This window comes from Rhinolophus sinicus, linkage group LG03 (genome assembly GCF_036562045.2).
Source record: "Rhinolophus sinicus isolate RSC01 linkage group LG03, ASM3656204v1, whole genome shotgun sequence".
NCBI lineage: Eukaryota > Metazoa > Chordata > Mammalia > Chiroptera > Rhinolophidae > Rhinolophus > Rhinolophus sinicus.
Window position 1 is genome coordinate 92,736,310 of NC_133753.1, and position 72,089 is coordinate 92,808,398.

The 72,089-nt window shown below is 34.2% G+C and overlaps 1 pseudogene; it reads right to left on the reverse strand.

The window, feature by feature from the left end:
- Positions 1 to 931: 931 nt before the first annotated feature.
- On the reverse strand, positions 932 to 1,536 carry LOC109449568 (THO complex subunit 7 homolog; annotated as a pseudogene).
- Positions 1,537 to 72,089: the final 70,553 nt, after the last annotated feature.

Here is a 72,089-nt window from a genome sequence, read left to right on the forward strand (position 1 = left end):
TTCTGCTTTTATTTAAGTCCTCTCTTCTTTTCTTGGTGAGTCTGGCTAAAGGTTTGCTTATTCCATTTCTTTTGAAAAAAACACACAAAACAGCTCTTAGTTTCATTGATCTTTTCTGTTGTCTTTAGTCTCTATTTCACTTATTTCTGCTCTGATCTTTGCTATTTCCTTCCTTATACTAAGTTTAGGCTTAGTTTTTTGTTTTTGTTTTTTTGTGTGTGTTTTTTTCCCAGTTCCTTCATGTGTAAAATAAGGTTGTTTATTTGAGAATTTTTATATTTTTAATGTATGTGTTTGTTGCTATGAACTTCTCTCTAGAACTTCTTTTACTGAATCCCTTAGGTTTTAGTATGTTGTATTTTCTTTTTCATTTGTTTGAAGATTATTTTTTACTTCTCCTTTGATTTCTTCTTTGATCCATTGGTTGTTCAGTATCATATTGTTTAGTCTCCATATATTTGTGAACTTTCCAGTTTTCTTCTTGTGATTGATTTCTAGTTTCATACCATTGTAGTTGGAAAATATGCTTGATATGATTTCAATCTTCAGAAATTTATTAAGACTTCTTTTGTGACCTAACATAATATGTTAAGGAGAATGTTCTACATGTGCTTGAACAGAATCTGTATTTTGCTGGTTTTTATTTGTTGTTATTGTTGTTGTTTGTTTGGCTTGAAAACATTTCATTAAACATTTTTGGATATTGCTTCCTGTCTTTTAAGTTTAAGCATAAAAAACTTATTTCAATAAAAACAAATCTATACTGAAGTCATTTTCCTTTGTGTGAAGAAATATGAATGAACTGCAGTGTACATTAATATTTAAAAGAAAGTAGTTCACTGTCAAAACTTTATATATCTCAAGAGCCCATCAAATTCTAAACAAACTAAGATCATGTTGCTACTTCAATAGTCTTGGGACTGATGAGCGATTAGCAGGTCTGTGGCTTAGGACCTGCTTTCATGTTTGTTTCCTGAGCTACTTCTTCTTTTGAGTGCTTTCCATCATTTTCCAGGGTCTGCTTAATTTCGTGTATGGTACTAAGAAAAATGTGAAACTGTCTCCGTCTCAATTCCAGCTTATCTTCAACACTTTCCTTGATATGTGAAAGATGCTCTAAATCTTTTCCCAGAGCCTATATAGTTCCTTTAACTGTCTGGATGATGCTGGATCACATTTGCTAAAGCATCATATTCTAGGTGATTTTTTTCACATTCGTTTTGCTTGAAGAATCTGCTTTTTGCACTCAGCAATTTTTTCACGTGCTCCAGCAACACTGCATTCTATTTCTTTGTAATGTTGTTCACAATTTTCTATTTCTCTGAGACTCATATCATATGCCAGCAATGTTTTGCCCATTTAAAATTCACATTGGGTCAGTGGGCTCAGCATGTGCTGGTACTGGCTGCATCCCTCTTCCTGGGATCCATCGTTTAATGAAACTTCACTAGCAGATTAATTCTACAATCATCTCCAGCACCATCTCCATCAATTAGGAGAAGCCTAATTGACTTCACTGTCAGTCATGGCACCCATGGTGGGTACAGGGGCTCCGTTTGGTGGTGGTCGAGATCAAATTCCCACAATGCAGCCAGGTAAACAGCCATGGAGGATGCGATGGCACCTATGGCTGCCTCCTCAGCCACAGGACCTGTGTTGGGGCATGGTGGGATGTGGGCTTGTGCTTGTGGGAGCCAGGCCTAGTGAAAGGCAGGGGCCCTGACTGTAGTCTGCTGTTCTGATGGAATGTTCTGGACATGTCTATTAAGTCCATCTGATCTAATGTGTCATTTAAGACCAGTGTTTCCTTATTCATTTTCTACCTGGATGATCTTATTGATGAAAGTGGGATATTGAAGTTGCCAAGTATTATTGTATTATTGTCTAGTTCTCCATTTATGTCCATTAATATTTGCTTTACATATTTATGCTGTGTGCATAAATATTTGCAAATGTTACATATCCTCTTTTTGCATTGACCCCTTTATCATTTTATAATGATCTTTGTTTAGTATTAGTCTTTGTCGTAAAAAGCTTATTTTGTCTGATATAAGTAAGCTACCCAGCTTTCCTTTGGTTTCCATTTGTATGGAGTATCTTTTTTTCATCCTTCATTTTCAGTCTGTGTGCACCTTTAGAGCTGAAGTGAGTCTGTTGTAGGCAGTATATATTAGGTTTGTGCACAGGTAATTGCAGTTTTTGCAATTATTTTTAACTTGTTAAACTGCAATTACTTTTGCACCAACCTAATAGGAGGGTCTTATGTTTCATCCTTTCATCCACTCTGTGTGATCACATGATTTTTAACACAAAAATATTGCTAATGAATTGTAATTTTTGAAACGTGATTCTGTGTTAAGCAATGAGCTTGGCTTGGAAGATATAAAGATAAAGCAATACCTAGTTGATGTCTTCAAAGGGCATATATAACAAAAATAACTCTTATTTTGATGTGCACATTAGTCAGGGTTCTCAAAGAAACAGTACTAATAGTGTGTGTGTGCGTGTGTGTGTGAGAGAGAGAGAGAGAGAGTGTGTGTGTGTGTGTGTGTGTGAGAGAGAGAGAGAGAGAGAGAGAGAGAGAGAGAGAGAGAGATTTATTTTAAGGAATTGACTCATGTGATCATGAATGGAGGCTGGCAAGACCAAAATCTGCAGGGCCAGAAGGCAGAAGACTCAGGGAATGGCCTATATTGTAGTTCCATTCTAAAGGCTGTCTGCTATCAGAATTTTCTTCTGCTAAGAGAAGGTCAGTCTTTTTCTTTTATTTATTTTTTTTAATTTTCAGGACTTCAAGTGACTGGATGAGGCCCAGTCACATTATGGAGGACCATTTGCTTTACTCCAAGTCCACTGATGTCAATGTTAATCTCATTCAAAACACCCTCACAGAAACAGCCAGAATAATGTTTGAGCACATATCTGAGCACTGTGGCCCAGCAAAGCTGACTTAAAATTAACCATCACAATGTGTCACAGACGTTAGGATGTGCTCTTCTACATCCTATTGAAACAGAATTTCAAAATGATGAGCATTAGTTAGGATTGATTTCACTATATCTGTATCTATATCCATCTCCTCTGCTCTGAATTTCCTTAACAAATTTGGAGGCGTGAAAAAAAGACAAGATTTTAAATAATTTTTCATACTTAAAATTGTTGTATTTAGAATGAGAGTTGGCTTAATCTTGTCTCAAGTACTTAGTGATAATATATAATTAGGAGTGGCAAAATATGAATATTTTCTTCAAAATTTAAGGACATAAATACAAAACATTATTGGTTAAATGTCTGTGCTCACACTATTCTTGAAATACTTCCAGAATGACAGAATACATCCTGAAACTGTGTTATGTATCATGGGGAAAATAAGAGAAATTACTAAATGAATACCCAGCAGGTAACAGATATTAATTACAATATTCCCTATACCTGTATTCTCAGTTCCTCAGTCTGCTGACTCAAATCAATACAAATCAAATGTATATTGTAATCAAAATTAACAGGTTATGTGTGCATGTGTGTGTGTGTGCACGCGTGTCTGTGTGTGTGTGTATTCATACAAAGAGAGAGTCATGTGTTGCTGTTTAACAATGGGGATATTTTCTTAGAAATGTATCATTAGGTGATTTTATTATTGTGCAAACAAGAAATGTAATTGCACACACCTGGATGGTACAGCCTACTACACACCTAGGCTATGTGGTGTAGCCTACTGCTCCTAGGCTACAAACCTGAACAGAATGTTATTGTAATGAATGCTACAGGCAAGTGTAGCACAATGGTGAGTATTTATGTATCTAAAGATAGAAGAGGGGCAGTATTTAAAAAAGGTACAGCTGTATGGGGCACGTACCATGAATGGAGCTTGCAGAACTGGAAGTTAGTTGCTCTGCGTGAGTCAGTGAGTAAGTGGTGAGTAAACATGATGGCCTAGGACATGACTGTACATTACCATAGACTTTATAAACACTGTACTCGTAGGCTACAATAAATTTATAAAAACATTTTTCTTTCTTCAATAGTAAATTAACCTTAACTTATTGTAACATTTTTAAACGTTTACTTTTTTTTAACTTTTCAACTCTTTTGTAGTAACACTAGCTTAAAACACAACTATACAAAAATATTTTCTTTATGTCCTTATTCTATCAGCTTTTTTCTATTTTTAAATGTTGTGTTGTATTTACTTTAAATTTTTTGTGTTAAAAACTAAGACACACACACACTAGCCTACATCCACACAGGATAAGGTTGATCAGTGTCACTGTCTCCACCTCCACATTTTGCCCCACTGGAAGGTCTTTGGGGTCAATAACACCCATGGTGCTGTCATCTCCTCTGATAACACTGCCTTCTTCTGGAATACCTCGTAAAGGAGCTGCCTGAAGATTTTCTTGAGGACTTGTCATTCTTTTCATAAATATATCCACAGTGGTTTACTTAGTTTGTTTCCTTTTTTCATCATACATTTGCTTCTAAGCAGATAATGAACCATGAACAGGTTAATGAAATGTTTTTAGTGTTGCAGTCTATGTTTTCAAACATTTTAAGGAGCCTGCTGAGGTCTGCAAAATCTTCTGCTAAACAATTCACTGTTAATTTTCTTGGGGTTTTGTCTTCTTTTACTTCTCCTGAAGTTTCCTTTTCTCTTGCCTCTTCTTCAGCTATACATTCCTGTTTCAGTTCTGACAACTCCTCCTTAGTCGATTACCCAGGAACCACCTCTAGGACCTCCTCCGTGCTGTCCTCATCTACACCCAGGTTCAAGTTTTTTGCCATCTCAATCACAGCCTTGTGGAATTTTGCAGCTTTTGTACTACAGTGTCACGATGGCTATAAAGTCACTAGATAACACAAAATTTTCAGCTCCCTTATAATCTTATGGAACCACCATCTTATATGCAGTCTCTCATTGACCTGAAATATTGTTGTATATATACACATCCCTTTTAAAATAATTTTTGAGGTCTCAGAGAGATAAAACTTTAAAACTATAAATAGCAAAGTCTTTTTTCTATTTTTCCTGGGAAATATTCAATTTTCCTGAATTAACGTAACAAAAAGATGAAACGAATTTAATTTGTACACGTTTAAAAGTGTTTTTCTTAAAACAGTTATATTTTATTGTAATTCATAAAATGGATTTTTAATGATCTATAAAGTCAAATATTTGCTGGATGTGAGTGAGAACAGACAAAGGTTGTTCCCTACTCACTGCATTTCTATCAGAGCTGAATGGGAATTTGATTTATCTGTTATAAAATACTGTTTTAACATGTTGGTATAGAATGAGGTAAGCATGATTTTAAATTTTCCTAAGTATGAAAGAAGTCATTGCAATGGACCTGTTTGTTTAATACTTACTATTTCTGTTGCAACAACCATATATTAAACTCTCAAACTAATCATTTCTGCTTTTTGTTTGTTTTTTCCAGACCTCATTTGAAGGGCCTCTCACAGTTTAAAGAAAGCCATTACATTTTCCCAAAAATAAAAAAAAAGAAAGAAATCTTTATAGAATTTTAAGGGGTAAACAATAAATTTTATATATTCAAAGTAAAATTCATAAAGCACATTTTTTATTTCTTAGATAAAAAAAGAACAATTGGTCATATTGAATACCATTTAAAAAGTCTTTAATAGACTATTTGTTCATATAGAGAGTTAGATACTGGGGCCTTAGATTTTTCTTTCTTTTCCTTTTTAAAATTCTTTTTATGTGGGAAGTTTGGGTGGGAAGAATCTACCTTCTTATTAGTATTACCCAATAGAAAATTAGAACACTGGTCATTTAATGGGGTATGAACAGAACAAGTAATTACACACTTGGTCTCTGCCTTTCAGTAAAATCACTCTCAAATATGAAAAGCACAGAAGAGTCAATTTAGGGCTATGATTATCTATACATAGATGCAACTGACAGGCCTACATATAGAATAAATTATAAAATTTAGAGTGCAATTAGAGTCAAAGTACTCTTTCACCAAATTACATAATGTATCCTAAGCAGGTAATTATAAGATTGAAGTAAATTTACAATATTGGCATATGGATAAGTCCTTCATTGAAGTGAGAAATTCCAAGTGCCAGATAACTCAGTATTTTAATGTTGGTTTCAAGGAGTATATCTGATGCTTTACATTTATTATATATAACCATCTCCTTTTCTCCAACTTATGTCCCTTAAAATAATATCATAGTAAAATAAACATTTTTCTCCCAAATGATAAGATTTCTGCTTAAGGGTTGCTATACAAAGTCTGGTGATTTTTCAATGATATGGAACAGGTAAACATGGTTGGAAGCAATGTAGTTTTCAAACTGTGAATATCCAAGCTGGTAAATAATATTTCCAATGACATAATTGAGAACTTTTGAGAGAGGAAAACAAAATAGAATAACAACAACCAGACAACAGTAACGACACTTTACATAAATTATACCTGCATTACTTAAACACAGGATGTCACATTTTTAGGTTTTCCATGAATGCTGGTCTACATTGTTCTACAACAAAATGATTTTGATCTTAGAGGAAAATAATTAAAACAGAAAAAAAAGTAGTGTGTTGGAAGTAGTTTCCCTAATTAAACTTCTATTTAATGTATTAAATAGAAGAAGACTGCCATTGGAGGTAGGTAGCTGGAATACGCCACTTCTTGTCATCGTTATTTTGACTACTGCTGTCTGTTTGTTTCATATCCTTATAGTCACTTTTACACTATTACCTAAATGATACAATTGAAAGAGTCATCTGTGAATTTCTTAATTAGAGTATGTCAATTGTATTTTAAATTCTAGTTATGACATTTATTTAAGCACTATTATATAAAATGTTTGCAACACATATGTTTATACAGGCAAGTTGGATGTTTTGCGGGGAGAAAAAAACTTTGATATAGGTAATTGTCTTACTCAGTTCCTACTCAGTTCCTAAAACAAATTACCATAGAATGGGTGACTCAAACAGTACTTTGTTTCTCACAGTTCTGAAGGCTGGGAAGCCCAAGATCAAGGCTTTGGCATATCTGGTATCTGGTGAGTACACTCTTCCTGGCTTGCAGACAGCCATCTTCTAATTGTATCCTCACAGGAGAGGGAGAGGGGGACGAGGAGAGGGAGAAAGGGAGAAGAAAAGCATGAACTCTGCTCACTTCATCCTCTCATCAGGACACTAATCTGCTATGAGGGCTGCAGACTCATGACCTAATTACCTCCCCAAGGCTCCATCTCCTAATGCAATCACATTGGGGTTAGCATCTCAACATGTGAATTTGGGGGAACACAAACAGTAAATCCATAGCGGATATTATACTAATGGGTGGTTGAGACTAAATATAACTGATTATAAATACAGGTTAACCTCTAAAAGAATTCTGCCAATAGTTTACATATGAAATATATTCCTATAGTTACAAAAGAAAAAAATTAATATAATTAAGACAAACTATATTTATATATAATATATTATATAATTATTATATATAATAAATTAACATACATCAGGTTTCAGGTTAAAATAAAATGTTTATAGTATGTACTTATTACTTTTTTATGATTCACTGCTTTGGTTTTAAATGAACTGGCCAACAGAATTTCTATTTTCTCTATATATTTTTATTTCATAACCAAATAAGTGTATAAATAATGCCTTCGTGTATGGAGAAGATAACTTATTGAAGATGCTAGAAATGTGTGTTTTAGATGATGTGTTCCTGTGTCATTTTTACTTTTCTAAACTATAAAACTCTCATATAGTTAATTTTCCAGTCCCTCATCAAACGTGTACTAGAATGACCAAAAAAAATCATTGACCATAAAAGTATATTTGGCCTTATTAACTAAACATTATATTTCACTCTTCACTATCAGTATTCAAATAATAATAGAAATAACAACAATAATAAATTGTTTTTAGTTGGTCCATTTTCCTACAAATCTATTTGCAATTTTCTTAGCAGTAGACCTTAAATAGAGCAGGTCCTCGAATAACATCGTTTCATTCAACATCAGTTCATTATAACATTAATGAGGTGCCTTAGGAACTCAACCCTCATTTATATCAATTATCCTGTGGCAAAATTGGTTTCCTTTTCATGGTTTCACTTAAAGTCATAGAACGTATCAATGTTAAGTGAGGACTACTGTAGAAGAACTTAAATTTACCTATAGGTAAGTGCTTTCCTCCTACAGTTATGTATGAATCAGATACAGGACCTTTGTCAGGTGCAATGAAAATTTTATCTACATTCTACCTGAGGCAGCAATGGAAATATTTCATTATGATCCAGAGTCAGACGGTACGACTTACGCTCTGCATACAGGTGCTGAGATGATGGGGTGAGAGTTGCAGAGCCAAGCCCCAGGTGCTGGGCTAAGCCTGCTCCAAGGAAGGAAAGTTTGCTTGCTTGTTTGTTTGTTTGTTTGTTTGTTTGTTTTTCTAATTCTCACAGAGAGGACTGATGACTCAGCAGTGTCCCGGTAAGAGGCAATGATTCCATTATTTCTTGAAGATTGGAAATCTATTTGGACTGCTTGTAATTATAATCACCTTGCTAGTATAATTTCTTTTTCCAGTGAAATGAGAGTCCCTCATCCATGTGCCTGCTACAACATATTGCTCATGCGCCCTGGTATAACAATAACTTATAAAAGCATATGTCTCATTGTTACATCCTAGACAGAAATTGCATTTATTTTTCATTGCATTTATTCTTCCATGCTTTTATATTGAAGTACTCTTTTAGAATTTGGATTAATGGCTTGAAAACAGAACTGCATCCCAGAATTTGCCCTTACATCATTCAATTGTCTAGAAGTACCTTTTAAGTATGGGTACATTTAACTGATAGATTTTTGCGAGCTCTAATTCTCCATTTTTCCTGAACTGGGAATAGATCACATGAAGAGATTACTTTAGCAGTCTTTCTGATCTTTTCAAAACCTATATCCTTTTTTGATGTTTGTTCTTATTTGTTGTTTTACTGTGTACAATTCTGATCTTTACTTGAAACTCTTAGTTCCTGGTTGCCCTTTTTTTTGAGTACTCATACAAACAGAAAAATAACAATCACACTAGAGTGGCAAAAATCCTGCAAGCGTCATAAGGCAGAATATATTTATCTAAAAGGGAAAATGGAATATGTGTGCAGATGATGCTTTCTCTGATGATGTGTCCTGCCAGGATCTGGTTTAAATTGTATGTCCCTCAGAAGGCCAGTCTTGTCTTTTCTCTTTTACATCTCTGATTTGCATTTTCACTTTTGTTTGTCCTTCAAATTTCTAAAATTTGTATTTTATGGGTCCTAATCTTTTGATATTCCAACTCACCATGTTTTTGAAGAAAAATTAAAAACTATACATACACACAAATGCATGCAGACCCACTGGGAAAGATGTTGCTTGTACATTGTGTGTTTATCTTTGCTTCTGTAAGGCTTTTGTCAGAGCCCAGTTTGCTTCTCACCAACCTAGAACAATAACATGGGCATCTCAATATTCTTCCCAAATCAGCCCAGATATAAGCATAGAATATAACTGAGTATGCAGAAAGTCTGTCAAATAATTAAGCCACTCACTGGTGCTAAAAGTCTTTGAAATTCAATGACCCCATCACTGGAGTAAGAGGCCTATTACGAGTCCAGGAATGGTTAACAGCTTTTTTATCTTGACTCTTCATACCTTTTCGTTATTGTTGTATTTTAAATGACTTTCTATTGTGGAGGATTGTCTACTCTAAATAATTCTTCAACTGATGATTTTTTAGAACACTTGGTTTTCTGATTGGTTTCTTTAAGGATGTGGCGGGCTTACCTTTCTATATATAAAACATAACATTTGGGTTCTGGTTCTAGAAAGGTATCAATTAGAAAACAGTAAACAGAGAGACATTTTGTTTCTGTCATCCTATGCCAACAGTGATTCTGTTGAAGATATTTGGTGTTTTTACCCCCATGAACAGAGTTACATGTTAGCTAGACTGGAGGTTCAGTATTCTTCAGAAGAGACAGCAAGTCAAAGAAATACACTGAATTCATTTATCCAGCAAATGTTTACTGAGTATCTACTCCGTATTTACTCTGAAAACACTGGAAAGATGATGGGGAGCAAACTCTGAGTTACCTTTATGAGGTTACAATCCAGTGGAAGACTTAGACATTAATTATACTTGCAATGTCTAATCATCATCTTGATGAAGTAAATGATTTCCGTAGAGGTGGGAGAGCTCACTAGTCTGAGGTCAGAAGAGGCTTTCTAAGGCATTAGGAGGGGAAGGAATTTAAAGTTAGTGGGGTGAGAGGACCATTCTAGGCCTAAGGAGAACTTATGCAAAAGTTCTGATATGGGAAGAACATGGCCTCTTATGAGAGAAAAAAAAAAAGATATAATCCAACAGTTAACAACAGAAATAACTTTGTTTCTGATTCCAATACCAAGCTGTAAGAATTTTTTTTATAGAAAAAAAAAAAAAATCACGAGAGGAAGAAACTTATTTTCCTAAACTTTCAATTACAGGATCAAGTATTCATTCATAAGAGCCTTGTAAATTTTGATTTGTTCAAATGCTGAATCAACTTGATTTAGTAAACTTTTTTATTTCAACAGACATTGTTGCTTTGACTTTCCTAGTTGTTAAAGTGTATTTCAACAGCAATCTGAAGTTGTTACTCTTAATAACTTGTCATACAGTTCAATCAATAGCTAACTAAAAGCTAAATTTTATTTAATCTATTTGTTCAAGAATTTACCATTAATTTCACATGGGAAAGTTCTGTCTCCATATCCTCTCACGTTCTATTTCCTTCTCTTTCATTATCTTCTACTCAATATTCTCATCTATCAACATTGTCTTCAGTTTTCACATGATGTTTCTGCTATTGATTCTTTGTCAAGTCTGCTACTTATTTATGACTATTTTCTATTAGCTTTCCATATCATCCTGGAGGGAAGGAATGTTTCCAACTCATTTTGTTGTCCCTGCTGTTCAGCACAGTGCCTGGAATATGTTAGATGCTGTCGTGCGGGGCAGCCTGCGGGATCTCTGGTCCCACTCCCCACATAAGAGCGCAGGACATGGTGAGGCCAAAAAGGAACACCCACGGAGCCATAGGTAGGGGAGTCATACCACTATATTCTCTCTGTCGCCCGGGGGGCGGGGGGGAGAGGGGACACCCAGTAGTAGCCACACGATCCACAGTCACCATTCACTTCTCTGCCTGCCAACCAACCAACCAATCAACGCTGCCCTACAGTTACATCAGTAGTCAATTGGCTAACCGGTTACAGCTGATGCCCAACCAATCACAGTTGATGGTCATTTATTACCAGAGCCAGTACCTCCCCACGTGAGGCCAAGAGCCTAGAAACTGCTCTCTGGGACTCTGTCCCCACAGATGCTTACTAAATACATTCATATATTTTGCAGAAATGTCAATGAAGACTCTTCTTCCTTCTTCCTATTTTATTTTGGGAGGGTTATTTAAAAGAGACTCCATGAAGGCAGGGATTCTTTTTGTTTTATTTTCTGCTTTATACCTACTCACACTAGTATCTGGCATACAATAGGCATTAAATAAATATTCATTCGATTAATTGGTGGTTTGATTAATTTAATGTTAATATTTTCTAAAGCATTGTATATTAATTCAGAAAACTTGAATATTGATGGTAGTGCAATAAAATTATATCAAAATTTTAAGACAAAGGCTTGACACACTTTCAAATACTTTTCCATCTTTTGGCAAATTCTATGCACCACACAAGTTTTCAGAATCGCCACACAAAACTTATATAATAGATGTTACTATGGCGTAAAATATACCAGAATAAATAACCTTTTAATTCAAGATCAGATCTTTAAATGACTACATTTACTGATGATGTTGGCTATGGTCCAAATGTAAAATATCAGGGTTATTAAATGTACTTGTTAGCATTTAATCTGCTAATTATTGTTTAAAGAAAAAGCCCTTGACATTTCACAAGTTATTTCCAATCACTGATGTTGCAGTGTGCTATACTTCTTTCCCTTGCCATAAATAAATAATAAATAAAATAAATATCACATAATGCTATGACAGCAAAAATTGAATAAATATTATCATTTCAACAGAATAACTTCCTATAGAGTAACAGCCCATGCTGGTAAAAAGGCAGCTCAAGAACCCCTATGCCATGAGCATCACTCACTATTACTTTAGGTAGGGGGCTCTGCACACTTGGAGGTAATGCGCGCAGGTGATCACCACAATGTATGAGAGTGACTGATGTGACTGATTGATTAGTAAGAATGGCTAGGCTGCTTAGTTCAAACTCTCATCTGCAAGCCAATAAAGAATGATTTCTTGAAGAAATTATACTCTGATGTCTCAATTTTTTAGCTTTCGAAATTCAACACAGCAATAAAAATACTCTTAAGGAGATATTAATCAATTGCACATCTAAAGAAATGTTTTGTATTTTGGTTCAAGTAAAAAAATACTATAAAAATGAGACAACTAGGACAATATGAATACTAAGTAGATTTGCATGATATTGAGAAATTATTTTCTTTAGATAAATGTGATAATGACATTCTTGTTATGTTTTTAAAATGGTTCATTTGTTTAGTAATTCACACTGATATATTTACAAATAAAATCATATGATATTTGATTTTGGCATCACAATGATCCACTAAGGAAATGGAGGGAATGAATGAAGTTACGGGTACGAATGAAACAAGATTGGTGTTGAGGCAATAATCATTATTCATAGGTGATGGGTACATGAAGGTCATTATAGCATTCTTTCTTCTCTTGTATGTATTTCACTTCCGTATAATGATAATTTTTAAAAAAATAGAAGCAAAATTCTCCTACATGTGAAAGAGAAAACTGAGTAAGAAAAAAAAGTATGTCCTTCATGGTAAAGGTAAAGAAAAATTAAATCAGTCTACATAGAACTTTCTCTTCTCAACCTATGTTGCATAGAGTAAGAAAACTACCTCTTTGAGGCAAATATTTTTATATTTCTTCAGTTAACTGAAGGAAGCTACTTTCTCTTAAAATGCTTTTGTATCCTCTACAATATGGAAAATCAAAAACCATATACTTAGTGTTGAAAATGTGCTGTTTAAATTATTAATAATTTTTTAACTAGGAAAAGTAAACTAAAATGGATATTTTTGTCTTCAGTAACCGTAGTATTCAAATTAAAACTCAGGACAAAGTCAGTGGATGGATACATTAAGAAGATGAAAAATCAGGAAAGATTTTATTTTAGCAAAGTACTCCAAACAAGAAAGTGGTAAATAAAACAGAACAAAAAATCTCAAAAATAAGGGTTGATGATCAAAGGAAGAAATGTAAGCAGAGTAAGAGAAAATTAAGTGGAGGGCACCTAGATGATGACAAAACACAATTAGAGAAATGGAAAAAGAACATTTATTCAATTCCTACTGCGTGCCATGAACTATTATAATAAAAAGGTCTAAAGCAGCAAATAAAACAAAATCCCTGTTGCATGGAATCTGTTTTAAAAGCTGAAAAGCTTTATTAAGATATAACTGACAAAGTTGTAAGATATTTTTAAAATACATAATGATTTAATATATTTTTTCATTACAAAAGGATTCCCCCCATCATGTTAACAATCCATCACATCACATATTTACCTTATGGCCCCCCCTTGGTGAGAACATTTCAGTTCTACTCTCTTAACAGATTTCAATTATACAATACAGTGTTATCAACCACAGTCACCACGTTATCCATTACACCCTCAGACCTCATTAATCTTATAACTGAAAGTTTGCACCCTTTTACAATCTCTCCCTATTTCCCCCATCCCTCAGCTTCTGGCAACCACTTTTCTATTTTCAATTTCTATGTTTGACTTTTAAAAAATATATTCCATACATAAATGATACCATGCAGCATTTGTCTTTCTTTGCCTGGTTTACTTCAATATAATGCCTTCCAAGTTCACCCATGTTATTGTCAATGACAAGGTTTCCTTCTTTTTAAAAGCTGAATATCTCAGTGTGTGTGTATATATATATATATGCACATATATAATCACATTTTCTTGATCCATTGATCCATTGATGGACACTTAAGCTGTGTCCACACCTCGGCTATTGTGAATAATGCTGCAATAAACATAGGAGTACAGATACTTCTTTGAGATAATGGTGTCATTTCCTCTGGTATGTACCCAGAAGTGGAATTACTGGATCATATGGTAGTTCTATTTTTAATTTTTTAAAGAACTTCCATAATGTTTTTCATAGTGGCTGTATCAGTTTGCATTCCAACCAACAGTGCACAATAGTGCCCCTTTCTCTGTTTCCTCACCACCATTTATTATCCTCCGTCTTTTTAATAAGAGCCATCTGAATAGGTATAAAGTGATATATCTCATTCTGATATTGATTTGCATTTCCCTGACAATTAGTGATGTGCACTTTTCATGTGTCTATGGGATACTTGTATGTTTTCTTTGATAAGAGTCTATTCAGGTCCTTTGCTATTTTTAATTGGGTTATCTTGTTATTGTTTTACTATTAAGTATATGAGTTCCTTGCATATTTTAAATATTAACCTCTCATTGGATATGTGGTTTGAAAATATTTTCTCCCATTCTATAGGTTTTTTCTTTTTGTTAATGGTTTACTGAGCAGAAGCTTTTTAGTTTGATGTCGCACTTGTTTATTTTTGCTTTTGTTGCCTTTCTTTTGGTGTCAAATACATACACACACATATTGCAAAAACCAATATCAAAGAGCTTATCCCCTATGTTATGTTTTCTTCTAGGAGTTACACAGTTTCAGGTCCTACATTCAAGTTTTTAATCTAGTTTAGTTGATTTTTGTGTGTGGTGTCAGATTGGGGTCCAATTTCATTCTTTTGCATGGGGCTGTCCAGATTTCCCACCACTACTTATTGAAGAGACTGTTCTTTCCCCGTTGTGTGTCTTGATTCTTTTGTCAAAAAAAATCAATTGACAATATAGGTGTGAGCAAATTTCTGGGGTTCCTATTCTATTTCATTGATCTGTGTCTGTTTTTGTGCCGATATGGCACTATGTTGATTACTGTAGCTTTGTATTATAATTTAAAATCAGGAAGTGTGATGCCTCCAGTTTTATTCTTTCTTGAGATTGTTTACCTGTCAAATGTCACATAACTAATAAGTGTAGGAGTTAGGATGAATACTATATCCTCAATACCAGTGACATTCTCTTTTCTCCTTTGAGATTCTTTTTCTTGGAAGGCCGCTCATTTGTCCATGTGCTACATCCTAACATGTGCACATGATTTGTATTCCTTCCTTCTGTGTGAGCCTGGGTGAGGGAGGCACAAGTAGAAGAGCTGTCAAAGTACACCCAGCCCTAGCGAGCCACGCAACAAAAACTTCTTTCACTAGTGGTGTTTTTACTTGGTGCTTCGCTATTGGTGGGAGCATTGCTATTCAGCTATGAATTCCTGGCCCATTCATTGAACTCTTTTGTTTGCTTATCTGTAAGATGAGTGACCTTTCAGCTTCGGATTCTTTGAATCTATACTATTTCCCCACAATCCCCCGTGTCAGGCCTGCTCAGGTAATTTCAACATGAGTTTGGTCTGTCTCTTAGCTATCAGATTTTGCAAAGGACCAATGAGCTCCCTGTTCAATAAAGTGGTGATAGTGATCAATCCAGTCGATTACAGGATAACCTACATTACAACAATTGAGTTTCCCTCTGAGCACATACTGGTATATGAAAAGTGTGTAGTAAGGAATTCTTTGTTGAAATAGTCTGTGCTTTCTCCTGGCTTGGCTGATTTAGAGATAGTATGTGAAATCAATGCAATACATCAGATAACATCTTTGCTTCTCTTTGAAATAAAATTGGTATATCTCTGCAGTGTCTAAGGAAATTGGTCAATTTATTGGAGAGGGAGATGATGATGATGATGATGATGATGATGATGATGATGATGATGAAGGAAAAGGAGGAGGAAGAGATGATTTTTTAAACCATGTAGAGCTTGACTATACTTTAGAGTTATCTAAGGAGCTTCTAAAACCGTGGCGCCCTGGGACTACCCCAGATCAATTATATTAGAACTTCTTATGGTGGAACCCAGGTACCTCATGCAGTCAAGTTTGAGAACAAATAACATAAACAGCCTATTCATTAACTGGAGTTTCCACTTCTCAGTAAGCTTTAAGTAGTGTATCTGGATCAACTAAAAGACTACGCTTTTTATTTGTTCTCTTACCACCACTTAAATGAACTTGGTCAATATATCTCTCCATTCTGAGCGTCAGTTTCCCAGCTTAGAACCTTGACATGATGCCATGTTCTCTCAGGGTGGCTTTGGGCATCAACTAAGTTAATGTACATGTAGCGTATATCACATTATCTAGAACATACTAATCACTAATAAATAGAGACTAAGGAATTAACTCCTCTTCTATGCATTTAGAATAGTCCACTTTTGCACTTTAGCAAAATTGAGAAAGTGGTCACTCAAACTTTTGAATTCAGAGTTCAGATGATGAATCCAGGTTGAGAAATAATGTGATGTATAATTTTTCCAGGCTTTGAAATCAGACAGTCCAACATTTAAACTGAACCACCCATTTACTACTTTTGTGTCCTTGAAAAAGTTACTTAACTTTTCTGAGCTTCAGTTAGTTGATCTATAAATTGGAGATAATGACACCCGGGGTTGCTGTAAGAAAGAAAATAAATTTATGGTGAGTGTATAACATAGTACATAACATGTAGCAAGTTCTCGTGACACATTAGCTATTATTATTTTATAATAGTTACTATTGTTTATATACTTTTAAGGTGTGTTTGGCCAATACAACTAATGAAGTTAATGTTATAGTATTAAAAAGAGATTTAGCAAGAAAGCATAGTAGTACAAGAAAAGGAAGACAGTACAAGTTGTATTTTTGTCTTTATTTTTCGACATTCAACATTTTGCTTTTCCTATAATTTTAGTAAGTAGAGACAGTTTGAATTATGAGATTAACAAATTAGACAAAAAGAAATAACTGACATCATTATAAATGGTGAGAAATACATATAATTTAAGATATTTTCTATCCCATAATAACAGTGCATAATCCTGAATACTGCATTTGTAGAAGGGACATGTATAAAGGTATGAAAATAAATGTTCCTAGTAGATATAGATATGGCTAGTTATTTTTAACTTATAATTTACAGAGACATTTACCTTTCTGATAGTTCACAAGAATGTTAAAACTTTTTCTCTTCTGTTGAAACTCAATATATGTAGTTTTAAACATAAAATGGTTGATTTCAAGCTATTAAGAGCTGCTCTAATTTTAAATTATGGTTGGTTTCTTCTTGTATATATTATAATTTTTGTTTTCTATATTAAGAAGGATTTACAAATATTTTTGCCTTTAGAAATAACAGATTTGATTAATTTGCTAAATATTCATTACATAATGCATTGTTTTCAAATCGCAAATCAAATATAACATCTCAGTCATTTTTTTGAAATTTAGTTGCAGCTTGATGGGTCACAAGGTTGAATAAAACATTTCCTATTATAGTGCTAGGAGCTAAGAGTTTTATCATTCTGAAAGGGTCTATTTTACTTTGTAAATTTTTTTAAAATTTTCCAATTACAGTTGACATACGATATTATTATATTAGTTTCAGACAGGCAACATAGTGATTAGATGTTTATATACCTTATGAAGTGATTATCCCAATAAGTCTAGTATCCATCTGACCCCATAAATACTTATTTTTTAATTATTTTTTTCAGTTATAGTTGACAATATTATTTTATATGAGTTTCAGGAGTATAGCCTAGTGGTTAGACATTTACATAATTTTTGAAGTGATTCCCCCAATTAGTCTAGTACCCTGAATATACATGGCACTATGTATAATTGTTGCTACATTATTGACTATATTCTCTGTGCTGTACTTTACATCCCTGTGACTATTTTGTAACTATCAATTTGTATTTCTTAATCTCTTTTTCACCCAGCTCCCCAACCCCCCTCCCATCTGGCAACCATCAGTTTGTTCTCTGCATCTATGAGTCAGTTTCTGTTTTGTTTGTTCATTTATTTTGTCCTTTAGATTTCACATATAAGTGAGATCAAATGGCATTTGTCTATCTCAGTCTGACTTATTTTACTTAGCATAATAAACTCTAGGTCCATCCATACTGTTGCAAATGGTAAGACTTCATTCTTTTTTATGGCTGCGTAATATTCCATTGTATATACTCATTGTACCACATCTCCTTTATCCAATCGTCTATTGATGTGCACTCGGTTGCTTCCATATCTTGGCTATTGTAAATAATGCTACAGTGAATACAGAAGTGCATATATCTTTTCAAATTAGTGTTTTGTATTTCTTCAGATAAATATTTAGAAGAGGGATTGCTGTGTCATATAGTAGTTCTATTTTTAATTTTTTGAGGAAACCTCCATGCTGATTTCCATAGTGGTTGCACCAGTTTACAACCCCACCAACACTACACAAAGCTTCCCTTTTCTCCACCTCGTCACCAACACTTGTTGTTTGTTGATTTATTAATGATGGCCACTCTGACAGATGTGAGGTGATATCGCATTGTAGTTTTAATTTGCATTTCCCTGATGACAAGTGATGTTGAGTAAGCATCTTTTCATATATCTATTAGCCATCTGTATGTCCTCTTTGGAGAAATGTCTACTTAGGTAATCTGCCCATTTTTAATTGCATTATTTTCTTCACTTTAATTTTTATGTTTCTTATATATTTTGGATATTAACCCCTTATCAGATGTATCACTGGTGAATATCTTCTCCCACTCAGTAGGTTGTCTTTTCATTTTGTTGATGATTTCCTTCACTGTGCAAAAGATTTTTAATTGATGTAGTCCCATTTGTTCATTTTTTCTTTTGTTTCCTTTGCCCAAGGAGACTTAGCCAAAAAAAAAAAAAAAATTGCTAAGAGTGATATCAATAAGGTTACTGTCTGTGTTCACTTCTAAGAGTTTTATGGTTGCAGGTGTTAAATTGAAGTCTTTAATCCATTTTGAATTTATTCTTGTATATGGTTAAAGAAAGTGGTCTCGGTTCATTTTCTTGCATGTATCTGTCCAGTTTTACCAACACCATTTATTGAAGAGACTGTCTTTACTCCATTATATATTCTGGCCTCTTTTGTCATAGAATAATTGACTTGTAGATGTGGGGTTATTTCTGGCCTCTCTATTCTGTTCCATTTCTTACAATACTGGTTTAGTGGTGATGAACTCCTTAAGCTTTTTCTTGTTTTGTTGAAACTCCTTATCTCCCCTTCTATTCTAAATGATAACCTTGCTGTGTAGAGAAATCTTGGTTGTAGGCTTTTGCCTTTCATCACTGAATATTTTGTGCCAATCCCTGTGGCCAGAAAAGTTTCTGTTGAGAAATCAGCTGACAATCTTATGGGAGCTCCCATGTATATAATTAACTGCTTTCCTCTTGCCACTTTTAAGATTCTCTCATTGTCTTTAACCTTTGGCATTTTAATTATAATGTGTGTTGGTGTGGGCTTTTTTGGGTTCATCTTGTTTGGGACTCTTTGAGCTTCCTGGACTTGCATGTCTATTTCCATGGCCTGTACAAGAGCCAGTCACAGATTATGGCAATTTTTAATCAATTTTATTCAAATAGTTTTCAATCTCTTTCTCTTTCTGGGACTCCTAAGTCCCTAAGTGAAAGTTGGTATGCTTGATGTTGTCCCAGAAGTCCCTTAAGCTGTCTTCATTTTTTAGATTTCTTTTTCTTTTTGCTGTTCCAATTGGATACTTTCTGCTACCTTGTCTTTCAGATCACTGATTTAATCCTCTGCTTCATCTAATCTGCTGTTGATTCCCTCTAGTGCTTCTTCATTTCAATTGTATTCTTCAGTTGTGACTGATTCTTTGTTTTCTACCTCTTTGTGTAAGTTATCACTGAGTTCACTGTTTCATCCCCTAAGTTCATTGAGCATCCTTATAACGAGTGTTTTGAACTCTGTATCTGTCTGTCTCCATTTCATTTGCTTCTTTTTTTTTCTTTTGAGTTTTATCCTATTTCTTTGTCTCCTCAGTTTATCTGATTCCCAGTGTTTGTTTCTATGTATTAGGTAGATCTGCTACATCTCCCAGTTTTGACAGTGGCCTTGTGTAGAATGTATACTATGGGGCCCAGTGGCACAGTCTCCCTGGTCACCTGAGCCAGGTGCTCCAGAGGAGTCCCCTGTGTGGGTTGTGTGTGCCCTCCTGTTGCAGTTATGCCTCAATTGCTGCTGTCACATCAGTGGGTAGGGTTGATCTCAGACTGACTGGCTCTGAGGACTGGCCATGACTACATGAACAAGCTGTTTTCTGGGGGCTGACCGCAAAGAGTAGCAGTTTCCTTAGCAGGGCTCTGGTGCCTGCCAAGGCTGTCCTTTTGATGTTGCAGCTGTAAAGCTGGTTGGGTGGGGTTCTGATATGATCTAAAGCTGGCCACTGGGTGTGTTGGGTTTGGGGCCTTTTGAGACTTGCTCTGGTACAGGCCAAGGTCAACTGCCACTTGTCCCAGGCTTGGTGCAACTTGGTAGGAACTACAAAGTAATCTACAATTTGTTGCCACTTCTGTTGGGCTTTGAGGTGCTTGGGGAAGACTACGAGTATGCTGCAAACTGAGAACAGCTGCCACTTGTCCTGGACTTTGGACCCTTTGGTGAGAACTATGATGTGAGCTGAATCCAGCCACCACTTGTCCTGGGTTTGTGGCTACTTAGTTGGTACTACATTCCAAGCCAATAATAGCCACCACTTATGCAGGCTTGGGCCACCTGGTGGAAGTTAAAATACAAGTTGAGACTGGTAACCACTTGTACTGATCTTGGGGCCACTTAGCAGAAGTTATAAGGAATGCTGAGGCTGGCCAGACCTCCTGAAGGAGTGAGCCACTGGAAGAAGCTTAGACAGGTGAGTGATTTGTGTGGGTCGGGGTTTCAGGGAATCATGAGGGTGGGGCATACAGTAGTAGCCAGAGTGATGGAGATTTGGCACCCACCTGCACTGGGCTGGCTCTGTAGGAGTAGAGCTCCACAAAAGAACAATGGTGCCAGCCAGCACTTTCATTCCCAGAGAAAGTTGCCTCCAGTCTTTGCCCTGAAGTTAGTCAATTTAGTTCCTCCCCGTATATCCTTGTGCTGGAGCTTAGAGCAAGTGATTTTGTGAGCAAGTGAGTTTATGCACCTGCCCTTTCAGAGCAGTGTGTCTTGATCTCCCATAGCTCTTTGTCTTTCTGAGATGAAATTCCACTGTTTTTTCCAACTAGATGTTATAGGGACTCCTCTTCCCTGCATTGGTGCCCTGGTCTGGTGAGTCCAGTGTGGGGCTGGGACTTTCGCTCTTCAGGGGGGACCTCTGCAGCTGAGACATCCTTCCTGTTCCTTAATTGCCACACTTGATGTGTGATCTGCCCTTTCCACATCTCCACCCCTCCTACCAGTTTGACATGGCTTCTTCTTTACATCATTAAAGGAATTCTGTTCAGCTAGTTCTCAGTGATGGTTGTTCCATAATTTATTTGTACTTTTGTTGTGGTCATGGGTGTAGGTAAGTTCAGAGTTTACCTTTTTCACCATCTTGACTGGTGGTCCTCCTGCTCTATTAATTGTCATTAAGTTGTTAAACTGACAAAGTGGGTAAATTTGCTATAGACCAGGCTTGAGAATTCATTAGTGGTGACTAGTGGAATAAGACCAAATAAGTTCCAAGCCTCCAGGTTTCCCAAAAAAACACCCAAAGCTGGTGAGTTTCACACTCAGCACTTTTCCTGTACCCCTCTGTTATTTGCTCCATTTTATTCATTCTTTTCTTTTACCTTTATATTTTCATATAATATTAGACTTGTTAAAGAGGTGAAAGAACAGTACAAAGAATTTCTTATAATCTTTATCCAAATTCCCCTAATGTTAACATTTGTTATACTTTCTCTCCTTATCTTTCTCCCTTTTTCTTTCCCCCTTAAGCTCTCTCACTTTCTCTGCTGTTGAGGAAATATAATTTCAAACAAAATCTCTTAGATGATTACAGTTCAAAGAGATTGCTCCCAGATCTTTGAGAAAAATATCCCTGCATCATAAAGTTGTCAAAAAGCTTACTTAGCTTCTAAGATGTTTTACATATATTTGAAAGAAATTGAGAATGAGCGTGCAATACGAGTTGTCTAAAGTATATGCTCTAAGAAATGGAGTAGGGCAGTCTTTTCCCTTATTTTCAACATGGAGAATCAAGCCTCTTATTTTTACTTTGTATTTGCCTTGATAACACACATATGATTATAATTTTTATTCTGAACACTTTGAGAAGAAGTTCAGATATCTATAATATATTTATTAATTTGCTTAATCTCAGAATGTACAGAAAGTACTTTGAGAATTCCTAACCTATACCATTGAAAAAGCACACCTATTAATAAAAGTTCAATATTTGCTTATGGTTCTGTAAATATTATATTCAAAAGTTAGTTTCTTTTTATCCCCCCTTCAGAGAGGATTTATATGAAATATGGTTCAATTTATTTGGTTTTGTGTTGTTAGGGTTTTTACCCAATCTAGTTGATTTTGTAAAATTAATTATTTTCAGTGTGTGAAATATTAACATGGTTTGAAAAATCAGAACTGCACAAAAGGTACATTTAGAGAACTGTCTTTACACCCTACCACATTTCTTTTATCTTTTTCACCCTGTTCTCACCCTATAAGTAACAACTTCCTAGTCTCTATCTTTTTTCTTCATATGTTTCTTTCTACCAAAATTAGCAGATATCTGTATATTTTCCTATTTCTTCATATCTTTTCATAAAAATCATACTAAAGATATCCTTTTTTACTTTATTTTTCACCAACACTTATCCTAGTGTATACTACAGATCCTAGTGTATCCTAGGATACACCAATAGTGTATCCTAGAGATTACTCGATATTAGTTTGTAGAATCTTTCCCATCCTTTAAAGAAATGTAGTATTCCATTGTGTGTATATACCAGTTTTATCACCCTCTACCCAATATAAGGTCATATAGGAGTTTGCAAACAAGTACAAACAATGCTGCAGTAAATAACTGTACAACTGTGCATATATGTGTGTGTATGTGTGTGTGTATATATATACACACACACATGTATATATATGTAATTTGTGCTGTTGGGTGTATCTGTAGGGTAAATTCCTAGAAATGGTATTCCTGGATAAAAAAGTAAACACATATATAATTAAGTCAAATATCACCATATTCCCCTCCATAGAGATTGTACAAATTTGAAGTCTCATCAACAAGGCATGAGAGTACTTGTTTCCTTATACCCTTCCCAAAATATGTACTTTTAAATGTTGCCAATATGATTAGTAAAAGAAAAACTTTTGTTAGGACAGTCTCAAATTTTACTTCTCTGGTATATTACAAGAATTCAAACTATTTTCAGACATTAAATGCTTAAATTATAATATTATATTTTATTAGTGAAATATTTCAAAGCAATTTTACCAACAACTATGTATCATTTTCTACTTTAAAAAGTCAAACCACATGTCCCTAGTTTTATTCTATCTACCCTCCACCTGCATAGTGTCTCATTTCCTGTATGTGGCATCTTCTCTGAGTTTGGTAGTGACTCTTTTTTCATTGTAAACATTTGTACTCTATGGTAAAAATTCTTCCTGGAAATCTACTCTTACTTCCATAGAACACTAGTGCGACTACATTGGGAAAGTCTACCACTTGCGTTTTTGATGTGTTCTTTGAATCATAAATAGCATATTATTTTCCTGGCTTTAGAGTTAATGGGGGAAGCAGGACTTTTTCTGTTTGTCACCTATACTCTTTGTCTAAATTTTTAAATCACAGGTAGAAAATATAAGTTAACTTTTAGTACTTCATTGCTAGGTATTTTGCTAAATTCTTTATGTTCATGATCTCATTTAAATCCTCACCATCATCATATAAAGTAGTTTTTATGGTTAAAAATAAAGTATGTGCATTTCTCGAGGATCAAAAAATTGAAATACCCATCTAGGTTCACACAACTGTTGTATCCGAGATTCCAGCAGAACTCTTTCTGACCTGGGAATAAAGGTTTAACCGTGCAATTAAGCAGTTTATAAACCCACATTTGTTGGTTGGAAGTAATCATTTTATTTAAAAGAAAAGAGCAATAAACTCCAAGTTAGCTGAAGGTGTACCCATGTTTTAAAATCACATTGTCAATGACAGTAAACTCTTCAGGTATAAAACGTCAGTAACCCCCAATCTCACATGTTTCAGTGAGATTATAAAAAGGAAAACCAAAACCAAATTAGGAAAATCTCAAAAGGATTTCCCAAAACAAAGCTTTTAAACATAGCACTGGGTGGAACCTAATGCACAGAACTCTTTTCTGTTTTGTTTTGTTTTATTTTGTTTTTACCCAGAACTCTTTTCTTCTCTCCCTGCTGTGCTCATGTTAACCAAATATAATAGATATCTATATTAGGTTTCATATTTACAGACAGATCATTAAAAATATCATACTGCAAGTATTGTAAGAGTGAAATTAAAAACTTTAAGAATAATTTTATTAGCAAATAAATGGCACCTGTGTGGCAATAATATCACAGTGAAATAAATGTGCTTCTGAATCATCCTCCATGATTGATTCCACTACTCTTCAATGGAGCTGAAATAGAGTGGGCTATTTTAATCTTTCCCATGGCTTCCTTCCCAGGCATGTCAAGTACTCTCAAATTTTAGATTCATCAGTCCAAATCTCTTTTGCAGTAGTTGTTCATTTTAGGCCTTAGAAGTTAACAGAGATGTGCCTGTCACAAAATATGAATGGATGCTCCTTTTCCTTTCTTTTTTTTTTCTCCCCACTGCAGCTGTTATTTCTGAAACCTTAATGCATTCGGGATATCTACTGCACTGATTCACCTCCTACATAAGCTGGTTTCATGCATGAAAAAGCAAAAGGCTTTGTTTAAAATGTTGTAAGTGGAATAAAATTACAGTAAGTGCTAAATGCTTTCATTACAGATAAAGTATATATACCTGTCTTGAATCTGAAAAATCCCTAATCTCCTTTTCTTGTCTTTAAACAATAAAAATTACTCATGAAACATGACAGGAAGGCGATAAATGCAATCTCACTTCTATAGAATGAAATTAAATAGAGAATATTCTTATAGTGGATTTTGCATCCACATAGGTCACCACGAGCTGCCTCTTCTGGGCATTTAATTTAAATTTTCATTGTCATTATTTTTAAGCCTCTTTATGTAGAAAATGATAGCCATTCAAATCCTATAATAAGAGATAGATTACTAAAGTTTATATAAGAAAATTCAGACTACTCATTCTCAAGTACAGTTGGAATTCTCTGTTATCTAAACACTTGATACTATGAAACTTACAGGATGAGTATCAAGTCAATTTGAATTTTCTTAATATCAACAAATACTTATCAGAAAACTACTTAGTATAAGGAATGGTAGCATAATGATTTATATATTTACTATACGATTATTTATTTTATATAAGCATTATTTTAGAAACATACAAACTCTCCTTGAAGTGATACCTACCCCATTTTTTCCAAGGTAAGTGAAAGATACAGATTTCGTCCCTATACCTGAATAGCTGATAGGCAGATTTCCTTAAGGTTATGGCTGGGTTAGTGAGTAAAACATTTATACGGGAACTCACAATTCAGAAGAAAAAATAAAATAAATAGAAGTAGTTATTGTTGCTTTTCATTAGAATACAAATGTAACATTATTAGCTGTTTGATCAACTCAGCTCTCATTTTTAGTCACTTGTTCCTTTTGAATTCTTATGCTTTTATGCAATCATTATTTAGGATTTAACAGTTATCAGTTTAGTTTCTCCCATGACTCATTTTGCCACCTTCATACAATAGCAGCTGCTGACAGAGAAAAACATGATTGTTTCCAACTTCCCGCCTTATAGGCCCCATAATCAGTACCAAAACTGGGCAAGAGTCGGTATTTTGAAACTCACTTGTAGTTCCTTTTGGAAAGCAATTTTATTTAGTTTATTCTTTGAAGGAAATGGAACTTTAAATGGATATCTGTGGCATTTTTAAATGTTTGATGCTATCCAGGTTTTTGAAATTCATGTTAATCAAAGTTGTGTATATGCTATATATAAAAATATTTATAACATAAATGTAAGTACACATGAATTTATATATAACATGTATTTTATAAGATTAATTACAAAATGCTTATAGAGATTATAAATTTCTCAAATATTCCACAATAATATAATTGTCTGATTCTCTATTGCTTCTAAACTACTGTGTGAGTCTTCAAGTGTTAGAGTGGGATTGGGGACAAAAAGATAATCCAAAATGGTAATTTTAATTGGGGTTCTATAGTAGAAAGGTTCAATTTTATAGTAGCTGCACAAAAGATAAAGAGAAAGGAAACTAAGCATACCACTATAGAAAATCATCAACTCGCAAAGGAAGAGACAAAGAGAATAAGAAATAAAGAGAAGAACTACAAAAAAACCCAAAATACCATTAGGTACATCCCTATCAATAATTACTTTAAATATCAATGAACTAAATTCTCCAATCATAAGACAGAGTGGCTCAATGGTTAAAAAAAAAAAAAAGATCCATCTATATGCTACCTAAAATAGACTCACTTCAGGTGTGGGAATACACAGACAAAGTGATGGAATGGAAAAAGATATCCCATGCATATGTAAACCAAAAGAAAGCTGAATAGCTATACCCATATCAGAAAAAATACTTTAAGACAAAGACTGAAAAAAGAAACAAAAGTCACTATATAATGATAAAAGAGCCAATCCAATATAAAGATATAATATTTGTAAATATTTATGCAACTAACACATATAAATATATAAAGCAAATATTAACAGACTGAAAGAAAGAAATAGATAGAAATATAATAATAGTAGTGAACTTCAAAACTCCAATTTCACCAATGGTTCTTCATCCAGACAGAAAAATCAATAAACATTGGACTTAGACATATACAGAACATTTCATACAAAAGCAATACAATACATATTCTTCTCAAGTGCACATGGAATATTCGCCAGGACAGATGATCATATGTTAGACCATAAAACAAATCTTAATTAATTTAAGAAGACTGAAGTCATATTAAGCATCTTTTCTGACCACAATAGTATGAAACTAGAAATTAATTACAATAAGAAAATTACAATTTATAAATATAAAAATTAAAGTTTACTATAATTACAATAAGAAAATTATAATAATTAATTATAATAAGGAACATTTACAAGTATGTGGTTATAAACAACATGCTACTGAACAACCATTGGATCAAAGAAGAAATCAAAAGACAAATGGAAAAAAAATACCTTTAGACAAATGAAAATGGAAAACTTACATGCCAAAACTTATGGGATGCAACAAAGCAGTTCTAAGAGGGAAAAATTCATAGCCTATATTAAATAAATAAATAAATAAATAAATAAATAAATAAATAAATAAATAAATAACAAGAAAAATCTCAAATACACAAGCTAATTTTAAAACTCAAGGAATGAGGAAAAGAACAAATAAAGCCCAAAGTTAGTAGAAGGAAGGAAATAAAGAAGAGAGCAGAAATAAATAAAATAGAGACTAAAATACCAATAGAAAAGATCAATGAAATCAAAAGTGAGTTGTTTGAAAAGATAAATAAAATTGTAAAACCTTTAGCTACAATCACCAAGAAAAAAGAGCAAGGACTCAAAATCAGAAATGAAAGAGACATTACAACATATATACAAAGGATCATTAGAGACTATTACAAACAATTATACACTAACAAATTGTAAAAGCTATACATGGATAAATTCCTAGAAACATGCAACAGACCAAGACTGAATCATGAAGAAACAGAAAGTCTAAACAGACTGATTAATACTAAGGAGATTGAATCACTATTCAAAAACCTCCCAACAAATGAAAGTTCAAGATCAGATGGCTTCACTGGTGACTTCTACCAAATACTTAAAGAAGAATGAATACCTATCTTTCTCAAACTCTTCCAAGAAATAGAGGAAGAGAGAACACCTCCAAGCTTATTTTACAAGGCTAGCATAAACCTGATAACAAAACCAGACGAGGACACCACAAGAAAAGAATATTACAGGCCAATAGTCCTGATGAATATAGATGCAAAAATCCTCAACCAAACTTTACCAAACCAAATTCAACAAAATGTTAAAAATATCATACACACTGATTAAGTGGTATTTGTTCCAAGATGAAAGAATGGTTTGACATCGGCAAATCAATGTGTTACACCACATTAACAAAATGAAAGACAATCATATGATGATGTCAATAAATGCATAAAAAGCATTTGGCAAAATTCAACATCCATTCATGATTAAAACAATAAAATATCTCACCAATCTGGGTAGAGAGGGAAGGTACCTCAATAATACATTTACAATTAAGTCCTGGGCCTTGTCCTCAGTTTTCTCTGTCTCCAAACTGCAGAAAATGAAAGTTCTCTCTTTAGGCAACCAAGGAGTCCCTTTGCTTTTGCAACCTAGCTTTTAACTGATTAATTACTCCCACCTTCTTAAAAAAATACCTATTTTTCAAAATATCAATTGAGTTAAACAGTAACCTCCCGATTTTATTTTTCTCATAGTTAAATTTTTCTCCATATTTCTCAAAGGGTCTGATCTACGTTATCAGCAAAAGCTTCCCTTCTACCAGGATACCACTGCAGCTGTGAGAGTTTAACAACTGGACTGCTACCTTGTAGAATCCATCTGGGCTTCACCTACCGCTTATACCGAGGATGGAAGTCATCACTGTTAGATTTGTGGCAGATGATCCAGCTCTAAAACTCCATCCCGTGGCTACTTTCTTGGACCATTCCTCTCAGTAAGAGTTACAGGTGGGTTCTTTGGAGGCAGACACTGAGCTGGAGATTACCATGTAGCAAATGTGTACTCCTGGGATCAGCAAAACCTGGTCAGAAAGAAGCAAAACAAGTCAGACGGAAAAGCTGAGGTCTCATGCAGTCTCTACAGAAGCCTTACCCTACCCTAAGGGGAGTTCTCAAAATAACATGATCCTTTGAATCTTTTCCAAATGGGGATAAGGAAGCCAGGCCTTTACATTCATAAATGGATCGGTTATTGGATGTAGGCAACTCCAGGAGAGTCTCTGAAGGGGACTGACAGCTAGGAGCTACCTACAGCCCTCTCAGCAGCTGTGATACTAAATCCTCATTTCTGAAGAGAAATTTGGGTGGCACATCACAACATCGATCACAGTGTTATGTCAGAAACTGGTAAAACTGAAAAAAAACACACACAATCAGTAAGGACATAAATCATTGAAACAACCTGATTAACATTACAGATTTAATTGGCTGCAGAACAAACTTTTTTTAAATTGTTTTCAGAACACTTATCCATATTGAGTTAACTATATTGTTTAAATACTAGGCAATGAGGCACAGTTCTACAAATTTCAAAGGATTGAAATTATAGAATATGTTCTCTGATCACAGTATAATCAGCTAGAAATTATAAACAAAACTATGACCAAAGAAATCCACATTTGCTACCTGGATATACATCTAAATAGCCTAGTGTTAAAGAATGCATTAGATAAAAAGTGGAAGTTGGTCATATTTTGAACTGAATATAGGGAAAATATGACCTATCCCAAGCAGTAGAATGCTGCTAAAACCATTCTTATCAGTAAATGTTCAGTCTTACATGTAAATATTAGAAAAGAAGTCTGACCACTCATCTCAAGAAGTTTAAAAAAAAAAAAAAAAACTAGCAAGTTAAACTCACTTTTAGAAACAACATTGTGGTTATGTTAAAAGTAGCCTTTGTCTTTTAGAGATATGCACTGAATTATTTGTAAATAAAATAATTCCTTGGATTTAAAATAACTCCAAGGGGGTTAGTGAGAATACTTTTATTAGAAATATGCATAAGGAGATAAAGATGATAGAGATGGGCCATACTTATTAAGATGGTTGATGGGTACATGGGATTTATTACACTGTTCTCTATACTATGTTTAAAATGCTTCATAATATAAAGTTAAAGACAGTACAAATCCTATTCTTAAATCCCAATCAGAAAAAAGTAAACACATTAATAGAAAAACTGGCACATGGCACAAATATGTAGTAGAATTACTACAAATGAATGAATAAGCAATACAAATTACATTTAAGGTGAAATATTTTTCACAGATCAGGTTATAAATTAAAGGCATTTTGTCAGAAACTACCCATAAAAAATTTGAATGGAATTAACAGGACCTTTAATAAGTAGTTTATGGTACAGAGTATTTTCATTTGACTATATGATCACGGCCCTTAAAAGTGATAATGTCAATGCTTTTCATGGAAATAAATTCTGAAGCTGGTTAATGCTCACGCTTCGTGCGCATGTTGAAGATCGTGTGGTATATGTGACTCAGGTACATGCATATTTGAAAGAAACTCAACCACCTATTATAATAACGTGTGCCTAATTTCTTTTAATGCCATACTAGAATTTATATTCAGAACAATAGGTATGAAAAATTTAAGAAAGCTACAGGAACATAAATAAATACATCATTATATTCACTCGCTGAATAACTACATTTCAGTCAACAATGGACCACATACGAGGGCTGACAATTAAGTTTGTGAGCTTGTTGCAACGATGTTGCTAATCTTTCTGATATCAGAGAGATTTTTCATTATGAATTTGTACCAACTGGACAAACAGTTAACTAAGTTTACTATTTGGAAGTGCTGAAAAGGCTGCGTGAAAAAGTTAGACGACCTGAACTTTTCGCCAACAATTCATGGCTCTTGCATCACCACAATGCACCAGCTCACACGGCACTGTCTTTGTGAGCCAATAAACAAATAATTGTATTGGAACACCCTGCCTACTCACCTGATCTGGCCCCCAATGACTTCTTTTTTTACCTGAAGATAAAGAAAATATTGAAAGGAAAACATTTTAATGACATTCAGGACATCAAGAGTAATACGACAACAGCTCTGATGGCCATTCCAGAAAAAGAGTTCCAAAATTGATTTGAAGGGTGGATTAGGTGCTGGCATTGGTGCATAACTTTTCAAGGGGAATACTCTGAAGGTGACTGTAGTGATATTCAGCAATGAGGTATATAGCACTTCTTCTAGGATGACTTCGCGAACTTAATTGTCAGACCTCATATATGATGGTGGTCCCATAAGATGATAATGGAACTGAAAAATTCCTCTTGTCCAGTGACATTGTAATGTCATAGTACAGCACATTACACGTTTGTGGTACACAGATACTTACCATTGTGCTACAATTGCCTACAGTATCAGTACAGTAACATGCTGTACAGGCTTATAGCCCAGGAGCCATAGGTTATACCATCTAGCCGAGGTGTGTAGTGGGCTATACCAGCTAGGTTTGTGTAAGTGCACTCTAGGATGCTCGCACAGTGAAATTGCCTAACAATGCATTTCTCAGATCACATCCCCATCAATAAGTGACATACAACTGTGTTCACAAATGACATGTTTGTGTTCACAGGGATTCAAAAATATCTACAAATGATTACTATTTAGCAAGGTCCATGGACACAAGATCAATATACAAAAGTAAATTGTATTTGAATATAACAAAAACTAAAATTTACAAAATGAAATTTAAAATGAATAACCTTTTATGATGTATCAAAAAAACATTGAAGATCCAGGTAGAAATCGAATAAGACTTGTAAGACCTCTTCACAGAAACTGAAATATTAAGAGAAATCAAAGACCATGTGCCGGTGGCTAATGATGTACAGCCTACAAAGAATGACTTGTAAGGTCACAAGAGTGGGAGTGGAGATACCAGTTAGTTCCATTTAAAAAGATATGGATTTGGCCTAGCATAGTGACAGTAGAAATAGAGAGAAATTAAGTAATTCAAGACGTAATTCAGAGACAGAACAATCATGATCTATTGATGAATTAAATATGAGGGATGGGCATGAAGGAAAGGGAGAAATAAAGAAAAATCCAGGTGTTTTGGCTTGAGAAGATAAGTACTAGAACAATATTATCGTATGTGACAAGAGAGTTGCCAAGATGCCAAATTTCTTTCCACTAATTATATTGCACAAATAGTTTCCTAACAGTGCAGAGACAATAAAATACAATGTAAGGAGCAATTAATTATGAGTCAGAGAATTTTGGTAACTTACCTGCTACACAAGCTCTCTCTCAAACCCAAAATTATAAAAATAAGTACCAAATAACTGTGAGAATTAAATGAGGTAACACAGGCAAAAGTATCAGTACAATACCTAGCACATATAGTTAATAACTATTGGTTAAATCTTAACGTAGATACATTCTGGTCCTCTTGATGAATGATGGATGATATCCTGGACCCTTTGGTTAATTTTTATTATCTTGTTTTTATCTCAGAGTTAGACACTGAGAAACAACTTATTCTGAAAAGTCATATATTTATTTATTATTTCTTTAAGAGGTTCATTTCTTCAGATGTTAATATTGTCAATTTTAATATCTAGTGTAGTTAGCTTTACTTAAAGAGGTTAATTTATAGATGCTACAATATATTTTCTAAAATATGCCACATACTAAACTGCCCGAACAGGGACATAAGGAAGGCAGTGACTAACTTCACATTAAATTGTTTAGGGGTAAATTCCATCTCCATTCTTTCTTGTCATTTGTGCAAGTCAACTAAATCTCTCTACACTGAGTTTTCATAATGGAAGCAGACTAGCACAATTGGAATAGATGATTTTTTGAGCCCTATTTACAGCAGGCTTCTAGGCTAGGAGGGAATATACTGCATTCCTTGCTGATAAAAATTGAATAATTACTTTATATACATAAACATCCTTTGTCAATTCTAAAGTTTTAATTATTTTTTTTCTGAAAATGTTTATTGAACATTTTCAATGTCCCTGACCAAGCACTTATATTCTTAGAGCTAACAGTCTAGCTGTAGGTAAACAAGCAATAATTGGATCAATCAATAAATAAAAATACAAGATAATTATTCAGGGCCAAGAAGGAAATAAACAGGAAGATGTAAGAAGTGGATCATAACTTGGATTGAATGGGTTACTTTAGTCAATCTATGTCCTACTAAGTAAGCAAGTATCATTTCAACTGGACATTGAAAGATGAAAGGAATATTGTCTTGCAATCCATGAAAACATAGGATTCCAGAGATAATAGCAAATGTGCATGTCTAATCTAGGAATAAGCTTACATTGTTGGAGAAAAATAAGAAAGTTAAAGTGGACATAAAAGAGGACACAGGGTAGAGAATAGCATGAGAAGAGGTACAAGAGTAGGCAGGCGCCAGATCATTTATGACTGCTATGGAAAGTAATTTTGGAATTTATTTTAGCATCTATTAAATGGTTAAAATATTTTAAGCTGTAGGGCTACATATTTCATAATAACCAATTGGTACAAAGGCACGATTACACACAAATGGATTGTTTAGAAGCTAGTAATCATGGAGAAGGTGAAAAGTAAAATAGTTTGGAAAATGTATTTTGTATGTTGACAAGAATTGCTGATGGATTAGATGTACAGAAAAGGGAAGTGAATAGTGACTCCCATATATATAATTTAGTAACTGGATGAACGGCAGCATCTTTTACTGAGATGTAGAAGGCGAGAACAGGAGCAGGATGATCGGAAATGAGCGATGGAGCCGAAATTGAGAGTTCTGTTTCAGACAAACGAAGTTTAGAATACCTACTATGCATCTATATGGAGTGATTGCAAAGCTAAGATAGTGAGGTATGTCATACTTAAGCTCAGAGATTGGGGCTAGATGTAGAAAGTTAATAGTCATAAGCATAAGACGGTGTTAAAAGTCAGAGGACTACATCAGATCAGATAAGTAGAGGATGTGGACATGAAAATACTGCTGAGAATTTCTAAGTTTAGAAACAAGGATTGACCACTGTACTTATCAAGATGGAATACCTTGCTGACTTTGACAAAAGCCATGTCAGCAGATTGATGGGCAAAAAGTTTAACTGCAGTGGATTGAAAAGAGAACAGGAGAAAAGTGAAAACAGTGTATCTAGAACATATGTTTGAAAAGAGCAGAGATATGGGAAGCTAGAGGACTATGTGAGAACTAGGATTTATTTTTAAGAGAAAGATAATACAATTTTTTATGCTGATGAGAATTTTCAGATAAAAGAGATCAAATTGATTATGAGAAGAACTAAGCTCTAACTACAGAAGCAAATTCTTGAGTAGGCCATGGGCAAGGGATCTTATTACTGAGTGGAGAAAATTCCCTTCTCATGGACACAGAGTTTCACTGATTTCAACAGAAAAGAAGAAAAGATACATGGGCACAGATGCAGATAGGAAGTTTATTGATGTCTATTCACAATTATCTCAGTCTCAACCTTCTCTCTCTATAAGAGTTAGCTAAGTACAGTGTCTAAGTGTAGGCAGTGGAGTCCTGTTGATTTGGTTCAAATCTCACCTCAGTGTGACCATGAAAAAGCTGCTAATCTGTGTGTCAGACTCTTCATCTATAAAATGGGGATAATAATAGTACCTACTTCATCGGTACTGGTGAGATAACTCAAATAAAGCTTAAAGACCCACAGTTGAGAGACACTACAAAAGAAATGTCATCATTGTCATTACTATTACTATAGCATTGTTATCTTACTATATCCAACTGCTTATTGTAGATCTCCACTTGGATGTCTAGATATCCACCCACAAGGCACATCAAGCACAGCATGTCTAAAGCTGAGTATGTAATATCCTAAACTTGCTGATGCAAAGTCAAAAACAAAAAGAGTATTTCTTAACCAGGTCCTAGTTTTTATTTGTCTGATTTATTTCCTTTGTCTTTTCTCGTTTCTCTTCTCTGAACACTATAATAAATATTATAACTTCTAAAATGTTTTATAATTTAAGGTACTCTTTTTCAATTCTGTAAGTTAATGTGTTGTTAAAATATAAAGCAACATTAATTCAGAAAACGTTTTGATTTCTCCATCTTTTTTCCTATCCATAGTCAATCCAAACATCCTAATAGCTACTCAACAAACCTTTAGTCATACTAAAATTATGTTTAGGTCTCATGGTTTGGAACAGATCAATTTATACATTATAAACTTTAAAATTGGTTATTCAAATTATTCTAAGTGTTTTATCAGAAAACTATTTAAATATTTGGTGGGAAATACAAGTTTTCTTTTAGCTGTCAAAATATAAGTTGAGTTTTATTTTCCTTCTATTCAACAAAATATAATTAAAATGGGAATATTCCTGATTGAGAGAAAAAGATGTTCACTTTAAAAAAATCTTCTTTATTAAGTAAAAATTTATTTCAGGTTTTATTACATGCAGCTATATTAAAGCACACTTTAGCATTTATATCTGTTTTCAAGATAAGTACAGAAATACTTCAATTTGTCAGTGATGTCACATTGTTTTAATAAAAAGAATGAGTATTCCTAGGAAATGAAATGTTAGCACTAAAATTGTAAAATATAACAATCTCTATCAGCAATTAATGACCTGTAACCAAAATGGACATATAAAAGAATAACACCTTATAATGAAATGTTCCTTAGAGGAAATAATAGGAAAATGTACTTAGAGCTTATTAAATTCAGTATTTAATTGGGTAGTTACTGTTGCACATAATTATATGTTTCTTTTTAAAAAGTGCTGGAGAAGTAGTTTCTCTGGATTTGATAGTCTTTTACTCAACAAAGCAAATAGGATCAGTTTATGCACATTGAATTATGTATTATACAGAATCCTAAAACAAAGTTTTCACTAATGTTAATTACTGAGTATCATATTGAGTCTTGGAAATAGAAACTGCTTGAAATATATTTAACCCAGAGTATTTCATATATTCAAAACACTAGAAGGTAGCAGAAGTACATCTCTCTCCTTATCATTGACACAAACCCCCTTTTACAAGCATAACACGTTTTTCAGGAAATCAAGTAAAAACAGTTAAAAAATATCCATAGCTCTAAGTATATTGATCACATATATAGATAATATCTACTGCCATTTATACTGTATGTCAAGAAGGACCATATCCTTCAGAAAACAAGATTAGACAGTAAAAGGAAATATACTAGATTAAATACCATGAAACTTCCAAGATTTGATCACTTTTTATTTGCAAAATTTATTATGATTCAATTTTATATGATTCAATTTAATATGTGACAAGAAATGGCAAAGATATTAATCAGTCTTAAGTGTTTGAGATACATACAAAAAGTTAATTTTTGTGCTTAAGTAGTAGATTTTTTTTTTTTATCTATATAAACTTACACCTAAAGAAACTAGAGAAAGGAGAACAAACAAAACCCAAAGTGAGTAGGAGGAAGGAAATAATAAAACTCAGAACAGAAATAAATAAAATAGAGATGAAAAACAATAGTAAAGATTAATAAAACCAAGAGCTGGTTTCTGAAAAGAAAAACAAATTGATAAACTTTTAGTAAGACTCCACAAGAGAAAAAGAGAAAGGTCTAAATAAGTAAAATCAGAAAGAGAAGTGGCAACTGACACAACAGAAATACAAAGGATTTTCAGAAAATACTAAAAACAATTATACGCCAAGAAAATGAACAAACTGGAAAAAATGGATACTTTCCTAGAAATCTTCCAAGACTGAATCAGAAAGAAACAGAAAATATGAACAGACTGATAACTATTAACAAAATCGAATCAGTAATCAAGCAACTCCCAACAAACAAAAGTCTTGGACCAGATGGCTTCGTTGGTGAATTTTTTTAAACATTCAAAGAATAATTAATACCTAGGCTTCTCAAACTATTCCAAAAAATTAAAGAGGAGGGAAGAATACCAAACTCATTTTATGAGGCCAGAATTACCCTGATACCAAAACCAAACAAAGACATTACAAAAAACGAGAATTATAGTCCAATATCCCTGATGAACAGAGATGCAAAAATCCTCAACAACATTAGCAAGCTTATTCAGCAATACATTAAAAGTATCATACACTATGATCAAGTGGGATTTATTCCTGGGATGCCAGGTTGGTTTACTATCCACAAATCCCAATTAACATGATACACCACATAATCAAAATGAAGGATAAAAATCATATCATTATATCAATAGATGCAGAAAAAGCATTTAAAAAATCCAACAACTATTTATAATAAAAACTCTCAGCAAAGTGGGGATAGAATGAACATACCTCAAAATAATAAAGGCCGTATATGACAAACGCACAACTAGCAACATATTCAATGGTGAAAAGCTGAAAGCTATTGGAACAACAATATCCACTTCCACTACTTTGATTCAGTATAATATTGAAAGTCCTAGCCAGTCTGATTGCTATCAGACAAGAAAAAGAAATAAAAGTCATCCAAATTGGAAAGGAACAAGTAAAACTGTCATTATTTGCAGATGGCATTCTATAGAAAACACTAAAGATTTAATTTTAAAAAATTAGAACTAATAAATGAATTCAGTAAAGTAGTGGGATAACAAATTAATATTCAGAAATATACAACAATAACAAACTATCATAAAGAGAAATTAGGAATACAACCTCACTTATAATTGCATCAAAAATAATAAAATACCTAGGAATAAATTTAACCAAGGAGGTAAAAGACTTGTATTCAGAAAACTGTAAGACACTGAATAAAGAAACTGAAGAAGACACAAATAAATGGAAGCGTACGAGTATACTGTCCTTACGGATAAGAAGAATTACTATCATTAAAATGTCCATACTACCCCAAATATGTATAGATTCAGTGCAATCCCTTTCAAAATACTAATGGCATTTTTCATAGAACTGGAATAATCCTAAAATTTATATGGAACCACAAAAGACCCCAAATAACTAAAGCGATCTTGAGAAAGAACAAAGTTGGAGGTATCACACTACCTTACATCAAACTATACTACAAGACTATAGTAATCAAAACAGCATTGTACTGGCATAAAAGCTGACACAGAATAGAGAGCCCAGAAATAAAACCACACCTATATCGTCAATTAATCTATGACAAAGGTAAGAACATCCAATAGGGTAAACACAATCTCTTCACTAAATGGTGCCGAGAATACTGGACAGATACATGCAAAAGAATGAAACTGGATCACTTTTCTTACAGTAGCACATACAAAATTAAACTCAAAATGGATTAAAGACTTAAATCATAGACCTGAAACGATAAAACTCCTACAAGAAAACATAGGCAGTAAACTCTTTGACATCGTTCTTACTAATATCTTTTTGAATGTATCTCCTCAGGCAAGGAAAACAAAAAGAAAAAATAAACAAATTAGACTACATCAAACTAAAAATTTTTGCACAGTGAAGGAAACAATCAACAAAATGAAAGGACAACCTACTGAATACAGGAAGATAATACATCCAATAAGAGGTTGATATCCAAAATATATGAAGAATTCATACAAATTAACACAAAAAAACCCCAAACAATCTAATTTTAAAATGGGCAGAGGACCTGAGTAGACATTTCTCCCAAGAGGACATAGGAATGGCCAAGGGACTTATAAAAAAATGATCAACCTCACAAATCATGAGGGAAATGCAAATTCAAACCATAATGAGATATCACCTCACACCTCTCAGAATGGCCATCATTAATAAATCATCAAACAAGTGTTGGAGAGGATGTGGAGAAAAGTGAATCCTCATGCACTGTTTGTAAGATTGTAAATTGGTATAACCACTATGAAAAATATTATAAAGATTCCTCAAAAAATTAAAATTAGAACTACCCTATGACCCAGCAATTCCACTTCTGGGTATTTACCCTAAGAAATCCAAAACACTAATTCGAAAATATATATGCACCCATATGTTCACTGCAGCATTATTTACAATACCCAAGAATAGAAGCAACCTAAGTGTCCACTGATAGAAGAATGGATGAAGAAACTGTGGTACCACTATACAATGGAATATGACTCAGTCAAAAAAAGAATAAAATCTTGCCATTTGCAACAACATGGATAAAAATAGAAATATATTATGCAAGTGAAATTAGTCAGATCAAGAAAGACAAATACTGTATCATTTCACTTATATGTGTAATCCAAAAACAAAATAAACAAAGGAAACAGAAACAAACTCATAGATACAGAAAACAAATTGATGGTTACCAGAAGGAAGCAAAGGAGGATGGGGGTTAGGGAGATGGGTAAAAAAGGTGAAGGGATTAAGAAGTACAAGTTGTCAATTACAAAAATAGTCACAGGGATGTAAAGTGTAGCATAGGGAATATAGTCAATAATATTGTATTAAGTATGTATGGTGTCAGATGGGTACTAGACTTAACCAGAGTTATCACTTCATAAGTTAGATAAATGTCTAATCACTATGTTGTACACCTGAAACTAATATAATATTTATGTCACCTGTAATTTTACAATAATTTTTTAAAGTATATATAATCTAAATTTTATAAATAAGATTTTAAACAGCCAAAAATCTGTATGCATATAAATTGTAACTTTATTAATTTATTTTAGGAAATTGTGGAAAAATAAGGATAAAGAAATTTTATATTAAGATGAAGAATTCGAGTGTTCAATTTTGGTCTCATTATTATCTAAAAACAACAGTTTATAACTACTTAAATATTGTACGTCTATTTTTAAAGTTGTTTCCTCCCTCCTCCCCCCATTTTCACCTAATCACATCTTCAGTACTTTTCAAAATCCATGTGCCACTTCAGAAGTTTCATATTAAATGTCAGATCACCTATTGTCTACCACACTGGTTTTTTAATACAAGCTTGATGTTATATAATTAATACGAACTTTAACTTATAGGAAATGAAATTGTGTGAAAGCTCAGTTATTTTCAAGCTGCTGCCTAATATATCCTCAGTCTCAAGGAACTTGTAAAGGAAACTATCACTCTTCTAACCTTTCCCAGTGCCCCATGTGCAGTCTTGGGAAATCAGAAAAGGTTCTATAAGTGAGACAAGCAATTGTGATCCAACAAGAATCATTAAACCTTCAGCAGCTTCAGCCTGATCTTTTTCCTTTTAGATTTGCATATATTAAATACGGAAATCTCTGTAGATTCAAAACTTACGGCTAAGCAGAGAAGAGAGAGAGTTGGAGATGTATTTAAACAATGCTACATTCACAAATTTTCTATATGTACTTAATTTAGGTGGCAGGTCTTATCGCACTCTGGTGGAAACCCCTTGACCCAAAATTCAAAATAAATATGCCAATTTACAAATAAAGGGTTGGTTTTTGTTCACTAAATTTAAATCAGGAAAATCTTTGAGTGTAAAACTAATGTATGCCTAGCATTAAAGTTTCAAAGGCAAAAAAAAAAGGGCCTTTTCACAAATAGATAATAATTTTGTTTATAAAATGCTTTTACATGCGATTTTATTTTACCATTGATAACATCTAAGGTACATAAAACTTAACTTTACTGCTAAGGAAAAGAAAGCCTAAATGAATTAGGTTTGCCCAAATGGACAAAGGAAATAGAAGATATAAAACTACAATTCTTATCTGACTAAACCACGTCTCTTTCATTTAAATTACGGAATGTTAATAAAATACGCTAAAAATGTTGTAGGATATAAAAAAGGATCCTCACTAAGGTTTAAGCATGATTTGTATTACGCTGTTCTTTATCCCTTGACTTTTCAAGACCTGTGCACACTCAATTGCTGTCATTATTTGATGTTTTACTGCTAAGAATCATGGTCATTTGAGGAATCAATGACATCACTGAACTCACACCACCAGTCTGGAAACAATTAGTTGTATTTAAGTCCTGGGAGAGGAGCTTGGAGTGGAACAAAACAAATCCATATCAAAAGACCACCAACAAAAAAAATAAGTAAAATAAGACAACTCAAAAAAATGAAACAAACAACAAAAATAAACACAGAAAAAACAAAACTGCTCAAGAAATCCAGTTTTTGCATAGCTATTCTAATCTGTAGTATGAAAAATAATAATAATAATAAAATTTTTCTGCAGTCTTCTGTGCCCCATGCTATTCCAATCAATGGAGTACTGATTTGGAGGAGAAAAAAGGTAACACCAAGTTTAATTGTTTTTTCTTTACATAGTTCTCTCCTAACAGTGTAAGAGTGAATAAGTCTTCAGCTTTCAAAGTTGTTATAAATTTTGGTGGTTATTTAAGAAAAATATATAAAGGTTAAAAATAGAACGAACTTGTGTATTTTGTATTTTCACATTCTATTGTATTGCATTCTTATATATGATCCCTAAAACACTAAGTCCTGAAAACATAATTTTTTTATTATTTCTTTACCAGTTTTTTCAGTATGCTATTCTGCTTAAGCATGTTTTGAGAAAAATATTACCATTGATGATTTTGCTAATTCTGCTCAATGCTCTCTGTTTGGTTATATAGCAATACAGTGGTAGCATTAGGAATTCAATGCATTTTTAAATTCTCTTTGGGTAGGAGAAAACAAATGTAAATTGCAATCCAACAAATTGTTGTTATGGAAAGAGGGAGGGAGGAAGGGAGTGTGTGTGTGTGTGTGTGTGTGTGTGTGTGTGTGTGTAACATTTATTACCAAATAAAGATGTCAGTCCACACGTGGAATAAATAATAGAAAGACATTAGTCAGCTCTAATGTGTAGGTTCGATTAATTTATTCTTCCAAACTATGAAGACATTTGTAGACAATTCCAAGAATATTAAAACTTTAGCTCTCAGGGAAAAAAAAAAAAAATGTAATGCTAAAGATGTAAAAGCTGATACTCCTGGAGCAATGTCCCATTAGCCGTCATTGGGAGACAAGAATACTGTTGTGCAGTGGACTGAGGGAACTTGAATTAGTTCAGTCAATTAAGTCATGATTAATTTATGTTAGATCCTGCTCTCCTGAGTCTATAAAAGCCAAGACTTTAGTTAACTGGCAGTATTTAGTTTAATAAAAGTAAAGTCTTTAAAAATGAATTCTAGAGAGAGAGAGAGAAATCTACTACTGACACAATCAATAGACAGCAAGATTCCCATTTTAATTTGTGTCAATGGAAGTTAAAATAAATTTAGAAACTAATAAGAAGAGGATTGCTGTCTTCAAATGGATAACCAAATTTCCCAGAAAGTTATTACCATGGCTTATATAGCAGTTATGCCCAGACGTGTGACAAATCGTAAGTATACACAAGAGCAAAGGCTTTCTTTGCAGCAATTGCTGCGACTAGTGTAAAGTTCATGTTCTCTCTGGGTCTAATGAGAAATATTCAATTGCTAGGACCTTCAGTCAAAAATGATTCTGCAAAGACTGTGAGCATATTTTGATTACTCTAATTATCCATCTGAACATAACATAGGAGCCTAATGGGACTTTGTGTATTTAGCGTATATTGAGAGAGTATGTGATTGTAGATCTCGTTGGGTTCCTAAACCACAGAGAAAATAACAGAGGCTTACTCAGTTTGTTCAAGGGAAAAAGCAGAAATGAATCTTAAGAAAAATGCCGTAGCTCCATTCACACAGTGGATCATATAGTCTAAATAGTGTGCAAAATATTTGATTGAAGACAGGCATTTCAGATAGATCTTTCTTAAAAGAAACCAATGGGGAAGATATGCATTGTTAGGAATATATTCTTGGAAGATTAAGAAAAAGTATATAGCTTATTTGACTCACCTTGTTTTTCTGAAACGTGAAAAAACTGTGTAATCTGAGTTCTAGAAAAGTCATGAATAATGTCATCATATGAGATTGACTTTGCTAGAACAATTACTGTGTATGATACAATGAATGTGTTCTACAAATACAAATATTATACTTCCAAAAATACCATGTGTGGGTATTGCTAAGCAAAATGGCAAAATGATTGAAAATGTAGGATTTGGAGTCAGTGGTAAGATTTACCTGGGTTTCAATTCTGATTCTCTCATCTACTAGTTGTGTAACCTTGAACAATTTATTTATCTTCTTTGACTTCATTTTTTATATCTACAATAGGGATAATATTCTCTACTATATAGGTTATCATGAAGGTGAAATGAAATAGGTATAGAATGCCCTTAGCAATTTCCCTGACATATAGTAGAAACTCAGGAAACATTAGCTTTAATTATTATTTGTTGCTTTAATGTCACTTACTACCTTACTTGCACAGTTACTGAGGTGATATCTGGCATCCACTATCAATTTCTATGCTAGAACATACAGTTCCATATTTCTAAGCCCTTTGGTTCTTAAAAAGAAGAGCAGAATAGCATGAATTAGAGCACCTCTTTATCAAGAGGCATCTGGTGCTCTATTCCTCTCCCCTCTTCGGGGAAAATAGTAGTATCTCATGTGAAAAAAAGGTTGTTAAACAGAGAGGTCTTTCCAATGTGCTCTTGTATTTCTCCTGAATTTAAACTATTAGCTACTTCCTATCATTATTTTTTAAATATGTCAACATAATGCTCTTATATGCACTTAAAATCAGTTATATGTACTTAAAAATTACTGTTAATGTATTATATAAAATGTCTGAGATATAACATTTAATTTCTTTTTTATTCATTTACACTTTTGATTTTTAAACATATACTTACACAGGAGAGAATCTTACTTGAGTTGATTTTTTTAACTGAATATTTTTATGTTTCTAAGAATTCTAAGGTCAGTGTTAGATATGAAGATGAGGTTCAAAAAAATGTCAATGATAAAGGCACATTCTCCATGATTGTAAACACCTGAGCATTCACGTTTCCTTCATGAACCACATTTCTAGTAGTGATCAAGCACAGCCATCCATCCATCTCACAGGCAATGTGGCATCAAGTAAGAAGATTCTCATTTTTGTGACATACCCTATTTCACTGCCAGCATGAGAGTTTGTTTCTGTTTTGTTTTGTCTTTTTTTTTTTCCAAAGTCGGTGAGTAGATAACGATATCATAGCTCAAATGTGTCATTTTTCATCAGGAACTATCATAGTTTCTATTGGTCCAGAATATCAACAATGGCTTGTTCACATTGACTGAAGCATTAACTGCACGATGAAATGAAGGTGTTATTGACAACAGTGGCACTTGTATCAGGGTCTCGAAAACAAAACCAAGGGAGAAGGGTATGAAAAGTGTTCTGTTTTCTGTAATGACTGGAAAGATGCCTTTGTGTAATGATAAACTGATGTCTCTGAAAAGGAAAAGGAAAAATTGAACTGCTTTCTAGGTCTGACAAAGAATAGATCACTAGAAATAACTATTGAGAATTGGTTAGAAAAAAAATAAAAACAGAAAACACAGAGACCTTATATGTCTGTACAAAAGTCAGACCCTTTTGAAAATTGGAGAAAATGGTAAAAATAATTATCCCATATGCCTAATTGTTACCCAAAATGTTCATTTAAAGAATTGAGAAGTTTATTTCTTTACAAGGAATACCTTTCCATTGTAAGCAACTTAAGAAACATAGATGGACTAAAGGGGGATTATTTAAATAATCCATTATTGCACTAACCACTGCTGTACCAGCACAGTCCATTTTATTCAAAACAACTACTGTGATCTTTCTAAATTGTTAATCTGCACAGAGCCCTCTAATGACTCCCTGGTACACATAGAGTAAAGTCTAAATTATTTTCCCTGCCTACCCAGACAAAAACAACCTGGTCCCAGGCTGTCTTCCTCCCTAATTCCCCACCACTCTCCCCTTAGCTCATTCTGTTCCAGCACATCATTGAGTTAGATTTTCCAAACATGCCAAGGACATTCCTACCAAGAAAATTTCTAGCTGTCCTTTGACTGGAATGTTCTTCACCCAGAAACTGACAGCATTTGCTGTGCACATTTTTTTCATTTCTTTCCTCAAACATCATACCCTCAAAGAGGCTTGCCATGACTATCCCATCTAAACTGACACCCCTCCTATTTTCTAGTGAACATGACACAGTAATTATATGCTGTGTTTTCCTTCTCTCATGACCACATCAAAATTACAACTAAACTACAGAAAAACCATCATTGAGAATTTCCTGAAGTCTAGCTGAACAGAAGTCCTTAAACTAAGGACATAGAGAAGAAACTACCTAGAGACTAGTGGGAGGGCAGAGACGTGGAACAGGCTGGTCCCAAACTGGCATGTGGCAGTTAAATGTCAGGAGGAATATTGTGGCTGTGGAGGCCCCCCAGAGGAGTGAGGGATCCCAGCCTCACACCAGGTTTTCCAGCCCAGAGTTCCAGTGCCAGGAAGAGAAGTCCCCACAATTTCTGGCTGTGAAAATTAATGGATATTGTAGTTAAGTGAGATGGAGGGTGACTGGAGTCCCAGGTATTCCTCTTAAAGGGCCCATGCACAGACTTACTCACCAATAGACTCACTCACTCTGAGCTCCAGTGCTGGGATAGTGCTTGAATGTGCCAGGGACATAAAGCTCGAAAGTGCAAGGGAAATATAATTATCTGGTTTCAGGGCAAGGGCTAGAGAGGCAGCTTTCTCCCAGACAGAAGTAATGATAGAATCCCAACATGCAGATGGAGGTGGCAGACATATCTGAGTCTCCATTAACCTGGCTAACATCAATTTGTTCACTCTACCCTAGTGATTCCTTGAAACATCACCCCACCCAACTTACAGACCCACCCAAGCTGATTCCAGTGGTTTTTCCATACAAATGGCCTGTCTTGGCAAATGCTGTGGACTTTCCTAAAAACTCTCAAAGGTTCAAAAACCCCCAAAAAGAGTATCTGGCCTCAGTGTACCCCGTACCTCTTGCTGACCAGCCCCAACCCTGGCACTAATGGCAGCTGGCCTCTGTTTGCAGAACGACCTCTCAAGACACCTCCAAACCCAGTGTGGATGAGCTGCCATCTGCAGATTGCTTTGTGGCTCATGCCAGGTGGCCTTGGGCAGGGTGCAGGCTGCAGCTGAACTTAGCCTATGAGTGACCACTCTCAGGAGGCCCCAGAGGCAGCACACCTTATTACCAGCTTTGGACTGAGCCAGAGCACCACCCATCTGCCCCTGCAGATTATATGATCAAATAGCATACTGGGCAGGCACCAGAGTCCTGCAAAAGCAAATCCTGTTCTATAGGGTCAGCCCCTGAACAAGACCTCCTCCACTGTAGTCATGGTGCATCCTCACAACCAATTAGCAGCTGGGTGAATCCCTCCCACTGACATGCAAACAGCAACCAAGCCTCAGCTACAACAGGAGAGCACACATAACCCACACAAGGGACACACCAGCAGCACCTGGCTCAGGTGACCAGAGAGACTATGCCACTGGGCTCCATAGGACACTTACTACGTAAGGCCATTCTACTAAGACCAGGAAACACAGCAGCCATATCAATACATAAAAACAAACACAGATGTTCCCAATAAATTTAAAAAGAAAAAGAAAAAACAAACAAACAAACAAAAAAACGCAGAGACACAGCCAAAATGGGGAGAAAAAGAAACATCCCAAATGAAAGAATAGAACAAAGATACAGAAGAAGAGCTAAACAAAATGGAGACAAGCAATCTACCAGACACAGAATTCAAAGCACTTGTAATAAGGATGGTCAATGATCTCAGGGAGAACTTCAACAAAGAGATAGGAAACAAAAAAGGACTAGTCAGAAATGAAGAATACCATTTTCCCCCGAAAATAAGACCTAGCCAGACAATCAGCTCTAATGCGTCTTTTGGAACATAAATTAATATAAGACCGTGTCTTATATGGTGTAATATAAGACCCAGTCTTATATTATAGTAAAATAAGACTGGGTCTTATATTAATTTTTGCTTCAAAAGACGCATTAGAGTTGATTGTCTGGCTAGTTCTTATTTTCAGGAAAACAGGGTACAATAACTGAAATAAAGACTATATTAATCAACAGTAATTAGACAAAGCAGAGGATCAAATCAGTGACTTAAAAGTTAAGGTAGCAGAAAATAACCAATCAGAACAGCAAAAAGAAAAAAGAATCCAAAAACAAAAAATGAGGCTAGTTTAAGGGGCCTCAAGGACATCAAGGGTACCAACATTTGCATCATAGGGGTACCAGAAGGAGAAGAGAGAGAGCAAGAAATTGAAAATATATTTGAAGAAATAATGATGGAAAACTTCCCTAACTTGGCAAAGGAAGTAGATATTCAAGCCCAGGAAGCACAGAGAATTCCAAACAAGATGAACCAAAAGAGGCCCACACCAAGACACATTACAATTAAAATGTCAAATGTTAAAGACAAAGAGACAATTTAAAGAGCAGCAAGAGAAAAGCAGGTAGTTACCTACAAAAGAGCTTCTATAGGGCTGTCATCTGATTTCTCAACAGAAACTTTACACGCCAGAAGGGATTGGTAAAACATATTCAAAGTGATGAAAACCAAGGGCCTACAACCAAGATTACTCTACCTGGCAAAGCTGTCACTTAGAATTAAAGACAGATAAAGACCTTCCCAGACAAGAAAAAGCTAAAAGAATTCATCAACACGAAACCAGTAGTATAAGAAATGTTAAAAGGACTTCTTTAAGAAAAAAAAAAGATAAAAAATATGAATAATAAAATAGCAATAACTACTATCATTAATTAATTTAAATGTAAATAGGTTTAATGATCCAATCAAAAGGTAGAGTGGCTGAATGGGTAAGAAAACAAGACCCTTACATATGCTGCCTACAACAGACTCCTTTTAGATCAAAAGACACGCAGAGATTGAAAGTAAAGGTGATGGAAAAAGATATTTCATGAAAATAGAAATAAAAACAAAAAGGCTAGGGTAACAATACTTATACCAGATAAAATAAACTTTAAAATAAAAGCTATAATAAGAGACAAAGAAAGACGCAGTAATCCCACTTCTGGGTATTTATCAGAAGAAACCAAAAACACTACTTCGAAGGGACGTGTGGATCCATATATTCATTGCATTATTTACAATAGCCAAGATATGGAGGCAGCCTGGGTGTCCCTCAATGGATGAATTGATAAAGAAGAGGTGGCACATACATGTTTCCTGGAAAATAAGACCTAGCTGGACCATCAGCTCTCACGCGTGTTTTGGAGCAAAAATTAATATAAGACCCGGGCTTATTTTACTATAATATAAGACTGGGTTTCTGTAATATAATATAAGACCGGGTCTTATATTAATTTTGGCTCCAAAAGACGCATTAGAGCTGATGGTCCGGCTAGGTCTTATTTTTGAGGAAAGAGGGTATATAAAATGGATGACTCAGCCATAAAAAAAATGAAATATTGCCGTCTGCAACAACATGAGTCTAGAGAGTATTGTGCTGAGTGGATTAAGTCAAACAGAGACAGACAAATGCCATATGACTTCACTGTTAAGTGGAATGTAAAGAACAAAATGAATAAACAAATCAGAAACAAACTCAGATATAGAGAACATTTGAGTGTTGCCAGATGGGAAGGAGATTTGAGGAGTGGGTGAAAAGGGGGAAGTAATTAAGAAGTACAAATTGGTAGTTACAAAATAGTCACAGGGATGTAAAGTGTAACATAAGGAATATAGTCAGTAAGTAACATTGTAATAACTATGTATGGTGTCAGATGGGTACTAAATTTATCGGGGCTATAAGGTATATAAATGTCTAATCACTATCTTGTACACCTGAAACTAATAGAATAGTGTATGTCAACTGTCATTGAAAAATTTCTTTAATTATTAAAAAATAAAAATAAGCAACACCCTTCTCATGGCCCTTCTCCTTTACCCTGCCATTCTTAACCTCTATAACACTTATCACTACCTAACTTTATATTGCATATTCATTTGTTAATATCAATGTCATATAAATTTATTTAATCATCCCAACAATCAGATGAGAAAAGTATTATTTTTTCCATCCTATGAATGAGAAAATTGAGACCCATGGATGTTGAATAACTTGCCCAAGACAGAGTTAGAAAATAAGGGAACTAGAATATGAGCCAAAGTAATCTGGCCTCAGAGGCAAACTCTCAATCATGAGTTCACTCTCTCCTTTCTTTCTCTCACAAATACATACTCAGATGTACCAATACACACACAGTAACACCTAACACAGTGTTTTTGGTATACTTTTCACATAATCAAATATCTCTGACAACATCATTTTATGCCTGTGCCATATTTCACTCTGTGAGTTTGCCAGAGGTATTTTAAACTATTTTCATATGATGAACATTTACAGATGTTTTTCTTTTACTACTGTTATAATTAGTGCTTATTTTAAAATCAGAGTACAGATAAAATGATACATGTTCGCAAGTGTTTTTTAATTTATATTACCAAACTGTTCTCCAGAAAAATTAACTTAATATCCATTTCTTCATATCCTTTCAAACCTAGGTATATGTATTTTAATTCATCACATTGATATTTTTTATTTGAATTATAATTATTATTTAATGATTGCTTTCAAGTGGGATTCAATTTTTTTTAATTTAGTTTTTCATGTTTGGGTTTCCCCTTTATATTGTGTAAAATTTTTAAATTTTGTCTCATAGAATTCTAATGTTCATGTAGTAATAGTAATACATTTTGAAATATGTTTCCAGTTTATAATTGCCTTGAAATTTATCTTATGTTGTCTTATGCCAAAAAGAAATTTTAGTTATATAATCGTATGTGTATGTACGTGTATCTTTTATTCTGTGGTTGCCAACCAGTTTTATATGTTATTAAACATATGTCCTAATATATACCGTATTCGAGCTACTTCAAAGTCCTTGGTTTTATTCACATGCTTTAACTCTAGAACTGAAACCAGGTTTGTAAGCACTGTGTTTTGACAAATGTTTATCTTTGGGCACACCTGCCATTTGCCCTAAAAGTGAAGAATTAGCCAAAAGAAAGCAAATAAAAAGGGGCTAACATTTTGGTTTGCATTTCTCCTACCAGTTAACTCGGCCTCCTGTCTGTCTGGGACTACCAAAGGGAAACAAAAATGTAGGTAAAGGCATGTGTGTAAAAGAAAAAAAGTGCCAGAGTCAATTTATGATTTTACATTTTATCTTTATCTACGTATCTGGCTACTGAGTAATTTATTGTAAAACTGTGCCAAGTTACAAAAGAAAAGGCTTTTTTTGTTTTGGTTTTTGCAGTCAGACAGTGAGCTCAGAGTTACCTTGTGCCAGGCACTAGGTTAAGTGATTTTTACACACACACACACACACACACACACACGTATATTACATATATACACACATATATCTATATACATATATTACATATATACATGCATTTTAATATATAAGTCAATTATAAATATAACAATAGATGATAGATAGATCAATCAGCCAATCACAAATCTATCTTTTTCTCATCTAATTTTATGAGGTTTTCTATATAGCCCCTCCCACCTCTGACATACATTTTGATAAGAATATTGCACAAACTTTTTTTTTTTTAGTGCATTTCACCAGTGCCCAATAGTAAAGAAGAAAACTTAGGTACATAAATTCAATTAAAATAGTCTGAAGACTGAACTTTGAACGCATTTAAAAGATGCAGAATTTTTTGCCTCTTCAGTGATACAAAGAAGTCTATAAAGGCATGAATAAATGGAACACTGACTGTCATGGGTCCCTGAAGCAGCCTGGAGAAAGACGGAATCAGATGACCAAAGAAGAAGATGCCTAGGCCAGGTCAATGGTATAATCTTTCGAGAGCCTGTCCGGAAGAAGGGTATCTCCAGTTTCCTAGAGAACAGGGATACAGCCGAACTGGACCCATCACTATATAAAATATACAATTATACTGCACCGTGGATAAGTATTTTTAAAATAACTTTTTGTGGTATAGGCAATATGCTTCAAAGAGTAATTTAACACTTCTCAATAAATAATATTTTATTAAGTCCTATGTTAAAAGAACCCCTTTAGCTGCTGAAACTACTAAACCCAATTGGCATTAGAATAAATCATACTAGTTCCGGTTGACTAGTGCAGCTGGGTTCCAGCTCTTTCGGAATGTCACTGTTGCCCTTGCCCAAGCCACCATCATCTCTGACCTGGAGCACGGCAGTGGCTTCTTAGTGGGCTTCCCTGAGTCCACTCATAGTCCCCCATGCTTTCCGCTCCACATAGCAGCCTAAGTGTCATGCTGCTATTATAGTCATGCCTTTTTAATGAATGATTCAGTCACTTTCAGGAGAAAGTATTCATTATTTTCACAGCAAAGAGGAGAAACAAACACCATCCCTCTCCATGTTTCTTCATGAACCAGTTCACAAGGTCCAGGCACACAAAACCAACCCTCTGCTTCCGGGGGCAAAGCATTTTTTCCTGTCTCAGAAAAGAGATTACTCCAGGAAGAGATTAGTAATCCACCTAGTATTAATCATTTGATTTCAGGTTATAACTATTAAACTTGATTTTTTTTTTTTTTAATCTCACTGGCCAGTCCTACATTTCATTGATCATTTCCATTCCTCTTCTCAAGTTTGGAGTAGTTCTGTCCACCATTCTCTACTCTTCTCTTCTGAAATTACACCATATCTGAACCCACCCAGCCCCATGGCTTTTTATAACATTTACATACTGATGAAAATGTATATCTGGCATTAGTCTCTTCCTTAATTGATCATTATATAAATGCAGCCACATTCACATCTATTTTTGAATATCAAATGGACAACTCAAACTTAACAAGTCTGAACCAAAACTTTTGAATCAATACACTGTCCCTGAAGTGTCCCCATTTCAGAAACTGGGGAGCAAAATCCACTCTGTTGTACTACTCTAAAACTGTGGAATCATGCTTCACTCTTGTCTTTCCCTCATCTGCTCATCCACCACCAAATCTATCAGCAAATTCCATTAACTCCACAATCAAAATATACCAAAATATAAGTCTGAATCCAATTATTTCTCACTACTGCTTCACACTGGCCCAAACACCAGCTCTTATTTCTTGGATTACTGCCAACAGTCTCCTGACTGATTTTTGCCTTTAACACCCTCGCTCCACCTACATTGCACCTAGACTGGTGTGTTTAAAATGTGGATCTGATCATTTCACTCTCCTGCTCAAAATGACCCCAACTGCATTTAAAATAAAATCAGTTTTACTATTTTGTTCATGCCCTGGCCCACGCTCTGATCCCTGACCTTAATCTTACCACTCTTCTGTTTACTTTCTGCTGTTGTCCTGCTTTCTTCTTTGTGGTTTCTCCAACAAACCAGGAACATTCTCTACTCACAGCTTTTGCCCTTTTGTCACTGTGCCTCAAAAGCTCTTCGTCAACTCCCACCAACTTCCTACCCACACACCAACTTTCCCCTGACCTAGTCGTAGGATGTTCAGGCTCCACTCAACCTTTACCCTTTGAGAGGTCTTTGCTGTTCACAACACTGTTCACACCGTAGGTCACAACCATCTCCTATTTTTCTAGATCCTCTTATGCTGTTTATCTTCCTATATTTATGTGTTCATTAGCATACTGTCTGTCTTCTACACTAGAATGTAAACTCCACGATGTCAGGGATACTGTTGCTTTAGTTCTCCACTGTATACCCAGTGTCTGGCAAGGTACACAGCACACAGTAAGTGTTCTATAACTACTTTATGAATGATTATATTAGCTAGCATTCAAAACTGTCATCTAGCATAGTCTTGGTTAACAATGGATGTGGCACTAATTAAAATATATGGCAACACCAGTGCAAAAATTATCAAAGTGACACGTTAAGAAGAAATTGCTAGATAGAAAAAGAGAGATCTTATACCTGTATTTCACTTAAATAAATCAGCTGGGGGAAAAAAGGAAGAGAGTCACTAAATCAAAATTTTAAATAGATAATACAATTAGTTAATACAATACACATCACTCCTCCAAAAATACTTTTTGTCCATAAAAATAATAATTTCTTTTGTAGATTACCATAATGCTCCTTTTAACCGCAAATATGAGTACAGACTACTTACTCCCAATATGTGATTGCTTAAATTATATTTTAAATTCTATTTTTTCTGTATTTTTCTCCCCCTTTTTACTGTATATTATACTGTGTTGATTAATGGCAAATGCATGTCTTGGACATATACCTGGAAATCTCTAGATCTATACTAGCTTATGGTATAGATTTGATTGTTAGAAGTCTCCCCCCACCCACCTCCTGGACAAACTCTCTTTTTAACAAAGGAAATTTTAAAAAACATAAAATAAAATATTTTCTTAACAAAAACTCTTGATAATTAAAATAATAATAATAATAATAGTAATAATAATAATAATAATAATAATGTTTAGGAGTGACATCAGCAGCATGACAGAGTGAGATGATCCCTTAACCTCTCCCCTTCAATCTACGACTATAGGGACATTTATAACCCAACAGAGGCTCCTCTGCTCAGCACACTGGCATGCCTGAGACACCCACACACTGGTACATCTACTGGTATATTGGAACTCATAGGGGAGACAGAATAGGATGGAGGAGGATAGGGACAGTGCAAGCAGCCAGCAAACACGATAACAACAAAGGAGTTGGGTTGCTGTCCACACACCATAGCCTAGTGAAGGGTAAGAAAAGCAGCGTCAGCATCAGAAGCTGAGAACCCAGCTCCCTCTCCCAGGCGTGGAACAGCCTAGTAGCAGCAGCAAACATGCATCTCTGGCCTCGTAGACACAGCACAGCAGTGTCAGCAGACATAGGGAACCAGATATGAGCAGCGCAGCCTCCCCCTCCCCCATCTGCCCCATGTCCTACCACAATAGCGATGACCCAATACCCAGCTGACCCAGACACAGCGGGGCACCCATTGCCCTGGTCACCCAAGCAGCAACTTCCACAATGACAGCAGCACTTCCCCACCACAAGGACACCAATGGCAACAGGGTGCCAGCAATCATGGAGGTGCAAATAGCACAGGTAAGAGAAAACAAAAACTTGTGCTATAGCACCATCTACTGGAAAACGAATGAAACACTACTAATTATCAACCTATTAAATTGTTAAAATCAAAATGATACCTAAAGTGTTCACTACTTCAAATGCACCAGCAGAGGAACAACAGGTCAAACACCAATAACAACCAAGATAACATGGTATCTCAAAAAGAAAATGACAATTCTCCAAAAACCAAACTCAAAGTCATGGAAGATTGTGATCTAAATGATAGAGAATTCAAAACAGCAGTCATGGAGAAACTCAATGACATACAAGAAAACTTAGAAAGGCAGTTCAATGAGCTCAGAAATAAAATTAATGTACAGGAGTACTTTATCAGAGATTGAAAAGAACCTAAACAGAAATTCCAAAGCTCAATAACTCAATATATCAGATGAAGAATGCATTAAAAAGCTTTGGAAACAGTGCAGCATATGGAAGAGAATACTGGAAAACTCAAAAATAGAAATCTAGAAATTATTTAGGTATAAAAGAAGAGAGATTTAGATTTTTTTAAATGAAAAAACTCTGTAAGACCTTCCTGACTCCAGAAAGGTCAAAATAAGGATCATGTGTAATCTGCAAAGAGAAGAGAGGGAGAAAGGAACAGAGAGTCCATTCCAAAAAATAATGTGTAAACACTTCCCAAACATGGGGAACAAACTGGACCTACAAACTCTAGAAGCTAACAGAACACATCATTCTCTCAATGCAAAAAGACCTTCTACAAGACACATTATATTAAAACTGTCAAAAGTCAATGATAAAGAAAGAATTCTTAAGGTAGCCAGGGGAAAAAGACAGTAACTTATACAGGAAACTGCATTAGGCTATCATCAGATTTCTCAGCAAAAACTCTACAGGCCTGGAGCAAGTGTAATGATATATTCAAAATATTGAAAGATTCAAACCACCAGCCAAGAATACTCTACTCTGCAAAGTTATCCTTTCAGAGGCCAGAGTGCTCACCATTACAAAGAGAAATAAAGGCTTTTCCACACAAAGTTGAGGGAATTCACAACAACAAGACCTGCAGTACAGGAAATGTTGAAAGAATTTATTCTCACTGAAACAAAAAGACAAAAGTACACAAAACTTTGAATAAGATAACAGACAGAAGCAGAAAATTACAACTCTGTTTCAGAATAGGGTATTTTATTAAACATTTAATTATAACATAAATGTTAAATGGGGGGAAAGGCATAAAAATAACTAGCTACTTCAAATTGGTAACAAATGAATAATTTGTGACAACAAAAACAAAATAAGGAGAGGAAAACGACAAAACATGTATAGTTAAATGAAGATAAGATGCTATCAGAAGAAAAAAGACAATTTTATCTTTTAGATATTTTACACAAACCTACTGGTAAATACAAAACAAAAATCCAGAGCTGAAACCCAAAACATAAAAAAAAGAAGAAATGGAGAAAAACATTATATAAAACCACCAAATTAAAATAGCAGACAGAAATACAAGTGAAAAGAAACAGTGAAGATACAGAGAAATCAGAAAACAAAGAAAAAATAGCAGTAGTAATTCCTCATATATCACCCTAAATGTAAATCTAGTGAACTCACCCATCAATAAGCACAGAGTTGCTGAATGGATTAAAAGTAAGACCCAACTATATGCTGCCTTCAGGAGATCCAACTAACCTCCAAGGGCAAACATAAGCTCACAGTGAAGGTGTGGAAGATGATATTCCAAATAAATGGTATCCAGAAGAAAGCAGCTGTAGCCATACTTAGATAAAATAGACTTCAAGCCAAAAAAAAAGGTAACAATAGACAAAGATGGACGCTATATAATGATAAATGGGAAATCCATCAAGGAGACATAACATTTATCATTATATATGCACCCAACTGTGGAGCACCAAAATATATAAAGCAATTATTAATAGATCTAAAGGCAGAAATAGACTGCAACACAATAATATTAGGAGAATTTAACAACCCACTTACACCAATGGGTAATCATCCAAACATATCAACAAGGAAACATCAACCTTAGATGACATATTATATCAGATGAACTTAATAGATATTTCCAGAACATTCCATCCAAAAGCAGCAGAATACACATTCTCCTCATGTGCACAAGGAACATTATCAAGGATTAGAACATATGTTGGGATAGAAAACAAGTCTCAATAAATTTCAAATTGGATTCATGTCAAACATCTTTTCACAACAGTATGAAACTAAAAATTAACCACAACAGGAAAGCTGGAAAAGTCACAAATATGTGGAGATTAAACAACATGCTTCTGAACAACTGTTGGGTCAATGAAAAAATAAAGAAGAAATCAAAAGATACATAGAGTCAAATAAAAGGAAAATATAACATACCATAACCTTTGGATGCAGCAAAAGCAGTACTAAGAGGGAAGTATACAGCCCTACAGACCTACCTCAAGAAACAAGAAAAATCTCAAATAAACAAGCTAACCTTACATCTATGGAACTAGAAAAAGAACAAACAAAGCCCAATGTCAGTAGAAGGAAGGAAATGATGAAACTCAGTGGAAATAAAAGAAATAGACACTAAAAAATAATAGGAAAGTCAAGGAAACAAAGAACCGGTTCTTTGAAAATATAAACAAAATTGACAAACCATTAGCTAGTCCAAGGTGAAAAGACAGTAACTCAAATTTTGAAAAATCAGAAATGAAAGAGGAGTGGAATAGTTACAAAGGATACCACAGACATACAATGGACCAAAATATAATACAGTAAAATGCTGTATGCCACCAAACTGGAAAACCTAAAAGAAATAGATAAATTCTTAGAATCATACAATCATCCTAGACTGAATAATGAAGAAAGAGAAAGTCTGAATAGACCAATCACTAGAAAGGAAATTGAAATCATAGTCAAAAACCTCCCAGAACACAAAAGTCTACAACCAGATGGCTTCACAGTTAGTTTTCACAAATGCTCAAAGAAGATATAATACCTGTTTTCCTCAAACTCTTCCATAAAATTGAAGAGGAGGTAATGCTTCCTAACTCATTTTATGAGGCCAACATTACCCTAATATCAAACTAAGGCAATGACAACACACAAAAAAGAAAGTTACAGACCAATATCTCTGATGAACATTAATGGAAAAATCCACAAAAAATATTAGCAAATGAAATACAACAATACATGAAAACGATCATACACTGTGATCAAGTGAAATGTAACCCAGGGATGCAAGGATGGTTAAACATCTGTTAACCAATGTGCTACACCACATTAACAAATGAAGGATAAAAATCATATGATCATTTCAATAGATGCAGAGAAAGCATTTCACAAAATTCAACATTCTTTCATGATAAAAATTCAATAATCTAAGTATAGAGGGAATGTACCTCAACATAATAAAGGCTATAGATGACAAACCCACAACTAACGTCATACTAAACAGTTAAAACTAAAAGCTTTTCCTCTAAGATCAAGAACAAGACAAAGATGCCACTTTCACAACTTTTATTCAACATAGTACTGCAAGTCCTAGCAAGGAGATTTAGGCACATAAAAAAATAAAATTTAAAAAAAAAAGCATCCAAATTGAAAAGGAAGAAGTAAAACTTTCACTTTTTGTAGACAACATGATTTTATATATAGAAAACCCTAAAGATTCTATCAAACAATTAGAAAGAATAAAACAAATATAGTAAAGTTGCAACATACAAAATCAATAAACAAAAATCTGTTGTGTTTCTATATACTAAAAATAAACTATGAGAAAGAGAGATGAAGAAAGAGATGAACAAACTTAACAAAGGAGACGATAAACCTGCACAATGAAAACTAAATGACATTGAAAGAAATAGAAGATAGCATAAAAATATGAAAAGATATTCTGTGCTCATGGATTGGAAGAATTAGCATTGCTAAAATTTCCAAATTACCTAAAGCAATCTACAGATTCAATGCAATTTCTATCAAATTCCCTATGGCATCTTTTTCACAGAAATAGATTTTTTAAATCCTAAAATTTATATAGAAACACAAAAGACTACTTACAGCAAAAACAACCCTGAGAAAAAAGAATAAATCCTGAGGTATCACACTACCCAATTTCAAATTATACTACAAAACTATAGTAATCAATAGTATGCTATTGGCAGAAAAGCAGACACACAGACCAATGGAACATAATTGAGAACCCAGAAATAAACCCACAGATATATGGACAATTAATTTATGACAAAGGAACCAAGAATATACAGTTGGAGAAAGGAAAGTTTCTTCAGTAAATGGTGTTGGAACAATTGGATAGCCACATGCAAAAGAATGAAACTAGACCATAATCTTACACCATACATAAAAATCAACACAAAACAGATTAAAGACTTTAATGTAAGACATGAAACAATAAAAGTCTTTAATCTGTTTTGTGTTGATTGTTATGTATGGTGTAAGATACTAAACTTCTGGACATTGGTCTTAGTAAAGTGTTTTTTTGTTTTGTTTTGTTTTTTATGAATTTGACTCCAAAGACAAGGGAAACAAAAACAAAAATTAACAAATGGGACTACATCAAATCAAAACCTTCTGCACAGCAAAGGGAACCATCAATAAAACACAAAGGCAAACAACCGAATGTGAGAAGATATTTGCAAATGATATTTCCAATAAATGGTTAACATCCAAAATATATAAAAATTCATGCAACTTAACAACAACAACACAATTAAAAACAGGGCAGAAAATCTGAAAAGACATATTTCCAAGGAACACATACAGATGGCCAATAGACACATGAAAAGATGTTCAACATAACTAATCATCAGGCAAATGCAAATCAAAACCACAAGGAGATATTGCCTCACCTGTTAGAATGGCTATTATCAAATAGAGAAGAAACAACAATTGTTGGTGGATGTGGAAAAAAATGAACCCTCGTACTCCAGTGGTGGGAATGTAAATTGGTGCAGCCACTTTGGAAAACAGTATGGAGGTTCCTCAAAAAATTAAGGAAAGAACTGCTATATGATCCAACAATTTCTCTTCTGGGTATTTATCTGAAGAAATCCAAAACACTAATTCAAAAAGATGTATGTACCCTTATGTTCACTGCAATATTATTTACAATAGCCAAGATATGGAAACATCCTAAGTGTGTCCACTGACAGATTAATGGGTAAAGATGTGGAACGTATACCGGAGGTGACAAAGAAATGTATACAAGTGGACACTTTAGTCAATGTTATTCAAACAATAGTTCACCATAATCAGAAGTGTCTGCATGCTGATGGTAACCACTTTGAGCACCTCTTTTAATCGCAGAAGTCAAACGTGACTTGAATTCATCTTTTGTTATCGGTATATATTATTATAATTTTAATAGGTTTTTTTCCTGTCTTAAAATGTGTATACATTTTTTGGCACCCTCTGTGTGTAATGTAATACTACTCTACCATAAGAAAAGATTAAAAAAAAAGATAGAAAAGATAAAATATTGCCATTTGCAACAACATGGATGGAACTTGACGGTATTATGCTAAGTAAAATAAGTCAGATAGAAAAGGACAAAAACCATATGAGTTCACTCACATGTGGAATATTTTTTAAAAAGTAACAAATGACAAACAAACAAAAACAAACTCATGGTTACAGAGAACAGTTTGGTGGTTACCAGAGGGGAAAGGTGGTGGGGTGAGGGCAAAAGGGGTAAAGAGGATCAAATATATGGCAATAGAATGGAAACTAGAATTTGGGTGGTAAGCACACTGTAGTGTAAATAGATATTGAATTATAATGTACACGTGAAACATATAACGTTGTTAACCAATGTTACCTGAATAATAAATGTTTTTAAACATCTAAAATTCCATTCAAATTTTCAATTGTTGATAATAAATAAAAATGTTCTTCTAATTATACTTTTGTAAAGGTTTGAGAATACTCAATGATTTAAAAAACAATTAAAATGGCTTAAATTCATTTAATGCTGCAAAAATTTTTCCCCTCCAGACTTATATGTACTTGCCTTCCTTTTTACTTTTCATTAAAGTAAAGTCACCAATTTAAAAGATCATAATATTTGCAATTAATCACATTCTTTCCAGAATTCTTTATTCCAGTTTCAGGTGGCCCAAATGTTCCAGAGAGGTAAACCTGTTTTCTTTACGCAAAAGTTATCGGAACATTATTTTTAACTCAAATTATTTTCCGAGGATTATTTATTTGGGGTTATAGCTCTAAAATTTCCTTTAAATTTGCTTTTTCTGTGATTTTCTGGGATGTATTATATAGGAGTATGATTAGAGACCAAAGATGTGGTGACCGCTATTCTTATTTCCAGGCTGGAGTCTCTTATCATAACACAGAGCTAATCTAAATGAGATTTAAAAGTTTATGCCCAAGGGAAGTGTTTGCTATTAACTAGCAATGTATACAATTAAACTTAAAGCACAGTCACAGCATTTTAATCAGCAAAGCTAAGAGCCGTTTCTGTCCTGTGGGGTAATAAATGAAGGCGAAAGCAATTGAACATGCTTTCTGATGTGCTAAGTGATATATGGGCTCTCCCGAGTCACCAAATTGAAAGGGCCACATGCTTAGTTAATCAACACTGCACAGTCATATTGGGGAAGAGGTGATAAATTTAACAGATGTTACACTCGCAGGGGTCGGGGTAAAATGGACTTGATCCACCACCTCAGTAATTAAAGGAATGTCTTTAAATGTTTATTATCAAAACCCTGACTATAAAAGAGAATGAATCTTTTATTCTCATTCACTGTAAGTGGGTTTAGTAATACTATTGACCACAGTGGTTGAAGCTGGCCCCTGACTAGTACGTAATGACTAATATGTTGGCAGGATAGAAAATCAGATCCTGGGAGACCAGTTAATGTACTTCTTTCCAGAATTTTCAGGGCTGATTAGAACAAAACCACATCCAGAGAAAACCATTAAGACTACACACAGGTGATAAATTGCTGTTCCTATAGGCTTTTCTCCTTCAAGGATAAGACTAGAAACATTGTTTTTCTTGCACACAATCTAAGTGCAAAAGGACAAAAGGAATTCTTAGCCAAAATTCAGTGACCTTCCATTTCAAGTGTGTATATCACAACTTCTTGTATTTGTATATGTTAGAATGGGTAAGTGATATTACTGAAATTAAACGTTTGATGCCTGTTTCCTGATAATAAAATATTTTCTGTTCTGAAATTCCAGTCACTGTTTTCAATGCAATCCCTATCAAAATTCTAATAGCATTTTTCACAGAAATAGAATAAACAATTCTAAAATTTATATGGAAACACAAAAGATCCTAAATAGACAAAGCACTCTTGAAAACAAAGAACAAAGCTGAAGGCATCATGCTTTCTGATATCAAACTATATTACAAAGCCATAGTAACCCAAAGAATATAGTATTGTATAAAAATGGACACGTAGATCAATGGAACAGAATAGAGCCCCCCCTCCCCCGCAAAAACCCCATGTGTATAGGGTCAATTAATTTATGACAAAGGAGCCAAGAACACAATAGGGAAAGGACAGTCTCTTCAGTAAGTGGTTTGGGAAAACTGGACAGCCACATGCAAAAGAATGAAACTGGACAACCATCTTACACCACACACAAACTTTAACTCAGAATATATTACAGATTTGAACATAAGACCTGAAACCATAAAATTCCTAGAATAATACATAGGCAGTAATTTCCTTGATTTTGGTTGGTGATGATATTTTATTTTGACACTAAAAACAAAGGCAACAAAAGCAAAAATAAACAAGTAGGACTACATCAAACTTTAAAACTTCTGCATAGAAGAAAAAAAAAACATCAACAAATGAAAAGTAAACCTACCAAGTAGGAGAAAATATATTTGAATTATTTATGTGATAAGGGGTTAATATCCAAAATATATAAAGAATTCAGCTAAATAGAAAACAATATATAATAACAACCTGATTTAAAAATGGTCAGAGGATCTGAATAGATGTTTTTCCAAAAAATTGTGCAAATGACCAGCAGGTACAAGAAAAGATGCTCAACATTACCAATCACCAAGGAATTACAAATCAAAACCACAAGGAGCTATCACTTCACATCTATGAGAATGTCCATCATCAATAAATCCACAATCAAGTGTTGGCAAGGATGTGAAGATAAGGGAAATATCATGCACTGTTAACGGAACTGTAAACTGGTGAATCCACTGTGCAAAACAGTATGGCGGTTTCTCAAAAAACTTAAAATAGAACTTCCATAGGATCCATCAATCCTTCTTCTGAGTATTTATCAAAAATACAGAAAACCCTAACTCAAAAGGATATGTGCACCCCCATGTCCATTAGTCAAGACATGGAAGCAACCAAAATGTCCACTGATGAATGGATAAAGAAAGTGTGATTTCATACAGATAGATAGATAGATAGATAGATAGATAGATAGATAGATAGATAGATAGATAGATAGATTATATATCTATAACATATATATGTTATATATATTAATTATATAAAATATATATAATATACATAACATACATATTATTTAGTCATGAATTATAAGGAAATCTGGCTATTTGCAACAACATGGATAGAGCTTGAAGGCATGCTAGAGGAAATACATCAGACAAAGACAAATATTGTATAATCTTACTTATATATGAAATATAAAACAAAACACGGAACTCACAGAGCTTAGATTGGTGGTTGACAGAGGCAGGCAGGGTGTGTGTGTGGATACTTTTGCTTTGGGACCCCTGATACCCACACTTGCAAAAAATAAAATCTCGGGTTAGTCTTGGTATGATGAGAGCCATGTGACCCCGTTACCCTGTTTAGCCCAGCAAACAGCCTACCAACCATCAGACATTTGAGTGAGGCTATCCTGTTGTCACCCAACTGCCAGGGAACATGCAGCTAAAGCAGATGCATGAGAGCCCAGAGAGATTGATCAGGTTGCCCAGACTAGACAAACTGCTCAGTCTACATGCAGAATCGTGAACTACATAATGGGATATGGCTTTAAGTCACTAAGTTTTGGAGTGATTTGCTTCATAGCAAAAGCTAATTGATACAAGTTGGTTCACAGAATTCATAACTAAGATGTTTTCCTTCTGAATATGAGTAGTATATTCACAGAGTCCTTATATGTTTAAGAATGGTTTTCTGTTGCCTTCATTCATGGATAAAAAGTTAGCCAGTTATTAAATTTTTGGATCACGATTTTTTAAACTCAGAATTCTGCCGACATACTCCACTGTCTCCTGACATTGCACACTGCTACAGAGAATCTTAATTTGGCCTAATTCTTCCCTCTTGAAGGTAACTGCTTTCTTTATTTAATCATGAATATTAATATTTATATTATACTATCCCTCAAGGTTGGTAATTCTACTTTTTCTTGGAACATAGTCATCGTGTTCAGCTTACATTTTTAAGTCCAGTTCTTTCATATATGGAGAATTTTATTGCTTTTTTATTTATTTCACTCCCCAATTTAGAGATAACAATTATGCAAACATTCTCTCTCCACTCTCTAATCTTTGTAGCTAATTGTTGCATGTTGCATGGCTTTGTCTATGTAATTTCCTCAACCATGTTCTTGTTTCCACATTGTCTAGCAGTGAGGGTACAAAGCTGAAAAGATTTTACACATATGTAATTTTGTATATTCTTAGCTCCTAATAAAGGGATGTGTTGGTTTCTTCATCTATAGAATATAGATAATGATAATGCTAACTAATGGAAATCTTCTAAGTATTTGATGAGCCTACAGAATAAGACTCTTAGAAGAGTTTCTGGTATGTAGTAAGTAAATATTAGCTTTCATTAGTATTATAAATTATCAATGGCTCTTTTTTCACATGTATTCTACTTTTTATTACTTTCAATGTGATTTTAATTTTAATAAAGTCTTTATTTTTATCTTCAATTTTTTTTTTCTTAGCTCACCCACCTCATTTTTCAACTTCTTTTCTCTTTCAGTTGTCTTTGAACTCTTTTTAACATCTCTGGTATTTTTTTTTTTCTAGAGTCCATCCATGTTCTCTGTTATTTCCATATACTTTTTACACTCAAATTCTACTTTTCTTATGTAAACTAAACCGTCCCATGGGCATCACTGTAAACCATTCCAACTTTCACTTTAGTGATCTGCTCACTCCGAAAAGAGAAATTCCAAAACACCAGGTGAGACAGCAACCCAGTGATTTATAATTTATCCCTCAGAAACTACAAATCTAGTTTCTGCTTCCCATCTTGGCTCTTCCCTACCTCCGCTCTACTGAACTCTTTGTGTCAGAACTCTAGGTTACATACAGTAATAATCTCATTTTAGACCAGATGCTGCTAGCTCCTCACATCCTTCCACTTCTGATTTCAGCTGTAACACTGGTGGATACCTCTGTGCGGGCTCAGTCTCACCTCATGCCACCAGAATCCAATCTCAAGTGAGAACTGTGTCTTTCTGCTTTCAGTCTCAACTCCTTCCCAGATACTTTAGGAGCCTGCTCATCTCTCACAAGTGCTGCTTGGAAGCATGGGGAAGTTAAGTCTCCTGAGACAACCTTCAACCAGTAAGGTATGGTACCCAGTAGATAAAGGTTCTGCCTTCTGTTCTTCATGTGGAAAATTCTGAGAGGCATACACTTTTCAGAGGTCCCATTGGAATGCAATGCTCATTACTCACCGCAGCAAGTTTGATAACACACCTGTACATCAGCTTTCCCTCCATCCTTTACTCTCCCTCCCTGATCCCTAAATCCTGTTTCTGGAATCACTGTCTAAATAATCTCTGCACCAAAATCCTTGTCTCAGGCTCTGCTCTGAAGAAGCCCAAACTAAGACATGCACCTGCACAATCTCTCTTTAAAGCCCTTTCCCCCCATTTCTCTGTCATATGTCACCCAAGTAATAGCCCCGAACTTCCTGGTAGCCTTTCTCTCCCAAGTGGTTATGATTTAGACTAAAGTATTGTTTCTTTGGCATCTCAGGGTCAAATAAATTCAAATATGCAAACAAATATGCATCTGATTGAGATTTAGAATTATATACGAGCTTCTCTCATACAAGCAGGGGATTCTGTCCTTTTAATTATTTTTTTATTGTTTTCATTCACCTAAGAGGATTTTGCTGAGCAGTTTTAACTAAATTGTAAATCCCTACAGATAAGAAATTATTTTTACCTATTATTATAGAACTTCCAAACATAATATGTTATTCTGGTTCTAAGCTTCCTTCTGCAAATTAAAGGGATTGGAGTTAACACTAAATTATCTTTGAAATTTATAATTCTGTGCTTGATAATAAAGTGTAGTTTCATAATATACAAATTAGAACAGGCAAAAAGTTTCCATGTCTGGAAAGTTTAGAAACCTTTTGTAATTGAAGCAGAAGTAGATGGTCTACATATTACGTAATCAAACGAAAAGGGTATTTACCCTTTGTTTCTCATGACCTTGAACGCTATAATCAAGGAGAAGAGCTATATGAGTAGCAACAAATACAAAGAGGGATAAACCACATTTTAATAATTAGTATCAAACTTCATTTCCATTTAATTTTAACTAGAATTATAAACAAACAAATATAGCTAGCTGCAAATTTATCTACATTTGACCCTTGAATAACACATGTTTGAACTACGGGAGTCTGCTTATATGTGGATTTTTTTCAATAAATATTGTAAATATATTTTCTCTTTATCATGGTTTTCTGAATAACATTTACTTTTCTCTAGCTTACTTTATTATAAGATACAGTATATAACATACAAAATATGTATTAATTGACTCTTTGTTATCGGTAAGGATTCCGGTCAACAGTAGGCTACTAATAGTCAAGTTTTGGGGAGCTCAAAACTTATACCCAGATTTTGGACTGTGCAGGGGTCAGTGCCCCTAATCCTCATGTTGTTCAACTGTACTTTCCTTTCCTTTGAAAATGCATTTTTGTTGATATTTGCATACTTTGTAAAAAAAAAAAGCGTAATAGAAAAATGCTACAAAAACAATTTGCAATATGCTAACTATAGATAGTGATTTAGGAGAGCAAAGCATACTTTTTTTTTTTTTGCAAAGCATTTTTAATATTCTGTTTTCAGTATTAGCATCACATGATGTTGAAAATGTTTTATTTCCTGGCCATAAGAATGATCTTAATTAAAAAAAGGAAAAAAAAAAGAAATAATTCTACTTGGTTTACCCACTAAATCTAGAATACTTACATGATGCTTAAATGTATAAAACTAGGTCACTACAATTCTAAATGACTTACTGATTTGACACCATAGAATCTAGTTACTTAAAACTAGATTTTAAAAAATGTTTTAAATCAGCGTATTTTAAAGCCATTCATTCATTCAGTAATAGCATTGTTTGAATGCCTTCTCTCTTCTGTGCTGAAGCAGGAAGAAGAGATGAGATCTTTGACCACACAGAGCTGACAGTCCAGAGAGATTACTAACATGTAAACAAGCAATCCCAACACGGAATGAGCAACGCCATGAAAAGAGAAACGCAGAGCTGTGAGATCACCCAGGAGTCCAGATTCAGGAGATGAAAATGTTTTCTCAAAAGAAATCCTTATCTAATTGCCTAGTAATTAAAATAATTTTTTTCTATTGCAAAGCTGGTTCCCTAAAAGAGATGAAGAGAAACTATTTACCTGAAAAATTCTATGCAAGTTAGAATTAGTTATTTTGCATTTTCTCATCTTTAAATAGGCAGAGAAAGAATGCTTTCAATATAAATCTGTCTTTAATCAAATTTCTTCTACAAGTGATTTATTGGCTGTGATTAGTTCTCCGTAAACATCCTAAAAGAATGAAGTTTTAATACTTGAAATTATTCAGGAGAAAATAACCCAAATACCTTCCTTAAATGCATTTTGATAAAGGCAGAATACTGTTGCTAATCCTAATTAAAGCTCCTTATAATGTTTCACGGGACAAAGAACAGAAAACAATGATCTAAACGAGAGACACAGTGATTGCCCGCATGCATTATTTTGTTTCTTTAGAAAATAAATGTTATGTGAAGGTAAATCAATACTGGGAAGAAAAGTTTTACCCAACTTAACAGTACTAATATTTAATATTTATTGAGCATTAACAATATATAAGGAACTGTTTAAAATTTCAAGTTAGTCATGGTCTCTGGCAAAAGATGGTTATTTGATTGCTAACTACATTTGGGTCCCAGCCATAACTCTTATAACACCATACATTCTGTTAGGCATCTAAATGTTAATTGTTATAGATTTCTGCACAGGTGACCTTAGGCAAAGAAACTGCTAAGTGCTCATGGCCACTAAATGTCAAGCATAGTGACAGATGAAACAATTAATATAAAATTATTTAAATATATAGAAAACTTAATGTAATCTATCAAAAAAGAACTGAAAGCAAGGTTACGGCATCCAAATCTATAAGCAAAAATCAATTTCATTTCCATATAGTAACAACAAGCAGTTAGAAATTAAACTTTCATAAGATAATACCATTTACAATAATCACAAATATATGACATCCTCAGGTATATATCTGACAAAATATTGCAAGATCTAAACACTACAAAACAGTGCTAAGAGAAATTTAAGACTAAATAAATGGAGAGATAGGTCATGTTCATGAGTCAGCAGACGCAATACTGTTAAGATGTCAATTTTCTCAAATTGATCTATAGATTTTATATAATCTCAATCCAAATCACAATGGGCTTTTGGTAGAAATTGAGAAACTGATTCTAAAATCACATGGAAATGCAAAGAACCTAGAATAGCCCAAACAAGTTGGAAAAGAACAAAGTTGGAGAACAAACATGACCTGATTTCAAGGCTTCTTCTAAGTGTAGAGTAATCAAGACAGTGTGGTATTATTGTAAAGAGAGAAAAATTATTCAATGGAACTGAATGGAGAGTTTAGAAATATACCCACACACATATATAGGGACAACTGATTTTCAATAAAGTTACAAAGATGATTCAGTAGAGAAAAAGACAGTGTTTTCAACAAACAGTGCTAGAAAAATTAGTTGTCCATATACAAAAAATAAACTTTATACCTTGCAGCTTACACAAAAATTAACTCAAAATGGACTACAAACAAAAATGTAAAGGCCACAACTATAAAAAAAAAAAAAAAAAAACTTAGAAGAAAATATAGGAGAAAATCTTTATGACCTTGGGATGGGTAAAGGTTTCTAGGTGCAGCACCAAAAGCACAACCTATAAAAGAAAAATGGATAAATTGGACTTTATCAAAATTAAATGTGTGCTCTCTGAAAGATACGGTTAAAAACATGAGAAGAGAAGCCCACAAATGTAAGAAAACATTTGCAAATCATACATCTGAAAAACGAATTGTTTCTAGATGCATAATGTCTTCAAAATTGTATCCTTTGAACATGCACAATCTATTGGGTGTCAGTTATACCTCAATAAAGCTGTTTTCAACTTTTACTGAAATATTTCTACTTCATTAGGTAAACTGTATTCTATATTGTTAGCTTCTGTTTTTCTAATATGGACTGTCCCCATTATTTCCTGGAATAAAATGGAAAGCAGCTTGCAAAATTCATTCTAAGCAGATTTCAGGCAGTCTTCTGGTGTCTGTGGAACTTTTGCAAACAGGAATGAAAATGTGTGTTGTCTTTTCATGAGTCTCTTCTGAGAAGCACTTATCTGCAAATGAGCATTAACCTAGGAAAGTACAATAATCAGACCCAGTTTTTAACCAAGTTCCAGAACAGTTTTCCTTAACTCATTTTCTTCTCTCAATTTTACCCACCATGCCCTTAAGTAGAAATGATTTCCACATATTCAGCTTTTCTCTTATCAATACTACATTTTAAAGATTAGTTTTTCATAGACTGTTTGGGGAATTAACAAAGAATTTTGCTGTTAAATGTGTCAGTTTCCCTTGTGTCAGCAAGGACATTATACAATATCAAATACAGACTGTATACTTCTAATCCATCACCTTATCTGAACCAGCAAAGTTGAAACAGCATAATTTTGTACTGAAAATTCTCCTTTAGCCAACCATGAAAAATAGTAGTGTGTCCACTGGGCACCAGGGAATTACAGATCAAATATAATTGTATGTAAATCATGAATACATTTGTAAATCTAATAAAACCAAATAATAAATTATGCAATGACATTGGTTCTCGAACCAGGTGGGAATTGGCTTCATGCGTCTGTGGACAGAAAGAATTACTGAAAGAATAGATGAGGTGTGGTCAACCAATAAAGAAAAATTATTACTGTAAAAGACACATTGTCATTAATCCCCCTCGCTTTAAACACACTTATCTCACCATTCTTGCCACTTTCTGAAGCAGTTCTGAAAGTCCTCTTTTGTGAATGTCTTTAGTTGCGCTGTCATGGTGGTTTCCACATCCTGAATTGATTCAAAACATATACCTTTCATGGTCATTTTGACTTTGGGGAAGAGCCAGAAGTCTCATGGTGTCAGATTCAGTGAATAAGGTGGATGAGGACACACCATAATGTTTTTATTTGACAGAAATCGCCATACCAGAAGCGATATGTGACATGGAGCATTGTCATGATGGAGAGTAAAGTAAAGACACTCACAAAAGAAGACTTCCAGAACTGCTTCAGAAAGTGGCAAGGACTATGGGTTAAGTGTGTTCGAAGCAAGGGGGAGTATTTTGAGGGGAATTAATAGCAATGTGTCTTTTACTGCAATACATTTTTTTATTTAAACATTCACCTATCTTTTGATCACAGCTCATATACATATATGAGAGAGAGAGCACGTGCTTTATTTTAAAATGAATGTGATAGAACGATTCCACATGCCAAACATGGCATTTAAACCCTGAATGGGTTTACCCAGCATGACTTGCAATACATTTGTAATACCAATATTGTCACCCAGCTTTTGTATCTAATGAGAGTCAAAGAAAAAGGAGCAAGAAAGGGAAGTTTAAATACTTTGGTTATCTAAAGGTAACTAAACTTCTATTTAAAATAAAAATGCCAGTAGAATCTATACTTTATATCATGAAAAATAGAAAAAAATGCAATAGATTTTTGTTGTGCTTTTAAGTTTTTAAAGCATATAAGGTTTTACTTCCATACAATTGTAGGACACTACAGGACAACTTATTAAATGTACCAAAACATTGTCTAATCTATTTAAAGTGGCAAGGCATTTTCAGCATTAGTCCAGAGAGTTAATATAATCTCAAGAAAAGCCATAATAACTTAAGTACAATTTCTATGTGATACACTAAAAGAAACTATTGTAATGAATGAGGCATCACCATAAGTACCAGGGGGGAGTTTTCAAATGAATAATGGTTTAACATGAAAACAGAATTAAATTTCAAACAAAATGAGTCAAAAATAATTGAACAGCATTGTTAATATACACTTAGTTCATTTGTTCATTCCACTTAATTTATCATAGTCCACATAGCAAATATAAGTAAGTCAGTCTGATGCAATGGCAACCTTATGAGAAAGAAGCACAGCTACTCTGATAACCCCCAGCTCCTATCGTTTTTTTCCCATGGAGACAATGACCTCAAGACACTGAAATCATCCTACTAATTGATTAACACAAAAGCAAGTCACTTTGTATGAAAAAAGTCTAGTCACAGATATAACCACAGACAAATCAGAGCATTCTGAATTTCAGTTTTTCTTTATGTAAAATCATCATGGAGACCTGGTAAAAATATAAAATCTAAAATATTTCATTAAACTGGTTTCCTTTCTTAAAGACAAATTTTTAAAAGCCAAAATCTAAAGCATTTTCTCCCCAACCAACTTCCCTTCCACCCGGGTGATAGATCAATTTTAAATCTTTGACCTAAATATAGTTGAAAGCCCTGCTGATTTACACTGCAGGCTGGAATTTAATAAATGTCCTTTATAAACAAATGTAAGTTAGATATACACAGCGTGGCATTAATGGTTGAAATTTAAAACTATCACTAATCCCTTTATAGTCCTAGTATTTTACTGTTCCACAAATCCTTCGATTAATTTGTTAAACTATATTCACTATTTAATAAAAATGTTCTTTCAGGTGAGAAAAAATATAGAATCTGATATGGTAGAGTAATTTCAAAACTCAGAAAACTTAGGCCAGTTTCCCCAGAAGAACTTTCCACAACTTCATCTTTATCATTTATCCTTTCAAAAACTGAATGTGGGGTTAAGAGTTGAATAATCTTAATAAAATATCTTAATATTTGAAAAATATTATGTACTAACATGCTAACTAAAGTAATTATTTATCTTTCTAAAGCAACTTTGTTTTAAATACCCTGTCCTAGAGAGAATACCTTTAGTTCCTCAGTCATTATTCTAGAGTACTAATTTTAGTTGAGAACTATATACTCACGTTCTCTTTAAATAGTTCTTTCTTAATTTACTTTAAAAAATTGTGCATGGTGAAGGAATATTAAAGCATTAATTCATTTCTTTCTTCCCTATAGTGCTTTTATGTCCCATCACCCTTATACAGCACTCATTGTCTTAGAAGGGAGTTGGCACAACAAAACCCAAGAACAAATGAGTTAAATTATTGGCTTCCAAATTAATATTCCAAAATCCAAGTATGACACAAACAAAACTGGAAGAATAGTTGCTGTACAGGATTTTTTCCAAACAAAGGGCTATAGAACCTTCCTGGAAAGTGTTGAGGAGGAAAGCCATCGAGTTAGATATTAATGCTGATCTCCAAAGAGAATTGATACCTTGACCCTCTCCAGAGGTAAACATCTCATGCAGGGATTGGGGAAACGGAGAGCTGAGGATGACAGAAGCTCAAATAAGTCTGGATGTTTGAAAGCACAGAAAACAATTTTTCCCCCAATAAACCCCAGGAATACTTCCCACCTTGTAGCGTAATCCCACGTCAAGAAGGGGAAGACCAATGGAATGGAGATGCCTGCAGAGGACCGCAGGAATCCCATTCTGGGGGCAGCCTCACAGGGACCCTCCAGGCTCAGCCAAGAGAGGCCAGGGGAGAGGACAGAGGGTATCCCAGCCTGGCCTGATACCTGGAGAACAGGCCGGACTGAGGATGGACAACCAAGGCCGGTGTGGAGGCCTGCTACCTGAACGTAGGAGCGGGGACTAAATAACCACGCAGCAGTATTACTATCAGATGATAGTTAAGCACATACATAAATTTGGCATCACAAC